The 72,089-nt window shown below is 40.5% G+C and overlaps 2 protein-coding genes across 3 annotated transcripts; one reads left to right on the forward strand and one right to left on the reverse strand.

Annotated features, from left to right (window-relative positions):
* Positions 1-13,322: 13,322 nt before the first annotated feature.
* Positions 13,323-24,146, forward strand: GORASP1 (golgi reassembly stacking protein 1). Of its 2 annotated transcripts, none has more exons than XM_061997158.1 (9): positions 13,323-13,565; positions 17,467-17,547; positions 18,804-19,007; positions 19,696-19,782; positions 20,138-20,268; positions 20,763-20,895; positions 21,395-21,539; positions 21,884-22,030; positions 23,712-24,146. In XM_061997158.1, exons 1-9 carry the CDS (start codon positions 13,503-13,505, stop codon positions 23,975-23,977), a joined length of 1,257 nt encoding a protein of 418 aa, XP_061853142.1. In that variant the 5' UTR covers positions 13,323-13,502; the 3' UTR covers positions 23,978-24,146. The 2 variants fall into 2 exon arrangements, with proteins under 2 accessions (XP_061853142.1, XP_061853143.1); XM_061997159.1 differs by lacking the exon at positions 13,323-13,565 and adding an exon at positions 14,808-14,878.
* A 5,361-nt stretch (positions 24,147-29,507) lies between these two features.
* WDR48 (WD repeat domain 48) lies at positions 29,508-59,297 on the reverse strand. The gene is made up of 19 exons (XM_061996656.1): positions 59,227-59,297; positions 48,737-48,877; positions 48,330-48,408; positions 47,968-48,050; positions 47,720-47,849; positions 44,351-44,439; positions 43,375-43,476; positions 42,782-43,006; positions 40,457-40,531; positions 40,019-40,121; positions 39,631-39,728; positions 37,757-37,864; positions 37,287-37,383; positions 36,565-36,660; positions 35,091-35,199; positions 34,330-34,417; positions 33,713-33,789; positions 32,079-32,271; positions 29,508-31,466 (listed from the first exon to the last, which is right to left on the reverse strand). Exons 1-19 carry the CDS (start codon positions 59,272-59,274, stop codon positions 31,371-31,373), a joined length of 2,037 nt encoding a protein of 678 aa, XP_061852640.1. The 5' UTR covers positions 59,275-59,297; the 3' UTR covers positions 29,508-31,370.
* Between the last annotated feature and the right edge of the window lie 12,792 nt (positions 59,298-72,089).

Raw genomic sequence — 72,089 nt, forward strand, 5'->3', positions numbered from 1 at the left:
CAATTTGGAATTGTGTATTCTGCATTATGCAGTAAAAAGAAAACTTCTCACTGCCAGATTGATGATATAGTTCAAATTAGTATTAATTAATTGTATCTTGAAATGTCATTTACCGATAGAGATTAGATGTGAAACCCTATAGCTATAACCTCTGATTTTAAATCCAAATACCAAAAAGATCTAAAGCCAAAAAGCAGACTAAGAACTACCTGGACTTACATATGCAACTGGAAAATTTAGTTAAACCCCTTTGCAGAGTATAGAGGTCATGTGTATAATATGATTCTATGGGAAAGGTTTTGAGATCCCCAGAATAAACAAGTGCCTTTGACAGTATCTTCCAGGAGTTATTTGAATTCTTTTTCTTACTACATCATAGAAAAATATCTTGGGCAGAACCCCGACTCACTGAAATAATATAAGCCAGGATTTGCCTCCTAATGTCTGGACATGGAGGATTATTTACAATTAAAGCTCTCGTGTTAAGTACCTGCAGTTGATGTATTCAAATCAACATGCTTCTGTTTGGACTACATTATTTCATTATACATATAACTTTCCTCAACTTCACCCTGCAGTACTTTCCAAAATGAGTCTGGTATTTTAAGAAGTTAAGTACTTTTAATAGGTCTAACTCCTAAGCAAATCTGAAAACACTACTTTTATTTCTGTGCACACAAAGTAATAACATTCAACAAACTGAGCCTTAAGGCAGTCACATAAACTGCACAGAGGTTCTGCAGCACTGCTCCAAAAATCCCAAATCCACAAATGTTCCCACCAAGAGAAGAATCCTTTGCAATAGTTCTATCCAGGTTCCAAAAATAATACTGTTTCTTCAGCATTTTAAAAAGAAAAAGTAATTTTTTTTAAGATTGCCACTCCTTAGCAAATCAACTGATCTTTCCAGGGCTGAAAAGTTACCTAAAAACTAAAAATTAATAACAAATGTTTTCTCTCTACCTTACAAAACCTCATATGCTTTCAAATCTGGAAAATTTTAAATACTGCCTTAAATCATGCAGAATTTTTTGCCTTGTTTTGGGGGCTCTAATTAATGAGATACAGTAATACTACTTATCCCTTGGGAAGAGGGTAAGGTTTTTAAAACAAGTAATGGCAGAGCCACAGAGCCAAAAAGAATTCAGATGCTGCAAACATTTCCAGCTTCTTGAAGAAGAAAGCTCTTCCAGAAAACTTCAGATCTATTTGTGTGCTGTGTGTGTGACACTACAGAAAGTCCTGAGAAATCCTGAATTTTACTTAGAGGGGGAAAAACTAACCATGAGCCAGCAATGTGCCCTTGTGGCCAAGAAAGCCAATGGCATCCTGGGATGCCTCAAGAAGAGTGTGGTCAGCAGATTGAGGGAGGTTCTCCTCCCACTCTGCTCTGCCCTGGTGAGGCCTCATCTGGAGTCCTGTGTCCAGTTCTGGGCTTCTCAGCTCAAGAGGGACAGGGAACTGCTGGAGAAAGTCCAGCACAGGGCCAATAAGATGATCAGGGGACTAGAACATCTTTCATACGAGGAAAGGCTGCAAGAACTGGGGCTGCTTAGTCTGGAGAAGAGGAGACTGAGGGGGGAATCTCATTAATATTTACAAATATCTAAATGATGTATATCAGCGGGTTGGGGCATCCCTTTTTTCTATGGTATCTAGCAACAGGACAAAGGGTAATGGGATGAAGCTGGAACACAAAAAGTTCCATTTAAATGTAAGAAAAACCTGTTTTACTGTGAGAGTGATGGAGCAGTGGAACAGGCTGTCCAGGGAGGGTGTGGAGTCTTTTTCCTTGGAGGTCTCCAAGACTCGCATGGACATGTTCTTGTGTGACCTGATCTAGGTGGATCTGCTTAGGCAGGGAGGTTGTACAGTATGATCTCTAAAGGTCTCTTAAAACACCCACCATTCTGTGATTCTCTGAAATGAAGAAAACAGTTTTCACATTTTTTTGAGTTCATTTTATAAAACTCAGAGAGTAAATCCAAACGCCTAATCTTCAAGCTTATTTAATTTTACATACCTGGTGGCTTTTCTAGAACATTCTGGTAAAAGTTTATTGCTAGTTCCAACTTTTGTTTCCTAAACATGAGATCTGAAGGTAAAAACTTGTAACAATAAAAAGAGGTGCACAAATAAAGAGCTCTACAAATGAAATTGCATTAAACAATATTCCAAAGGTAATTCTTTTAAATATTATCAGAATGCATAATGAAAGAACCAATAATTGCCATACCAAAAAGCATGTGAGACATTTCCACTGTTTAGGAGGGCAGAGGTCCTGACTCATCATACAGTAATGGTTGGATCAATATCACCACTTTGGCATACAACATCCCACAAAAAGCGTATGTTTCTTCTGTTTTCATAAGTGTGTATAGAGAGAGTCCTACAAAGACTATATTTGAGAGATACAGATCTGTGATTTTTATCATTCCATGACTTCACTCCTTTTCTATGACTTCTTCTGGAAAAAAATTATGTCAACTTATCATGCCAGCAATTTCATTATTAGTACTTTCACGTAAAAATAGTGTGCTGGCGTGTAGACTGGGAGAACAGTTATTAGACGTTGGCAATCACTTATCCAATTTAAAATAAGTCAACTTCTGTATTCTCTGAGAAAATAAGAAGCAATTAAAAATGAAGGATTTCAACAATAATTTTAATAAGAATCAAGGCCTTTTATTTTCTCTCTAAGTTCTGTCACAGAAGACAGAAACAGAGTAGATCAATTTTTTTCCAATGCATTTTCAATCTAATTTTATAATTAAATCAAAGATAGATTTCCCCATTAGTACAATTCTTGCAGTATCCAAGTAATTATGAATAATCAGCGGAGGATATTCTTTACTGATTTTTCTTGTGCATCATTAATTATCTGAAGTAACAGGACTAACAATATTTCAGTTATAAATAAGCAACTAGAGGAAGCGTGGAGGAAGTCACAAATAAAAATAAGACTTTGAAAATCAGTGTAATCTTTGAAAATGTTAATAGCAGTTCTGTTTAAGTGAAGCTGCATGTGCTTGCTAGACATTAGAGCTTGTAATATATTGCATCAGTTCTCAGTAAAAGCATGGGTGGAATTCATGTCTAATTCAATGCTATTTTCTGCCAGTTAATGGCCCTGAGAATCAAGCATTCACAAATGTAAATGGGAGTTTTTCCAAACCAACACTTGAAGAGCCTTAAGAACTAGCTTTATTCTGAGTAGAAAATCACACCTGAGCAATTTTCTTTGTTGTAAGAGTGCCCTAATTTTTACATACATAATCTGATACTCTCTTCTGATGATTCAGTATGTTACACATGAATTTTGAAATCTTTTTCCATTTGATCCAATCTATTGAATGGATAAATAAGTACAAAAATGGATAACATTTCCTTTTTGTGTTTATATTTCCTTTTTGGCTCTTATTCCTTTCAAATGTCAAAAATATGATTTAAGAATTCACTCATGGTAATTCTATGGTTTTGAAAAATCAGTTAGTATTTCCTTTTCTACATTTTTGAGGACACGATACTAACAAAACACTTTCTCTCACCTTGTGTATAGGTACGTGAATGAAAAATATTTTTGTTGCTATGTGTTAGAGTACACATATTTTCATAGCTTTCAGGAGCTTTCTGACTCAGATAGTATTGGACACTAATCAGTGCTGTCAGCTTCTTCTGAGAAGAAATTGATCCTAGCTGCTCCAATGGGACAAGTTTCAGTGTTCTCAGTTGTGTTTCAAAAGCCTGTAGCAAGGATGAACAGTGAATGAGGGATACATGAAAATGAAATAACTATTACAATAATTTGGAACAGTTTTTCAGAGCAGCTTATTTTCTGTTTCGATGCTGTTTCAGCATCAACCTGATGAGTAGACACCTGCCTTTATATTGCCTTCTCTTAGTCTGCAACAGAGAACTCAGTTCAAGTCTTCTACCACCAAATTTCTATCCTGATATTAAAAGCTAAACCTCTTTCACTCACCACCACCTGAAGCTCTTCCATTTTGTTTAAATAACATATTAACTAGGCTTGTGCAACCTGACCTGCCCCTGTGCAGAGGGCATGGCCGTTGGACTATAATGTCAATAGTATTTTCTTCCAAGTGTGTTTCATACATAAGTATGATTGACTGAGAATACAGTTAAATCACTAACCGTCCATGAAAATGTCATGCCTTTTCTTAATGGAGAGATGGTTCTCCCCACCTGCTGGCTTGATCTTTTCCTATTTAAATTCAATTAATTGAAATTTTTCTTAAAATGCTTAACTCTTCCAATGTAGCATATAGGAAGAATCATGGGGGTAAAGCCAGCCATGAATTCCATCACTATATTCTGATTTTACCATTGCTTTTTATCAAGGGATAATTCTCAATACATAAAATTTTCCTATTTTCAGTATAGAATCACAGAATAATTTAGGTTGGAAAGAACCTTTAAGATGATTCAGTCGAACCATTCCCCCAGCACTGCCATGGTGAGCAGTAACTCATGTCCCTCATTCCCACAGCTGCACAGCTTTATAATCTCTCCAGGGATGGGGATCCACCACTGCCCTGGGCAGCCTGTGCCAGGGCTTAGCAACCCCTTTGGGGGAAGTAATTTTTCCAAATATCCAACTTAAACCTCCCCTGGTGCATCTTTAGACTCTTCTCCAGCTCTAGATCCTGTCACTGGACACATTCCAGCACCCCAGTTCCAGCACCCTTGTAGTGAGGGGCCCAAAACAGAACACAATATTTGAGGAGTATTCTTAGCAGTGCTGAGTACTGTGGCCCTGTACAGTGCTGTCATGGTTTAGTAAGGAGAAGCTTTTGCTTGGTAACAGGGGGAGCGGGTTGCAGTGAAGACCTGGTAAAGAGCTTTTGGGCTCTCCCCCGGCTCCTGGGTTCAGACCCCCCTCCAGCCCAGCTGGGCCAATCTGGCACCTCTGCCATCACTATTTAGGGGACAGGAATTTGAAGTGCTGGAAGGAGGTGTGAGACTGATACAAGATGGAGGCGACTACGCGGACCCCACAGTCAGAGAACGAGGAAGGAAGGAGAAGCACTAGACCAGAGACCCCTCTGCAAGCCGTGGTGAGAATGCAGCTGTACCCCTGCAACCTATGGAGGGCCTCGGCAGGACCGAGAGTTACCAGCAGCTCCGTGTGAGTGAGCCCGGACGCGCGAGGGACTGTGTGGGGAGACGGCCATGGCCCAGGCCGTGTTGGAGAGCCTGTGTGCCACAGAGCAGCCCCACACGAGAGGTAGAGAGGAGCTGCAGCCTTTGGGATAAATGCACATCAGAGCATCCTGTGCAGAGCTGCCGTGTGTGTGAGGTACCCCACGGACTTGTAGGGAGGACTGGTGTGGAGCCCACCTGCCCTGAGGAGAGACAAACAGCAGAAGCTATCAGGAATAGACTGACTGAAAGCCCCTGGGCCGTTCACGGGGGGGGGGGACAGGGGGACAGGGGGACGGGGGGGGGGGGGGGGGGGGGGGCGGGGGGGGGACGAAGTAAAAACCCCGGGATCAAGGCTCTGAGCCCGGGAAGAGGGGAGGTGTGGCAAGAAGACGTTCTTAAAGGGCTGGTCGGACTCTTCATTGTTGTACCACTCTGTGTTGTTTCATTTTGGTTATGTTTTGGGGTTTTAAGGTTATGTTTTAGTTGACGTTGCATTAATTATTTTCTGTTTTCTTCCCCAAGCCAAGTAGCCTGCTCTGTTTTGTCCTGAACCTTAAGCAGCAATTAAGCTCTCCCTGCCCTTTGGCAATTCTCAGCCTCTTCGGTACTTGAAGCTAATCGTGGTCTTTTGTTCCCTGATGGGCCTAAACTGCAAATGCCCTTGGTCCTGCTGGCCACACTATTACTGACACAAGCTGGGATGCTGTTGACTACTTTTGCCACCTGGGCACACTGTCAGGTAGTGTATGTTGCAATATGGGCTTCAAATGGTGTCTGAAATTGTGCTATCTCTACAGACAAGGGAACTGTATTAAAAGAACGTATACATTTAAATTTATGGTCTATCTTTGATGGATTTACAAATGTATTTCTAATAGGAAATTAGTTTCTCACAGAAACTTACACATATATATCTGGCTCCTACACCTACTCATGGACTAATCTGGCTTACTATTTGACACACACTGAACACACACACCCTGGCTTGCTCCAGTTGCTGGCACTACAGCCACACAACCCCCTGTGACCCATGGTCTCTATCCCAGCTGCTGGCACTTAGACAGAATCACAGAATCACGGAATCACAGAATGGTAGGGGTTGGAGATCATCCAGTCCAATCCTCTGCTAAAACAGGGTGCCCTTGATCAGGAGGCATAGGAACATGTTCAGGAGGGTTTGGAAGCCTCTTGAGAAGAAGACTCCAGAAGGTCTTGCAGCCTTTCCTCATAAGAGAGATTTTCCAGTCCCCTGATCATATTTGTAGCCCTCCACTGGATGGACTCTCTCTAGAAGTTCACTATCTCTCTTGAACTATGGAGACCAAAACTGGACACAGTTTGGGTCACAGACCTCCATATAAACATTACAGAGAGCCCCTCATCCAGGAGAATCATGAGCCTGTGCTGATGAGACACAGGACAGAGCTAGACAAGTGCACTCATCAGCAGTCTTTCACAGGTGGCCAACAACTTTTATCTTCTTATACCTCTACTTTCTCATGCTTGTTCCTCTCCAAACCTCTTTGATTCCTCCCTTTCCTCGCCATATGCTTCCTCTGCTTAACATTTCATGATAAGTCTCCCCAAATACCCCAAATCTCTTCCCCTGTGTCCCATTATGTGTCCTATATTCTCCAGGAAGCTGACCTGAACATCATCCTAATAAGCACTGTTCTACCAAGTACCACAGCTTAACTGCTGGAGCATTTCCAAGAGCTCTATTTGTCCAGGAAAAACCTTTGCCTTCCAACCTGAGCAGTTGTGGTAACACTGGCACAGCAATGGAGACAAAAGAATAAGTTGCTCAGTCTCTGCAAGCCTTGAGAATAAGAAAAATAGAAATATAAAACACACATTATGCTATACAGCTGTATTAAGTTTAGCTGCATGCTAGAGCTTTAGAGCTTTGGAAACACCAACACTTCTTTTACCAGTTTTAAATCATTATTTAATTTATATTAAATGGAAGTTCTCCCTTGTGAATGCAAGAGAGAGCTTGAAACTCACTAGAACAGCAAAATCCACAAAACTGGATACAACAGAATTCATGTATCTGCCTGGCAACTTCTGTGTGTAGAAATATCTTTATTTATGCTTCTCTAGGGTTACATGATTCAATCCTTTACAAGTTCTAAAGAAGTGATGCTCATTTCTATCTTTTATGTATGCTGGATGTATGAAAGTGCTGTCTCAATGGAGACACTGCTTTCAGAATTCCTGTTCGTGAGCATCCCATCTGTGTCTTCAAAGGGCTATAAACAAATATGCCTAAAGATCTTGACATAGTAAAATTTGCCAGTGAAGTGGATAATTTTGTCAGACACATAATCATTCAGGACTAAGTTCAATTGCTCACATATCGGCATCTCATGTCCCTGGAGATCCCACAGAGTATTTGAAGTAAGGACTTCACTCCCCTTTCCTTTGGGAGCTGCTTTTAAGCTGAGGCTTTACCACTAGCCCCAGCCCCTGCCAATGTCCAACACACCAAGCTGATACACACTGCAGTAGCTGTCCAGTGCAGAGAGGTGACCAACCTCTAGCCAGTAGAGTCAATCCTGTTTATCTGACTTACTGTGTCTGCTTTAGGTGAGCTGAACAATTTTCAACTTTGTAGATATCCATTCTCTGTAATGGTAGCTTTGATACCTAAGGCCCAAGTCCTTTACCTGCTTGTAGCTGTGTTGTAGCATCTGAGATGCCATACAGTATCTCATCTCACTTCCAGATACTGTTCAGAAAGGCAATAGTATCCTGTCATCCATGTGTCAGAACCAAGGGTCTTGTTTAGGTTCCTCAAGTACACCAAAGCACCTCATCTGGCACTGAAACCCTGTGTTTCATCACACTAATTAGGACTGTAGACATACAGGTATCTCATTGTTGACCTGAACACTGTCCAAATAAGCACTATTCCACCAAGTACAATAATAATGCCACCAAGTAGTTTCCAACTCAAAGTCAAGTTCACTTTTTTAAAATTCAGAACAGTTCAACCAATAAAATCATCTTTTGAAGTAAGCTCAACCTCTTTAAGAGAAGAACAAACCCATTTTTTCAGGACTATAAGGGTCATTAAATCGTCTGCACAAGTTCAAGATCAAATGAATGCCCTTAAGAACAAGTAGTTTAACCAGATTTGGTCTATTGGACTCTCTTCCTCTTATTTTTGAAAAACAGATTTCTGCAATCTGCCCTCAGTAATGCTTAGTTTTTCTTCCCAATTACTTTGATCAAAACATTACTGTTTGTTCAGGGTCAGCTTCTTTGGCCATCTTAAAATGCATGGAGACATATTATTCTACAAATATTTTGTATGGGTAATGAGAGAAGAACTAACTTTCTGCTAACATTTTAAATCATTCTTCATTTCTTAAACCTATTAAACTCATTCACAGAACTTCCCCTGAACTGCACTGAGTTCAGGCAGTTAATATTTGAAAACAGGTACTCCTTTGAAATTTTGAATTTGAATCTTTACTCCTTTACAATATCTGATGAGTTCCACAGAAAAACCTTGCGAATGAGGCCAAAGATGTGCAGTCACACTACACAATTCTTCTGCCATACTGAACAATCAGTTGTACAGTGGGGATGAGAAACCCCCAACTGTAAGCACTACAGCTGAGAAGTGCCTGTTTTCCTCCCCTATCTGGGAAAAAAAAGAACCTATGACGAACTCAGTTGCAGCTTTTGATACCTTATCTACATATCAAAATGTATTTGAGAACAGTCAGCACACATTTCACATATGAACTTCCATTTACATGGGAACCTTTAAAAAAGACTGATAACTGCAAGCCAGCTGCAAGTTGCTAAGCATACAAAGAACTATGGAAAACAAGCATTGAAAGTTTACAGTACTCTGCAGAATCTGTCAGTTCCATATTATATTGGTTTAGTTCCATTACCATAAATGACATTTATTTCACAATTCAGGATCTGCAAAAGCAAAGACCTCATGCAGATATCATTGTGCAAGAACGCCATAACACTACATTGTTTCTAGTGGCTTAAAGCCCTATGACAATCAGAACATATTCCTAATGCTAATTGTTTTGATTTCAACCTTGCATTACAAACTAGCTGCTTTTTACTGTGTACTGGTTTAATTAGAAAAAAGGAAAAGCCTCTGTTGACAAATTATTCTGGAGAATGCCTAAAATTCTTAGCCATTTACTAACAATAACACAATCCTGTTTACACTGTCTAACACACAACTGGCAGGACAAAACTTTAAAAGTAAGATTTCAAAAAGTATTTACAAAGAAACTTGGCAACAATTTTCCTCCACCAGTTAAGGTGTAGCCAGGTTTGATGCCATCAATATACGGGTAAGCAACTGTTGGACAGAGTCACAGATGTGGCCAGACAGTCTTTATCATGTATGTCATTTTTTAAATACAGAGCATTTCTTGTATAACACAATAAATGAGGAAAGAAGATCACAGAAAAAAGCAAAGGAAGAAGCAGCTTGAAATTCTTCTTAAGCTCCTTGTACCTTTTCCTCAGTAGGTCAGGATTTGCCTCTTAGTGGAGAAGTCTATAAGACTTGTTCAGAAAGCCTTTTAATTCCAGACTCCTTGCCTCTGGCATATTATTATACCAAAGTAATTCCAAAGTTACAACCAAATGTAAGTAGATCTCATGAAGCGGTATTATCTCAACCATTACTTTATTTTCCCACTGTAGAAAAAAAACCCCATTCTTCCTCATCAGAAAAATTTGGGATTGATGTAGAAATATCCACTAAAAAAAAAGAAAATCCCCAGATTTTATAGTAAATAAGAAATGTAATTTAGATAATGATAATCTTTGATACAATATGCATTAGCTTTTGCATATTCATATTTTCTTATACTTGGCTAAAAGTCTGATGATCTGATTTTACTTTCTAAATAGTGAGAACTTCTGTTTTGTTATGGATGAAATATTATTTATAGATGACTTCTTTAGATCCAGGAGACATTTTCAGCATTCTGTCCTTCATCATTTTTATCCATTGGCCATTTCATTAGTCCCTAGATTTTTCCTGGGTTTTTATCCATCTCTAAACCAGCTTCACAATCTAAAATCAAATTTTGGGGGAAAAAAAAAGTGGTAAATGTGTTAAATTTGGAGAAGTGAAGTAATGTCAAAACCAGTTCAACGAAACAATCCTCCTAATCCTTGAAATAAATGTAGAAAACTTCTCAGATTGTGTTCCTGAAATCAAATTTGTTCAGCATTTGACAGGTTGGAAAGTAAAATAGCAAGCTTTTCTCCTTTAGAAATTATATCTTTTAAAAATGAATTCTTTCTGCACAAAGGCACATTGAGAAATAATATACAATCCTCTACTGATACAGAATATAAATCTTCCATCAACTTGTGCAGGACTTCATCTCAGTCTCAACTGTGGCTGAACCTTGGGTCGCTTCTATGTGAGCCGCATGCTCTGTGTCTTTGTATTCTTTATCATCTTTAATAGCAGAAATAGCTACAAGTTAGTGTTCTCCTAAAACGTCTGAAATACTCTTGTGCTGATATTCTAGAAACACTCATGGAAATAGTCCAAATAAATCTTTAGTGTAGTGTAGAACCATCTTCAAGGTAGCTACAAGAGAAGAAAACTTAATTTCTCATCGCGAGAATACCATAATGTGACCACTACAAATTCTGCTGTGCAATGCTGCTCTTTAATAATTTATTGAAGTCTCTGAGCTTTGTCTAAGTTGACAAATCGAATATGCAATCACTGCTTAGGCATTAAAATAGCATGTGCTACAATGTCTTTCTAAATAATCAAAAATGTTTTTCAAAAGAATGGTCTGGGACAGATTAGATTGTTTCAGTAATTCTAGTCATAGCAATACTATTTTTGGTACTGTTTATTTAGCAAATTAGACAAAATATTACTTAAAATATACCTATATTTATCAAATCTCTTTTGGATTTCTTTTGTTCTACAATTAATTTAACGTGGGTAAGTGGATGAAATACCAGACCAAGAAAGTTGATATCACCAAGTTTCTAACTGTTGAAACTTGTGACAAGTAATCACAGAATCTTAAGGGTTGGAATGGAGCTCAAAAGATCACCTTTTGTGTGCATAAATAAGTTCCAAAAGACATCTTTCTTTCAAGCAGGAAGTTCAATATGCCTGTTTGTAGGGGTGTCACCTGATTCCTGGGTTCCTCCGAACCAACTGGGTAATTACCTATTCCTGCAAAGTCTTATTGTTCATTTTGTCTGCACAAAGGCTCTTTGACTTCCACCTTATTTAAGACAGATGCTCGAATGTGTTTCCTGCAAAGAAAGGTTCGGGAATGGGAACCTCCTCGCTGTCTTCCATGGTAAATGCAAACGTACATAATTCCTGTAGACTTTTGATTACGTCTCAAGAAAGTTTTCTTATTTCTGTTACTTGTGGAAATACAATACTTGTAGAAATACAATTCCACGACACACACTGCAGTTTTTCACTGTCACACCTGTTATAAAAGATGTTCTGAAGAAAAGGAATGTAAGAAAAAACAGAATTCTGTGATAAAGTTCCTAAATACACGTAGCAAGAAACACAGAAAAATATTTGGCACTTTTTTTTTTTCCCTGAAGACTTTGATGCACTTCTACCATATGGTCAACAAATGCAAAGCATAGATCTGCAATCACAGCTTAGAGATAACACCAGAAAAAAGAAGTTACTTAAAAAGGCTCCTGGGAATATTTTGGTTTCTTTGAAGAAAAATTATCCAGTATGTATGACTTTCAAGCATAAATAGTGACAGGAAATTTAAGAGTTTCAATGGGAAGCAAAGAGAGAGAATGGAGAAAGCAGTTTTGGAGGGTTTTTTTTTTCCCTCTTCTGTCTTTATGTGTCACCTTTGAATGACAGAAATTATGCTGATGGATCTTTTGGAAAAATGAAGTCTCAGGGGTGAGAGCAGTAACTACCAAGGAATTTCATTAAAATGGATGCTTTTATACTGGAATGAAAGTACTCATGCAGGAAAATAACTGGCACTTTAATTATAACAATATAATGATATTAATATAATAATGCTTTAAATGATTACTATTAGTTTGAAAATTTTCAGAACTTTTCCATTAATGAAAGGCAGAATCAGAATAATTCATCTCAAAAAAAACCATAGTGAAGCAGATAAGAAATTTCAGGGGAATGGTAGTATCAACACTTCTCAATAATTGTTAAAACACAAGGCTTCCTATGCCTTGACAAGCTACAACACTAGACCATTGATTTGCTTCTTCAGCTTTAATGCTGCAAATTGTCTCAGCTGGTGGAATATCTTTCTTGAGTGTAACACATAATATTCATCTACAAGGAGGAACAGAACAGAAATACCTGCTCTTCTGAAATGTGCAGAATATACACTGCTAAAAAAAGAATCACAGAATTCCAGAATGGTGGGGGTTGGACGGGATTTCTAGAGATCATTCAGCGCAACCCCCTGCTAAAGCAGTTTCCCCTTAATCAGGGGGCACAGGAAACATATCCAGCTGGGTTTGGAAACCTCCAGAGAAGACTCCACACCCTTCCTGGGCAGCCAGTGCCAGGGCTCCCCCACCTCAACACAAAACAAGTTGGTCGTGTTCCAGTGGAACTCCGTGTTCCAGCTTGTGTTCATTACCCCGTGTCCTGTCACTGGGCACTACAGAAAAAAAAGTGTCATGCCATCCTCTTGACATCCACCCTTTAGGTAGGCGTGAATGCTGATGGGGTCCCCCATCAGCCTTCTCCAGGCTGAATAGCCCCAGTTCCCGCAGCACTTCCTCATAAGGAAGATGCTCCAGTCCCCTGATCATCTTGGTGGCCCTGCACTGGGCTCTCTCCAGAAGTTCCCTGTCCCTCTTGAGCTGGACACAGGACTCCAGATGAAGTCTCGGCAGGGCAGAGTAGAGGGGGAGGAAATAGCAACCTCTTTCTAGATTATACTAACAGGAGAACAACTTTGAACAGGCTGTGAGAAACAGAACTGGTGTATTCGCTTGTCTGTCTGTTTGAAATGAACTCGTAAGCGACTCCGCTCCTGGCTCCGGCCCCGCCCCGCGAGGCGCGCCCCGCCCGCCCGCAGCAACGCCTCCATCTTGCCCCGCCCCCTCCCCGGCGCGAAGCGCGTCCCGCGTCACGTGCCCCGCCAGGCCGGCAGGGAGCACGGCGGATTGGGGCTCCCATCTCCTTCCTCTGTGTGTGCTCGGCGCTTGTTTGCTTAGGCCTGTGACGCCCTCAGCTGAGGGCGCGGCGTGAGAGCGATGCTCGTTGCTGCCGCCGCCGCTCCCGCTGCCTGAGCGCCGTGTCCCGTCCTGTCGCGTCCCGTCCCGCGGCGGTTGGCATGGGGCTGGGCTCGAGCTCCGAGGTCCCCGACGGCGGCGCTGAGGGCTTTCATGTACACGGGGTGAGGCGGCCGCTGTCGGGCCCGCGGTGGGGAGAGAGAGGGGGCGTCAGGGCCGTGAGAGGTGGTGGGCGCTGAGGCAGGTCCAGTGGGCGCCGAGGCGGGTTCCTGCTTCCTGCCTGCGATGACTGAGGGAGGGCGCAGTGGCCAGTGGAGCAGTGCTTGGAGCAGTGGGCCTGCCCGCCCCGGGCGCCCTGGGCCCCACCTGTTAGCTCCTGCCAGGGAACTGCCACGATGGCAACGGAGGAGTGGCCGCGGAGCTGTTGGTAGGCAGGGGGTGCCCGCCCGGCGCAACCTCACACGCGTCCCCGCAGCTTCCCCGGGCTCGGAGCCTCCACCTGCGATGTCTTGGCTGCCGGACTGCCGAGGGAGGTCTTTTTGTGCTGCTTTCGAAGAATTGGAAGTAGTTTCAGAACTGCATAGACCTCTCTCCCCACTCCCCTCCAAATTCCCTTCACTTGAAAACTTGACTAGTTTCTGTGAGAATCTTTACAGTGCCTTGCTTGGAGATTAATCCCTCTGTTCACCTGAGGGACAGTTTCTCACAGACGCTGTATGTAGGTGCAAATACATAGGCATAAATCCGTAGATACTGAAAAGACACAGAGATGAGATGTTGAGAGGCATGGCTTAGTGGTGGGTCTGGCAATTTGAGGTGAGTGGTCAAACTTGATATTAAAAGTCTTCTGCAACTGAAATGATTCTATGATTCTAAATTTGTCATAACTCCTCTATCCTGCAAATTATCTGCACACAGATTGGTTTAAGCTTGGCGCTTAAAGATAAGCAGAGGTATTGCTGGTTAACAGTTGTTGCGTAAGTTACCGTTTCATTTAGTTGGTGGTCTTCCTCTATCAAATAAGAGTGGAAATGATGTTGCCACATGCTGCTTTTCCACTTCATCGTCAGTTTGTGTTTCTCAATATGACAAGATATGTTTAGAGTACCAGTGTTGTTGTGTAATCTACTTTTATCAACTGCATTAACTCCATCAGAAATTACTATTGGTCATGAAATGCCTCGTCCTTTTACATTAAATGCAGGACACTGCTCAGTTTTCACTACTAGAGGATGATTTTGGTGACCTAGGGTATGTAGGAGACAAATTTTTTTTTCTTTCTCCAGGGAATTCAGGCAACTCTTATATGATGTCACTTTGAAAATAAAGTACTGCAGGATATTTTTCAGCCTACAGCTTCATGTGGGAATCCATATGGCATTCAGACATCTGAACAACAGCATCATGAGCTCCATAATAATTTCCACCTGCTTCTTCTTGTGTACATTTCCACCCTTGATGTTCTTTAAGTTTTATTGTAAGGCTTCTTGCACGTTATTTAGAACTTGGACGTAAACTTTTTAAATCTTTTTAATGTTTGGTTCAGTATAAGGTGCTGTTTGCTGTTGGTGTAGTTCAGGGTTGTGAGGAAAGCCGATACTTCCCACTCCAGTTGTGGTTCTAATGGTCAGTCTTGAGTGTTTAATAATAAAGCATGATTTTTTTTTTTTTACTGTAAAAGCTTTTGCTAAAGTAACTGTGCTATTACTAATGTATATTTGATGATTAGCATAGAGAGTTATGCTAGCAAAAGCCCCAATATTGATACAACTTTTTATTGATTATTTTTTTAAAGAGATACATATAGCAGCTAGGTAACACAAGACCAGATATAAGAAGCAGTGATTTTTAGCTTGGCTAGCAATGAACCTTTTAGTATAGCTGCTGTGTGGGTTGTAACTTAGCACTTACATTGTGGGGTGGCTTTCAGGAGTCAAATCCATTGCAGGTTAAGGGCTATGCTGCTTAGTTAACAAAAAGTAAAGTTATAAGCAGTGCAAACTGTTAGTATATTAGCAGTGGTTCCCTTAGTATTGTGTTGCTTTGTTAGTGTACTTTGAAGTGAGTGTACTCTCGCATACTCTTCATATATCAAGTTCTGTGTAACTGTTGGTGGGTGTTATCCTAGATTTCTTTTATTATATCAATTTTTTATAACATGGGGTTACAAGGTCCAATAACATCATAACCTTAGCCTAGTTCCATTGGCTGATAAACAGCACAACAGGGAATGTAGGCTGCAAGATTAAGAGCAAGCACATCAACTTAGAAAGCAAATAAATCAGTGTTGTGACCAGTGACTATTAAAGTAATATAATGAGTTAGGATTCATTTTCATGAAAAAAAAACCCAATAACAAACGCGAGATCTTCCAGAATAATTGTTGCCCTGGTCTCTGCTGAGCAGTGCTTATAACACATTTGTTCTAGAGTTTTGAAGTCAGATTTGTCATTCAAAGAATCACAGAATCATTTTGGATGGAAGAGACCTTTAAGGTCAAGTCCAGCCTTTATACCAGCCCTGTCAACCATTAGCCCATTTCCCTGTGTACAACATCCACCTGTCTCTTGAACAGCTCCAGGGATGGTGGAGGTGACTCCAGCACCTCCCTGGACAGCCTTTCCAATGCCTGACAACCTTTTCAGTAAAGAAATTCCTCCTCATATCCAGCCTGAACCTCCCCTGGCGCAACTTGGGGCAGTTTCCTCGTGCTCTATTGCTTGTTACTAGGGGGAACACACCAACCCCCACCTCGCTATAATTTCTTTTCAGGTAGTTATAGTGAGCAATAAGGTCTGTGCTGAGCCACCTTTTCTCCAGGCTAAACAGCCCCAGTTGTTCCTCATCTGAGACATGCTCCAAATCCTTTACTAGCTTGGTAGCTCATCTCTGTATCCTCTCCATTATGTCAACTGTTGTGCCTGGTGTTGGGTGCCAAGAAGGACTATCATGGTCTAACCCCAGCTGGGAACTAAACACCGCTACCATTTCCTCTCCTCTCATGCAGGATGAGAAGAGAGAATTGGAAGGGTAAAAGTGAGAAAACTTATAGGTTGAGATAAATACAGGTTAACAGGTAAAGTAAAAGCCATGCTCACAAGCAAAGCAAACCCATGTGCAGGCAGGTGTTCAGCTATCCCCAGGACAGCAGGGCTCCAGCTCACATAACAGTTATTTGAGAAGACAAAAGCCATTGCTACAAATGACACTTCCCCCAGCTCTATATGCTGAGCATCATGTCATATGGTGTGTTATATCCATCCCTTTGGTCAATTGGGGCAGCTGTCCAGGCTATGTCCCATCCCAATTTCTTGTGCACCCCAGCCCTCTCACTGGTGGGGTGAGAGGCAGAAAAGGCCTTGATGCTGCATAAAAGCACTGCTCAGCAGCAACTAAAACATTGGTGTGTTATCAACACGGTTTTCAGCACAGATCCAAACCACAGCCCCATACTCACTACTGTGAAGAAAATTAACTCTCAGCAAAAACCATTCCAGTGGGTTATAATGAAATTGCAATGTTGCAACTCTTCTTTCTTATGACTCTTTTGTACGTGAAGGTAGTCTTCTGACCAGTACTTGTGTTTAGCCATGCATTTGTAGTATCCTCTTTTAAGTGTTCCCATTCCGGTGTTCTGGAATCTAACTCTAAATTTTGTGTGTGTAAAAAAAACTAGCTGTGACGTAATTGTGGATTCTCAATATGCTCAGGCTATTTGTAGCATGGAAGAAAATCTTGAAGTAGTGCTTTGAAAACTAAGCCCTTCTCCAAAGTCATCAGTATATAGCTATTCTGTGCTCTATACTCTGAATCACAATACTTGTGTCTTATATGGGGTTCAAACTCAAATTTTTACAGCTTAATTTGGAGACTTATCGTTCATAGTTTTTAAAAAATAAGTTCACAATTGTGACCTGCTTCCAGAGGTCTGTCATTTGGTATCTTATCTCTGGGTCAACTCTAAAGTAAATAGTGCCTCCGTGTAACGATTAACACTGTATCTTAATCAATTAACACTGTAACCAGAGATCAACATATAATGAAAATAAAATATATGTTTTGCAGGTTCAAGAAAACTCTCCAGCTCAACAAGGAGGACTGGAACCCTTCTTCGATTTCATCATTGCCATAGGACACACTAGGCTTGTAAGCCTCAAATGATTTCATTGGTTGGGGTTTTTTTTTCCCTTGCATGAAGTATGAGTATTGTAATTATGAAAGGTAGAAGCCAAAGCTCTTGCAGGAATTAAAATTTTTCATATTGAACATTTTATATGGCATTAAAAAGTTAAAGTAAAGCTTGATGATGTTCAAAGTCTCCTCTCTGTCTGGATCCAAATTTGAGGAGTCTTATTGGTGCCTTTAGTCAACTTAACTTCTTAACAGATTAACACAATGTTTATGATATTATTCATTCATGCATGTTTTCTGCCACAAGGTGAATGTTGAACTGATTAGTCAATGGTAAGAGCTCAACATTTGTTTAAACAAATTTGTTTCAACATTTGATAAAACATGAGAAAGACTCATAGCCTATCTGCTGCTACTTTAATACTAGGAAAGCAGTTCCTGCATGTTGAGTTATGACAGAAAAGTTGTTTTGGTTTGTTGTTTCTTTTTTTTTTCTTTGTTATTTATTTGGTTTAAAAGGCTTGCAGTTTTGGCTATATAGAATCACAGAATCATTACTCTATAAAACTACCTGAACGGAGGTTGTAGTGAGATGGGTGTTGGTCTCTTCTCCCAAGTAATATGATATGAGGCAACAGCCTCAAGTTGTGCCAGGGGAGGTTTAGATTAGATACGAGGGAAAAAAATTCACAGAAAAGGTTGACAAACCCTGACACAGGCTGCCCAGGGAACTGGTTGAGTTCCTGGAGGTACTTAAAAGGCATGCAGATGTGATGCTAAGGGACATGGTTTAGTGGTGGCTGTGGCAGTGCTGGGTTGATGATTGAACTCATCTAAAAGGTCTTTTCCAGCCTAAATGATCCTGTGATTCTATGCTGCCCCCAAACAGTCTGTCCTTTCACAGTCAGTCTGCAATGGCTTTGAAGGGTTATTGGGTGAGGACTCGGATCAGAGGCATAAAGTAAAACATTGCTGCTTATTGTTAGGTTACATAATTGAGATCTAATATTGCTGATATTATTAAATAACAGTTATGAAGAACAAGAATGAGGCCATTAAAAAGTCATAGTATGTACTTCTGCAAAGGGACATGGTTTGACAGTACTGACTTCTTTCTAATAAAAATAAAATTTAGCTGCTGGGACTGATTGTGAAAAAGCCTAAACTTGGATGGTTTTTGTTCTTTGTATTCAAGTTCTGCCACAGGCATGACATAGTACAGGTGCAACTAAAAATAATGTTAATTATCTATTTCTTTCTGTGCTCTACAGAATAAAGAAAACAATATGTTGAAAGATCTGCTGAAGGCAAATGCTGAAAAACCAGTGAAGCTGGAGGTGTATAATATCAAAACAATGAAAATAAGAGAAGTTGAAGTGATCCCCAGTAACATGTGGGGAGGACAAGGTCTTCTTGGAGCCAGTGTGAGGTTCTGCAGTTTCCAGGGAGCCAATGAACATGTTTGGCACGTTTTGGTGAGACAGATTTCTTTGGTGGCTTGTTATTGTCCATACAACATTGTTTTAAAGTGTAACATTTAGAAGTAGCTTGTATCTAAAAGTGCAATACTGAAATCACACAGAAGAAGGGAACGGTTTGTCTGACCTATTTGAATAGGGACAAGCAGTGGGTGACTGTATCTTCATAGCAATGGGCAACTCTAAAATAACTCCATCCCAATTGGACGAAATAGAGTGTTATGGTGGAGGGAAAGTTATGGGAGGAATTTTTTTGTTTTTTTCCATGCTGGGTTGTAGAACTAATGCCAAAAGTACAAACATTCTGGCCTGACTGGTGTCTCTGTGTTGGGTAAACTTCATTAAATTCATATCAATTTTAAAAAAGCACCAAAAAGTTGTTTTAAGAGGGAAAGCTGAAAGAATAGAACTGAACAGAAAAGACAGTTATGTCTCTGGTTGTTTAAATAAATGCAACTTGTCAGTATCTTCAGAGTATCTGAGTATTTTGAATTGGTAGCATCTTGGTCTGTCTTAGCGTATTTTACAAGGTGTCATGCGTAGATGTGGACTGTTCAAGGACTTCCATTTTGTCCCATGAACAAAATGTTCTTTCCTTCTGTTGGTTTTTGGAGTTGGCTTTCTGTTTCGATGTTGGGGTAGTTTCTCCTGCTGTGAGTGAAGATGACGTGTCGCTCTTTTGCAGGATGTTGAACCTGCATCTCCTGCAGCTCTAGCTGGTCTCCAGCCATATACTGACTACATTGTTGGATCTGATCAGATTCTCCAGGAGGTAGGACACATGTTATTTCAAGTAGTGATTGTCTTCATGCCTGCCAAGTTTATGTTCTAGGGTTTGGTTTTTTTAATAAATCTAATTGCAGGTACATCAAATGTATGGGGATAGTGTTCAGGGATTTGAGGAGGTTGATGTTTGACAGATGATTTATGGTTGAGGTAAACATTATCTTTGTTTAATGTGATAATAAAGAAGTTGCCCCTAAAGACCAAACTACATTAGTGAGTTTTAGTCTGTCTCTGGGTTTTTAATATCTTATATTGAAGTAAATAACTATGTACAATGCTAACTTACTTCCAGCTCCTTGTCTTGCTTTGAATTTAATACTTATTACTTTTTTTTTTCTTAGTCAGAGGACTTCTTTTCACTGATTGAATCCCACGAGGGGAAGCCACTGAAGCTGATGGTTTATAACACTGAAGCAGATTCCATTCGAGAGGTAGTTGTGACTCCCAATGGAGCTTGGGGTGGAGAAGGAAGGTACTGATCTCCAGACAGTCACTGGCTGATGACAGGTTATATACTCAGAGAATGAGCTCCTCTTAAGAGTGTAATTACTCTTGATTTCAGCTGCTTGTTTTGAAATTAATCTCGTTTCCTTACACTAGTTACACAAAACTTTATCATTGTACTTAAAAAACTACTTTAGAACTAGGAATTAGGCATATTCTGGATCTAATCCTGTTTGAGTTGAAACCAGTGGCAAAACCTGTGTTGACTTCCCTGATAGCAGATTCAGAGGCAAACGTCCTGTTAAAGCACGAACAAAATCCACATCAGATTATGTATTTTGTAAAGATGTAAAAATAATCAACTGAAAGCTAAGCTCTGTATGTCTATGTGCAGTTGCAGAGTGCTCCTTGAGTGATTTTTGCAGCTAGATATTTCGTGCTATAGAATAAATACTCAGAGTCAGAATTCAAAATGTTTACTTGCTTTAAGAACACCTTTCTTGGTTTATTTTTCCTATACAGTTTAGGATGTGGTATTGGATATGGCTATTTGCACAGAATTCCAACACAGTCAAAGAAGCAGCCAGAAAGCAAACCACCTTCACCCTCACCAGAAGCTGGAACTCCCGTGCCATTGACTAATGGTTACACAGAGGTATGTAAGAAATATGGTCGTGTCTCTGGTGTGTTCTCTGGAGTTTCAAAGTTCTCTACTTGTTGGAACATTCACAGTACAGTCTATTTGAGTACAGCATACAACTTGGCTTGAATGAAATTGAGTTAGGTAAAGGGAAAGCGAGAGCAGGACTGACCACCAGTGGTGGCTGATACTTTTTGCCAGATATTTTCTTCCTGTTTTGAACATTGATTCAGCTGTAGCACCTAAATCGGTGGGAATCAACATTAGAAGAATACCGACTAGGAAATAAAATACACATATAAGAATTAAGTGTTGACTATTCTTCTGAGAACTTACTGTCTTTAAAAGGCTACATTGTAACATGTTCTGTCAGTGGCTTGACTAGCAGTTTCAGCATCCTAGGTTCTCTCTGGTGTACTTGGAGACTGAGGCAGAATGTCTTCGTGGGAATGCTGGGTTTGTGTAAAGCTTTCAATATAAAAAGATACTTTTCCTTTTTCTTTTGTTATTTCAGACTCCATTATTGGCACCTGTTTCTCAGAGTGACAACTCTGAAATAGTTACGAACTTGGATCATTCCTCAGATCAAGCAATGAGTGGTTATTCACCAGAAAGCTCACTTTCTCCTCCTCCCCCTCTCCAGAGAGTTATGGATCCAGGTACACTTAGGTGCTTTTTTTCAGCAATTCTTTAGTGGACATGTAAGTAAACTAATAAGGTTTTAAACAAGTTTGAGACTGAAATGCAGAACTATGAGCATTGGTGGTTGTTTTCCTAGAAGTTTTTGTCTTCACTGGATTTCAGAGCTGTAGAATTTGGCTACTATGAGCCTGACTGCAATTAGGGTTCTGCAAGTCTTTCCACTGGTGTCAGCTAACATTTAAGTTAATTTTATTTGCATTTAGTGGGCAGGGGACTTCACTAACTTTAGTCTGGACATAATGTCTTTTTGAATCTAGAATTTTGTGTTGTAGCTAAAACTAATATTTGCCTTCTCCTTCAGGATTTTTGGATATGTCTGGTATTTCATTTCCTGAACTCAATGACACGTCCAACATGTCTTCATCAGCTTCCTTCAACATGCCAGCAGAAGATGCTTTAGGAGGCACTGAAAAGTTAACATCAAACAATGATGCTTCTGCTTATTTTGGTAAGTGTGTTCAAGATTTCCTTTAGGCTTCTGACCTAATCTCTGGAATGGCACCAACTCATGCCTGCTCAACAATGTGATTAAGTCTGAATGGTTATTGGCTAAAATGAGATGGAAAAAGTAGCAGAGATCAGGTGTAGAAGTGGACAGAAACTAATAGACTTTTTTATATGATTATAGAATGTGTATTTAAATGAAAATGTTGATGATTCAAACTAAACTGACCTTAAAAGTAGCTATTTCTAAAATCAGTGTAAATGAGTCTTTGTACCACTGTCATGTCTTCACGTAAAGTGAAAACAAAATTCCAGTCATCTTAATCCCAGAATGGTGGGGGTTGGAAGGGACCTCTAGAGATCATCCAGTCCAACCCCCTGCTAAAGCAGGTTTCCCTCGATCAGGAGGCACAGGAATGTGTTGAGGAGGGTTTGGAAACCTCTTGAGAAGGAGACTCCACATCCTCACTGGGCAGCCTGTGCCAGAGCTCCCTCACCTGAACAGCAAGTTCTCCTCAAGATCAAGTGGAACTTCCTGTGTTCCTACATGCTACAGAAAAATAAAGACTGTCCCCATCCTCCTGACACCCACCCTTTGGGTATTTGTAAGCATTGATATAATCTCCTCCTCACTGATAAGATCTCCAGGCTGAACAGCCCCAGGTCTCACAGCCTTTCCTTGTCAGAAAGTCTCCAGTCCCCTGATCATTTTTGTAGCTCTACACTGGACTCTCTCCAGCAGTTTCCTGTCTCCCTTGAACTGGGGAGCCCAAAACTGGACACAGGACTCCAGATGAGACCTCACCAGGGCAGAGTAGAGGGGGAGCAGAACCTCCCTCAACCTGCTGGCCACACTCTTCTTAATGTTCCCCAGAATGCCGTTGACCTCATGAGGGCACATTGCTGGTTAGTGTTTATTTGCAGTCCCCCAGAACTCCCAGGTCTCTCAATCCCCAGCCCATCCTGGTGCATGGGATTGTTCCTCCCCAGGGTCACAGCCTCCTTTGGGCACCCATCCAGTGGCACAGGGCCCTCCAGTCCCTGGAGCACCTTCCCCCCTCCTTCACTTGGCCTTAGTGTCTGCAGGGTTCTTCTCTCAAATATTCCCACTCCTGTCTCCAGCTGAAGTTGCTGGGTTTTGTTTGGCTGCCCCTGCATCCCCTTTTTAAAATGTGCTGCTCCTGTCACTGCTGGGCCCAGCCTTGGCCAGCAGCAGGTCCATCTTGTAGCCGTCTGGCCTTGACTCTGTCAGACACGGGAAGCTCCTAGCAGCTTCTCTCAGAAGCCTCCCCTGCAGTCCCCTTGCTACCAAAACCTGGCCCCAGGAACCCAAAATGCATCTCTATTTAAAGAGAGATATAAATCTTCACACTATGGATGCCTTTCTCTTTTAAAAGGTGGGGTGACTAAGAGCTGTAGTCCAAAGCAAAGCACCTCTACTAGCATAAGAATACAGCAGACCAAATGGTTGGTAGTCTCTGAAAAACCTGTTGCACCATCATATCTTCTGGGTTTGGTGAGAACAGAGTAAACACAGCTCATATATTTGAGAGTTGTGAATCTGGTAACTTGTCTGTATGAGGCATCTTGTTTCAGCTGCTTTGTCTAACTGTATGGTACCCAGGGGCACTGCCTGCTAGCCTGTCAGTCTTTGGTTTTTTTAACAACAATTTCCATCTTTCCAGAAAATGCCACAGCTTTGGCCCCTGAAGATGTAACCCGGTATTCTGAAGGCTCGGTCAATCAGCCCACGTTGGATGATCTGCCTTCTGTTCCATCTTTACCTTCGTTTGCTCTTCCTAATGAAATTTCTGTGAAGACAACACTAGGAACTGTTCCTGACAACCCAGAAACAAAGCTGCTCTTGAACACTATTGAAAGCTCGTTAACTACTGCCCCAGTGAAACCAGATGATGAAGCAGTGTGTGAACAGAAACAAGAAGCTGCATGAGCTGATGAGTGACACGGGTGCTGTTTTTGTTTACAGACTGCCATGTGCTGTAATGTAACAGCTTGGAATATTTTTCTGATCTTGAAAGAATTACAGGTACTCTATTTTGTTAGTGTAGATGATATTATAGAAGAAATCAAGTGAAATACATATCTTGTTGTCTTTTCCAGTCATTGCTTAATGGATTGATCTGTGTTCAAACTTTGAAGGCTGTCAAAATTCACTGAATTAATACGGAAATTAATGCAGAAACAAGTTGGAGACTGACAAAACATCAAGTTCCTGAATTCCTGCTTGCCTCCAAATGCTCCTGAATGTATTTATGAAGGCACTCTGCCCAAACTGTGACACATTATGATGATTTTGTCAGTGTGATTGGTGGCATTTAAAAAAATGGTTTTGACTTGCTAGAAAGCTTTTCCAAGTGTACACCTCAGTTAAACAGTTCTTGTGCCTTTCAAGGCATTTCTTACCCTAGGATATCTTTATTCCTGCTTTGCAAACTGTTATTTTTCTTGTACCTTCTCTACAACTACTTTTGCAGGATAAGTACCACCACATGGTTTGAAGCAATAGCACAGAACCACATTGGTAGGTCCTGTCACTCACTTCAGCTTTTCAGGGGATCCTGCGGTGGGTCTCACAAACAAACTGAAATCAAAGATGACTTTAAGTCAGGCCAATGTGATTAATCTTTTCCCTGAAGTTGAATGTATCTTGGTTTCTGTAGTGACATAGAAATAGATTTTCTCTAGTTGTGCTTTTCTTTTTACCCATATCTGTTTTATAGAAATCATTACAAGTTTAAGACATGGGGATGGAACATGTCAGTGCAACATCTTCTGTTGTCTTTTGCTGCTTGTTTTGTTTTGTTTGCCCTTGTCTTCAAAGAGCTTCTGAATGTAATACCAAATATGCACAACAAATGTGGGCTATTTTATAGTCCTCAGGGCAGTGATTTATCCTGGCATTTTAAAGTGGCTGACTGGGAGTAACTCTTCCATTAACTGGTACAGTTGGTGTGGTGAAAACCCTTCATAAATTAAGAGAAGGGGGTACAAAGTTAGGTGTGTGTTTAAGCTATAAACTAGAATATACTTCTTTAGTACAATATTGTCTTATCTCCTTTTCTCTGCCCTGCCTTCTGCCCCGTGGTGCTTAGCCTATGGAGTGACTGACTGGGCTGGAATCTGGTAACAACTCAGGATGGGCTCTGGGGCACTGGGATCTGCCCAACAGCTCAGCTTCAGCCCATCCTGGTGCGTGGGATTGTTTCTCCCCAGAGTCACAGCCTCCTTTGGGCACCCATCCAGTGGCACAGGGCCCTCGCCGTGCTGCAGGAATCTCTGCTCCAGTCCCTGGAGCACCTTCCCCCCTCCTTCACTTGGCCTTAGTGTCTGCAGGGTTCTTCTCTCAAATATTCCCACTCCTGTCTCCAACTGAAGTTGCTGGGTTTTGTTTGGCTGCCCCTGCATCCCCTTTTTAAAATGTGCTGCTCCTGTCACTGCTGGGCCCAGCCTTGGCCAGCAGCAGGTCCATCTTGTAGCCGTCTGGCCTTGACTCTGTCAGACACGGGAAGCTCCTAGCAGCTTCTCTCAGAAGCCTCCCCTGCAATCCCCTTGCTACCAAAACCTGGCCCCAGGAACCCAAAATGCATCTCTGTTTAATTTATTTATTCACACTATGGATGCCTTTCTCTTTTAAAAGGTGGGGTGACTAAGCTGTAGTCCAAAGCAAAGCATCTCTACTAGCATAAGAATACAGCAGACCAAATGGTTGGTAGCATAACAGAGGGGTTCAGATGAGTACAGCCTTACATAAAATCAGTCCTCTGTCTTCCTTCATCTCTGCTGTTAGTCTGAAACACAAAACACAGTAGCCCTGAACAGGATGGTCAAAATATCTTTTGTTTGAAGAGGAAAGCCCTCACTTTAGGGAGTAGAACTAAGACATTTAAAACTCAGTCTGCTAAATGGTCTGTTAATAGTGAACATATTTTTCTCCCAGATTGCTAAAATTATTTCTTTTCTTACACCAACTGCTACAAGGGTGAACAGCCACACAGAATGTAAAACAGACATGTAATTGAGGCTACGGGTAAGTTTGTTCATTCTCAGAGCCTCTGAGCCTGAGGTCTGAATTCATCCTGGTGACCTATTTAGGCTTTTGCTTTTGTTTGTGTAGGACTGTTTTTGGCCCTACACCTTTCTCGAAACTAGTTTTAAGCTGATAGTAGCTCATTTACTTGATCCTGTACCATAAGCACATTTCTGAAATTGAAGAGCAGGGAATGTCATAGTAAAACTTGTATTGGCTTTCCAATGGCAGAGTAATAAATGGCTTAATACTGATGGCAGCTTGTGTCCAGCCCCCTTCCTGTTCACAGCCTCTGGGAAGGGGAGGAGGGTATTTTTTTCTGTGTAGGGAGACTCAAATCTTTTTTTATAACACCCAAATGAACAGTGGTCCAACATATGCCCATTTAGGAAACCACGGAGTTAAACCTTTAGTAGTTCTATGTTGTATTCTTCCAACCTCCAATTTTAAATAATAAAGGCTAAATGAGGCAAAAAGTTTAACCTCCTCAAAGTCCTTTTCTCTTGACAAGTTGGGAGACTACCTTTTGATATGCCTAAAGCTACCTTCCTGCTGAAACAGAAGTAGAAAATACTCTCTTACTCCTCTGTGCAGAAGGGAGGAAGCTGACTAGCATTTATTTATTCCAAAACAAGATGTAAGAGTGATAGAAGCTCCTGAACGTGTCTGGCTTCAGAGGATCCAGTTCTCCTTGAGCTGCAGGCCTTGGCTGCTGCTGCTGCAAAGGTAGACAGGAGTAGAGCCGCCCTCCTCTGATACAGACCGTATGCTGCAGATCAGGCTGGAGCATTTGTGATTGTCCCACTACTGCTGCTTTAATTTGAGGAAAGTAGTATCATGGGGCAAAACAAAGGGAGGAGGGGAGTTTGTGCTTACTGACTTCAAAGGATGGATGCAGTGAATGTGTAGCTTGACACTGCATGGAGAGGAGAAATGATCACTCTACAACTCCTTGAAAAGAGGTTGGAGCAAGGTGAGGGTCAGTCTCCCAAGGAGTGATAGGACAAGAGGAAATGGCCTCAGGTTGCACCAGGTAAAGTTTAGATTGGAGCTGAGGAAGAACTTTTTCCCTGAGAAGGTTGTCAGTCCCTGTCCCAGGCTGCCAGGGAGGTGGTGGAGTCCCCGTCCCTGGAGCTATTGCAAAGCTGTGTGGCTGAGGTGCTGAGGGCCATGGCTTAGTGGTGGGCTTGGCATTGTGAGGGGAGGGGTTGGACTTGATGTTAAAAGTCTTTTCCAACGAAAATGATTCTATGTGGCTTGTTCAGGTGAGACAAAGCAAAACTTCCCAACTCCAGCTGCTCTCCAACAGCACTAGTCAAGCCTGAAGCTGGGAGTCTGGTAGATATGACATCCAAGGAGTCTACCAGCAGCTTGAGGATTTGGCACTCTCTTTTGAGCCCTGTCTGACCCAGAGGAGCCAGAGCCCCTGGGGGCTGCAGGTGGCTGAACATGGGATGGGCACTCAGGCACTGAGACCTCCCTCCATCCAGAGGGTCACAACTAGCAAAGGCCAAGAGCAAGTGGATCAAGCCTTCTCTTTGAAAGGAATTACTTCATTCATGGGAACTTCAGACAGCACAACCGCGTAGTTGGAACAGTTCTAACCCCCCAAAATCATGGTAAGGAAATAACCATCCTAGAGATCACTGTGCACAGATGGTTACGAACAGCATGACAGATGCTGAATTAATTCCATCTGAACTTGGAATATGTGAATGAATGTATTTAGTGTCTTTAAGGTGAACAACTATGGGCAAGAACTCTAGCAATACCAAATTCAGGCACTGAAGACTTCATTTTTCCTTCTTAAACTTCCACAGCAGGCTTGACGGTTTGCTGGATCTTCTGCTTTTCTATTCCAGGCTCAGTTCAGAAGCTGCACTTTAACTGAATACCTCTCAGCTGCAACTGAGGAACAGTGCAGGAAGACAGACTGCAACAGTGAGTGGAAATCACACCTGTGATGTGTGCCTCTGTACTGATGGGCTTGAATGATGACATTTCCAGCTGCTTAGGAGTTCCAAATTTAGTCTCACCTAGCCCTAAGGATTACAGAACTAACAAGGGAAGCAGGACAATTCCAGCACCTCTGTGCTGCTTTGCCATGAATTCAGCAGAAAGGGAGAGCAGCAGAGGCTACCTCCCAGGGAGAAGCCTTTAATCCTGCATCCCCCTCACCACTCTTCCCCTTCTCTATCTTCCCCCATCACTGGGTAAATACTTTCACCTCCAAGCAATTAGGAACGAACTCCTCAACCACTGCCTCTGGCTGGTGAGTGAAAACAGCTACAGGGTCACTCACTACATTTGATTTGACTGTACTGATCTGTCACTTCCTGGGCACTGCCACTCATGTCCACACACCCTCTCTCTTTGTTTTTGCCTTAAGCAAACACTGTTTTGCATTGGTTCTGCTGTGACAGTAATTTGTTTGGTTGAAGCTGCATTTCTAAGTTCAAAAAGTAATTACACATTCCTCATCCCATAAAAAATGGGTAAAACACAACATCCTCAGCAAGAGAGGGGGCACGTCCCACCCTGTCTCTCATCAGTACCTCTGGTCTGTGTGATGTTTGTACAGCTTCACACAGAAAAAAATACCACCTTGTACAGGAAACTATGGTGGTCAGTCACTTTCTTGACATTTAAGTGTGCATGTGCTTTTAATAGCTGTAATGTAGCTGGGTGGTCACTCCACCTGGCTCTGTTCAAGTTACCAGCACATCTACAAGTGCAAGCTGAGGTGCTTAAAGACAGCTGCTAAATGGCAACTGCAGGAAAGTTCTAGGGAAGAAGTCTGAATGAAAGGGGACCTCAGGTCCTGCACCACAGGACCATTACATTGGAAAAGGCCTTCAAGATCATGGAGTCCCACCACTCATCTCACTGCCAAGGCCATCTCTAACACTTGGCCCTCAGCCCCACAGTAGCAGAATCCCTCCAGGGATGGGGATTCCCCACCACCTCCCTGGGCAGCCTGGGACAGCGTCTGACAACACTCTCAGAGAAAAAGTTCTTCCTTAGCTCGAATCTAAGCCTCCCCTGGTGCAACTTGAGACCACTTCACAGCTTCTTACAGGGCTATAACCTTTCTAGATCCAGAAAGCTCAGGGCTGGGTGGCATAAGTCACTCATAGCAGGGCTGGCATTTCCTGTTCTGCTCCACTGGTGTTTGCACACAATAATTGCACAAAAGTACCTGGTGCCCATGTGAAGGGCCTTACTCAAACACCTGCTCAGAGGTTGCAAAATTCTTACATCCAACTATATTACAAGATCACCTTTAAGAGACTTCAAGGCACAGACATGTCTTCAGCTATTCCTTTACTTGAGGCTTCAAAGGACTGAAGTTCTTGGTAGTACAACCATGAGGTGGCAAGGGTCCAAGCTCTAAAATTGCATAATTGGTCCAATACACACAACAGCTGGGAAATATTTTAACTAAAGCCTTTTATTCTATACAACTGTGAAACATCATTTACCCTTCTGGCATTGTAGACTCTTCTGTCAATCTTTCCTGAAACTGTGTTTCGGGATGGTTAGAGAAAAAACAAGAAAAATTACAACCCTGGCTGATTTAAATCCAAATTACTGGGAGCAATTCCAATGTATACAATGGGACAGCAAGACAACCAGATAAAATCCCCAAACCCAGACAGTGTCTATTGGAACAAGTGTAGGCCCTTGCTATTAATAAATACAAGTAAAAACAATTCATCACTAAAAGTTACAGTTCTGTTTAAGCATTTAATTCACAAGTATCACCAACGTTGTGCAGTTACAGCACAACTGTGTCAAAATGAGCATACACAGACATGGGGATTAAGAACTGAAACTGACTGAAACAACAGGGAAAATGACATGCTGGCTTTGTTCTGAACCATATTTTAGTTGAAGCAATGGGTTTGTTAGCTAAGAGTGCAGAAGGCAATGTTCTGACTATTTATTTTTCCCAAATAAGATACGATGAAAAATATTTTCCTTTTTGTTTGACCAATACAATCCCAGTAAAAGAATTTATTGGGATGTCCTTTAGGCCTCAACCTAAATCTTGATAGCAAGATGGGCGAGAGCATATGTCTCCTGAAGAAACTCAAATAATATACTGCCCTTGGAAGGCACTTGTGCTTCTGCCTCAGACAAGAGTCATTTTTACACCATTTCTTTACTAGGATTTGTCATTTGTCCTGGCTGCCAATGAATTTTTTTTCTGGGACAGCCCCCCCTCTTCTCATGAAAAGCTGAAATGCCTTTACCCCCTCCCCCCAATAAGTTAAACTCTATAAAAGACTACTCTGAGTCTATGACAGTCACAGATTTTTAGAAATAACAGTGAAAAGAAGATCTGCATAAATCTCTAACAAAAGAACAACTTCATATAAAACTTTGGAAAATAAGAGTAAGTATTTTTATATCATGAATATGAAACCTGCTGAGAAGTTTCCAAAGTTTAACATCAAACATAGGAAGTTCCGTTTAGAACGGTCTGAAGTTTTAACACAGTATCACGTAGTTTTGGAGCAGTTACCAAAAAATCAAGCTAGTGTGTCTTTAGAACATCTAGGACACGGGGCAGGAAGTAGTTGCATTTTTTTTTACTTAAATCTCTTTAGGTTGCTGGAAGCATGTTCACTCTATTATGATGCACAGCATCACCCTGCTACAAGATTTATCTAGTGTTCTCCATGTGAACACCTCTCTAAAGCAACAATCCTGCTGCAGTATTAAAGCAATTATATCGTTAACTATTTGCTATGAAATACCTATTTTCTGTGGTTTTTCTTTTCCAAATTTCTTTAAGAGGAAGAAATGTTTGAATAACCTGTGAGAAACTCTTGCAGGAACTTCATGAATGGAATGTACTACAAAATACCTTGTGTGCATTTCTGAATTACACTGTGAACACAGCGACTAATATGGCCAAAACGGGTTTCATATCAAGCATGAGCAGATGAAGATATTATGTTCTGGAAAAAAAAAACAAAAAGGAGGAAGCAAAAGTCTGCACTGGGTTATCGTTATCATCCCATTCTCTGTACACCTCACACAACACGAACTGCTCGGGAACTTCCCATCTCATTGGCTGAGACTAGGACAGATTTAAACTAAAGTCATATAGATTTGTTTTTCCTCTATATTACAGATCTATTAGTCACTTCAATTAAATGTATACTTTCCATCCATACTGAGTCATTAGAAGTCTCATCTACCTTAGGGGTTCAGTGGGCTTCTCTAGTACTAACTCTTGGAACAAGTACAGTACAGTCAAGCAACCATTTGGATCCAACTGCTCCCTTCACGTTGATTTCTGGCGATAATGAAGCGTCAGGTCACCCCCACTCTTCCAAATGAAGTGCTTTACAGTTCGAAGGTCCATATTTGGATCCAAAACCTAAACAGTAAAAATTCATCTTTTAGTCTGCTAGACTGTCAGAAATTCAAAGATTAAACACCCTGGTTGGGCAAAAACCAATCCTTATGGGCGAACTGGCACCAAGGACAACTGCACAAAGGTTCAGATCTTTCAGCTGCCACGTAAGCCTGAGGCAGTACTGAAAAGTTTTAGCAAGGTAACATTTAACTTTGTATTAAGAGCCACCTCCTCGATTATTTAATCCTCATGCACTTATTACATTTCCAGGACAATTCATGATTTTGGATACATTTTAAACACTGCTAGAAATGCAGAATTCAAAATATTCCAAAATGCTACAAACGGAACTCTTTGGCACTGTATTAAGTCCATTTGTTGGGTTTGAGTGAGTAATCCTGTAAAAGCTATGAGTCACACCAAACTAAACAGGGGTACCACATCAATTCCTTGATGCAGATATCTGAACTTGTGGCAGCAGTATGTTACTTAACATGATGACAAAACATTTACTAAGTTTTAAAGGTAACAGATAACCTGCAGCATATTTCAAACTCAATGTTCAGACATTCACAATGGATTCGTCACTAGACGTTGGATTTGTTCCCAACCTGAAACGCCCAAATTACGTACCTGGTCCTGGCACAGAAGTTCAATCTTCTCCTCTGCCAACACAGCAATGTCCTCCTCTTTTTCTTGTTCTCCTGCTTTTTCATTATTGGAAGAGCTAGTTGTCTGAGACTCATTATCCAAGTTTATGATTTTCTCATACACGTGTTCCATCACTTTTCTCACCTGAAGCATATCACTCGCTGACAGTCGGTCTCTATACAAAGTAAGCAAAGTTTGTCACAAAAATACTTGAGAAACTTTGTTTCTTATCTTCACAATATCTTAATCTGTGGCAAACTAAGCCAGCCCACAGATGGTTCTTTATAAGTTTACTATCAAATTACCAGGATTGTCCAAAATACTACAGTTGTAACCGATCCTTATCCAAAGGTTTATACAGCAAAAGGGACTCAAGTAAGTGGTAAAGTCTTTGAAAGACCAAATGAAAAACTCAACCTGAGATGAAGAGTTTTGTACACAAACCTCTTTCAATAGAAAAGGTAACAGAAGGATAATATAGAATAATACAAGAGGAAAGCCAGAATATGCTGTTCACCCTGATGCATTAACAGAAGGGCATTCTACGGTAGGAAGTAGCAGCAGTTTTTCCACCAAGTGCACAAAAAACCCTCAAGTAAACTCCTTTCACAAACTGCCTCTGATGTGAGGAATTGCAGTAAGACTTAAAGAGGAATGAGGCATTTGTGGAAAATACCAAAAATTGTTGCATATAGATGGGAAGCATACTGTCTGTGACATGCACTGCAAATCTGACTACCAGAACTGAATTTTAACCCATACAGCTCGCAGCTATCCCACAAAATCACAGAATCTTATGGGTTGACTTCAAAAGATCATCTGATCCAACCCCCCTGCCAGAGCAGGGCCACCTAGAGTAGGTCACACAGGAACTTGCCCAGGTGCGTTTTCAGAGTCTCCAGAGAAGGAGACTCCAAAACCCATCTGGGCAGCCTGTTCCAGTGCTCTGTCGTCCTCATAGTGAAGTTTTTCCTGTGTTTCTTTGGAACTTCTTATGTTCCAGCTTGTATCTGTTGCTGCTTTTCTTACCATTCTACATCACTGAAAACAGACTGGCTCCATCCTCCTGACACTCACCCTTTACATATTTGTAAACATTTATGAGGTCATCCCTCAGTCTCCTCCAAGCTCAAGAGCCCCAGCACCCCCAGCCTTTCACCATAAGGGAGATGCTCCACTCCATCATGTTTGTGGCCCTGTGCTGAACTCTCTCCAGCAGCTCTTTTAAAAAGCTACTATTCATTCATCAGTATTAGAACATATATATAAAACCCTGTGATTCTGAACATTGTCATAATCTATAAGGTCCTCTGCTTTCTGATTAAATGCCATAAAACCCAGAAAGTCTAATTTCAGTAGTTGGTTCTTGGACATTTCTTAGCATAAACTACAGCAACAACCCATTGAACCCAAGAGAAACCTACAGTTCTTTCAAATAGTTCATTGACATAGTTCATTGCTTCAGACTAATCCTGTGCTTAAATGACTAAAAACTTCAAACAAATTCACCAAGCACAGTAACCTTCTCTGGCAAACTGCGTAATTTGGGGGGTTTTCTTTTGGAGCTTGTCCCACCCTCTTTCTGCAGTTTTGAGAGTCAAATATACATTACTTACTTTTTTAGAGTTTTTGCCCCTGATGATGAATGAGGTTGGAGGTAGAAGGGAATCTTATTGAATTTGGGCATGTTTTTCTAGAAACAAACAAATTTGAAAAGTGTTATTTTAGGACAAACTGTTGTCAGCTCCTATTTCCACCAGCTGGAACGTGAAGTATATTCAGCTCCTAATTATAAAAAACCAAGAAAGATTCTTAATCAACATCACCACCACAGCCAACTTTGAAATTACTCATCCTCCTGAGATGCTTCAAGTTAGACGATGCACATATCTTTTGAATACAAATTATCATGTATTTCAAAGGAAATTTGACAGTAGCATCAAAAGACCACAGCAGTATGAAGAGTATTCTCTGTTCCTGAGCTCCACACTGGAAAAGGATACCAAGTACGCACAATGCTTTCAATCCTTTTTCTGTGGCTTTCTGTCAAAAGAAAGCAACCCAAACCACCTTCACTGGACACATCAAAAAACAACGAATCTCAAAGGGTCTCAAACAACAGACCTCAAGATCATTTATTTTAAATACAAAATGGAGCAAAAATTCCAAGTGTTCGTTTCAGAGCCTGTATGGTTAAAACAAAACACCAAAAACCTACAGATGTGATACTTACATCCACAGTGATGTCAATTACCCATTGTGGCACAGTTTCATTAAGAAGCATAGATTCAGTTTCACCACCTGAATCCCGACATAATAACCTGGGACACACAGAAATAACTTCAGTGAGTAAAAACAATTGCTGTAGTATGCATTAAAAACCTTTTGGGAGAGAACCTGCCCTTTTAAGGAGCAGGGAGCTTGAACTCAGTTAGCTGGCCCTTCATGTCACCAGACTTGTTGAGGAAGTGAACATGTATTTTCTGTAAAGACCAGAAAATGCAGCTGCAGGAAGGAGACAGATCCCTAGAGTGGAAATGGGGAGAAGCATCTCAGGAGACTATAGGCTATGGCAAAGAGCAATTTAAAAGACTGCTCGTGGATCAGGACTTGTTCTGTCAGGAGAAGGGGAAAGGCTCCTGGCATAAGGCAATTCTTTTCTGCTTGGGGACAAATGAGTTTTGTATGCAAAGAGTCCTCTAAGGCCTCACTGCCAAACTGGAAAGAGTAGAACCAGCTTTAGGAAATGAGAACATAAAATGCTGAAACAAAGCCACTTACAATTTTATAAATTCCAATTAAGTGTTGTTCAGACACACATACTCAGTTGTGCAGTGCAAAATTATCATTACCAGCTGCTTATTTTACCTGACAAGGGCATGTCTTGACTGTACAGTACAGAGCAGATGCAAGTATTGCGTTTTGGTAACATTTCTGGTTGCACAAAGGAAATGACTATTCAACCACCAAATTTACACTCCAGAGGTTTTATACCTGAACAAAGTGCGTCCTCCAGCCTCACCAAAAATAACTGGTGTATGTGGTGGCACTTGAAAGTATCCATTTCCTTTCTGGACTCTGTTCTCCTGCTCACCATTCACCGCTGGAAACAAAATACACACAACACTGAGACTGCATCAAGCCTTTACCCCGGATACACATAGACCAACAAGTGTCTTTTCCACCTATAGCTGATGTGTCTCATCAATTAACAAAATCATACAAACTGAGAAAATCCTAATTTCCAGCACATATCAAGTATCTCAAAAGGAACACTAGAGTAACTAGATCAATATGGGCTTGTGGGAGGTCTATTTCAAAAGCCTTTGGTAAGAGGGAAATCAAGATCATGAGCAAAACCAGACACCTTGAAACTCAACATGGAAGTATTTAGATGCCTTCCTTTCACTTGAGAAGGATCTTCTCAGTGACATTGCACCATGAAGTTGAATTCAAGTAGCATAGAAAAGGTCAAAAACATATCAAAAGAAAAAAACAACAAAAAAGAAAACCTATGAAAATCTATCAGTGTTCCAGCAACACGGTAGCCTGAGTTATACTTCTCATACATTTTCTGGCTCTCAAGCTGTTGCTTGCCATTATACAAAAGCAGGAGAATCAGCAACTTCATCCAGAAAAGCCTGTCAAGTGCTGCAACCCTCCCTGGAGGTCATTTGTGAACATGAGTAGCTAACTCTTGGCACAACTTTTGTCACAAAGCAGTGAGATACTGCTGAACTTACTGTTTTCTTCATTGTGTTATCTGTAGAAAGTAATTTCTTAATTGCCAAAGACAAGACTTTTCAGTTACTCCTGATCTGGGCTGAATTCATTTCAAAATCATCTACAAACTTAGGAGTTACACAGTCTCTTTTATTCTGCCAAATTCAGCTGCTATCTTACATTTTAGAGCTGTGCTTTTTATCTCATGCCCAATTAGACTTCACGTTATTACCTTAAAATACTACTTTAAGATGCTTTTGTATAGACTTATCCCACGTGTTATTCTAAAAGCCATTGAATATGGGTTTTTTTCCAAAGAAATCTTTCTTTTATTTTATATTGTTCATAATAGCTGGAAACAAGATGGAATTATGTCGAGAATATTGGCTAATGTTGAATAACTAAACTTCTGCTCTTTGCTGTCATTATCTTGGCTGTTCCTTTTCCAAGTCAGGCCTTAGTTTTGCCAGTAATGGTTTTTCATCAAGGCATCATGTTTCTGTATCTTCAGAATCATATATTCACCTACTTCTTTTTACAGATTAGAGTTCTTAAGACTTTTGCTGATACTTTCAGATGAAAGCTATACAGCAGATTTTGTTGTAAAGCACTTTTAGTCTATAGCACATACAAAACCAGCTGTGAGACAGCAAGTCAAGTTGTATCTAGAGAAACAGAAATACAAATGCAAAAGAAGCAGGGTGTATGAATATTTTCTAAAAAAAGAAAATATTAAAATACTGACCATGATTTATTTCATTTTCTTCTTCATCCATTGGATTGATATGTGTTCTAGGCCAATACTCCAGAAGTGCTTGTAGCAGAAGCCCTCCAAGATTTACTGTCAAGATACAGCAAAGCAGAATTTCAGTTAGGCAAAAACCGTTGGCATCGCAATAGTCTACATTTGATCCGCAGCTGAAAACTTTCCCCAAAAGTCTGAGTATCACAGAATCCTAGAATCTTAAGGGTTGAAGAGACTTCAAAAGATCATCTAAGTGCAACCCCCCCTGCCAGAGCAGGACCACCTCGAGTAGGTCATAAAGAAATTCTTTTCCCAAAACAAACTATTGATGGGCTCAGAAATCTGCTTACCACAATCTCAAAGCTACAGAAAATCAGAAAAAGCTGATTTTAGAATCAATGTTGTTGGATCACTGACATGCTATAACATTTTCTAGATGAGACAACAGTTCCAAGTTTAGGAATATTGCTTTCCGCCTTCTGCTTCTGCATGGTTTAAACCCAAGTTAAATAGAAAATGACTGAATATGACTGAAATGCCTCCCCCCAAAAAAAAAGCAAATGTTCTCACTGGAGAATTCTCTGCAGAATTTAGTCCCATGAAAAGAAGCCCTAAAATCCAACCAGGTACTGACATATGTGGCACTGCCAATACTTTGAAACATAAACACTGGAATTTATTCTGGTTTTGTGTCTTAATAAATCACTAATATTAAAACTTACATTTTGGATCAGAACCATCTGGACTGCTGAATCCAGCATCCTTTGCTGAAACCCAGGCTGCAAAGCAGTCACTTTCATCCAAAGTAATTGTCAGCATCTGTTGGAAAATAAGAGCATGAGGAAAAGGAAAGTGATAGTTGTTTTGTATTAAATAACCCTGTAAATTTATTTTGTTCATGCTTAGCTGGGAATATAAACCAAAGTATTTCTAAATGCATGATAGCACATTTTGTTTGCCAAATTGTATTAATACCATACCATGAGAAAAGTAGACATTTTAAATTCTGTTATTCAGATTACTAAGAAGTGAGGTAAGATCTGCTGGTTTGCTTCAAATTAAATCCAACCCATGAGAAAAATGATAATTGTTCATCAAACCTCATAAGACACTAAAACCCTTGTGAACAAACAGTACATGAAAAGATAAGAAACATGACATTAGAACAACAGATTTAGGAGATGTATCTTACCCCAGTTTTTAAGTCTACTGAGAACCAGTTTGGCACATACACCATTTTAAATCTCTTCTTAATTTCTTCTTCAAAATCTACTTTCCCAAGGTCTTCAACTTTACATGCCTGTACACCAAGAGAAAGGCACCATTTTAAAAATTCTGAGTACTGAGTCACACCAACAACCTCGAATATTGTACGTTCACCTCTGCTTGCAATGATTACTCTGTGAGTACTGAAGTCCAGAAACATATGAATTAGAAGTTCAAATTTGTCTCAAAGTATTGAACAACAATTTATGGGGTAAGTTCATTACTTATTTCTGAGATAGTGGCATCAAGCCAGTGGAGAGTATTGGAAGTATTGCTTCCCATTAATAAAAACTATTTGCCCTATCACCGAGTAGATAGTTGTCTTCTAGAATCCCTTGTCATTCTTCTCCCCATCAGTATCAGTATTTCAGTACAACTCTTCATCAAACACCAATATTTGTTGCAGATCTAACAACAAACTCAAGTGCTGCATTGGGAACAGCAGTGAGTAGATTTTTGAGCAGATTCTTTTTTCCCATTTTATCTGTTTTATTTAATACATTTATTTTTGAAGTTCAAATCGGTTTGTTAACATCCAAATTCTTATAATCTCCTTGCAGAGACATTTAGCAACCTGAAACAAAACTGTAAGGATTGTAACCTTGCAAGACTTATTTCCTGAAAATCCAGGAAAAGTTACAGGAAGCAAAGACTGAAGGGTTGTAGCTACAGGTAAGAAAACCTCCCTCTTTTCTTCCATCATCCCAAAGAAAGAGTCTCAGCTTTAGAATGCAGTGATCCTATATGTAAGATGATACTTCAACCTGGCAAGTATCCTCAAGTGTGAATATATATTTAAGAGATACTTCTGAAACCCTCATTGACAAAAAAGAAATTAATTAAGGTATAAATTAACATTAGCAAATTACTTTGGTCCTGAGAACTAACATCGCACTTAAATATGTACCAATTGTAGTCTGAAAGATCGAAAAACTATTCACATTTCCACAAAAGTCATCCAGATCATTTTTAGTACAAATCTACATTCTCCAATTTCATTCCCTTCTTCCTCACTTCAGTCACCAACTCAGCAAGTTAGCTGAGCATGGTTTACTTCATTACTGAATCTTGGCTGGGGCACTGCATAGTTGAAAATGAAAAAAAGATTTAGAATTTCAAACATCATTTTGCAAGAGAAGAAACTGCTGAAACTCATGGATCTGGGATTTCAGTTCTTTCTCTCTCTACTCTTTTCCCTCTCCAGGCATTGGTACAGCAAGATAAAGAAAAGCTATGCCAAGTCTCCCTCTTCTCACAGGAGCAAATAACACTTGGTGGGAGCCATGCTTTCTTCTGCTAACTTTCCCTCCAGTCCAAGTTCACACTCTCAGAATAATCTAGAGGCTACTATTCAGCACACGGCCTTGGGATCTGGGGCTCTGGAGCATAACCCAAAGCACAGGTTTCCCTTTTACAGGCTAAGCCTTCTCACACTATTCCAATGCTGCACTGGGCAATGCCCATGGGCCTCTCTAAGCTGTCTTTGAGACAAAATCCAATTAAAACAAACTTTACTATTTTCAGGAGAGATTTCAAGAGTCTGAATTTCAGGTGAATGAAGATGTCAATGCTTCACTGGATTCACGTGAATGAAGATGTCAGCTCATGTCAGTCAAAGATGCAGAAAGCCTCAGAAATGCCCCCTCTCCTTTCAAATACAATCTTTGCATTATGTCTTGGAACAGAAAGATGACTTACTTTCTACCATATGAATTTCACACACTGAAAAAAAACAGGTCAAAAAGGTATAAAACAATAACCATCCAACAGCTGATGCTTAATCTGAAATTAAACACTTACCTTCAAGACATCCCAGTATGCCACATTATTATTTGTGTCTTTGGTTAATATGTGTCTCTTGTCATTAAGAATGTGGCACTGAATAATACTGGCACCCCCTAGCAAACAAACAAGAATTAAGGTTATGACACTGATTTTTTTTCCAATGTTACATTAAACTGTGCAACACAATAGATGTAATTTTTCTTTGTTTTCACTGTTTTCTGTGAGACCTGGATAAGGTTTAAACACTATTTGAACTATAACTAATACTAAATGATAACTACATTGTCAGTTTCAGTTGAAATCATAGTATCAAGTATCTAGTAACTTCAGTTGCTCTTAAAGATCTGAGCATTTCTGCGTAGGATAACAGATTTGATACATTACTTTGGAAAGCAGCTGTTACCTTTGATAACTTGGTCAGGCTGTGTACACAGGGGTGGTATAGGATTGGTACAATCATTATCATAATCTCCAGAGGCTCTAAAATTATGAATTCCCTTCAAAGTCTAAAGAAAGGAACAAAACAATGACACATTCATAATAATCTATAAACAACTGCCAGTTCATCCTGCTATTTAGATGTTAATGGACCAGTTCTGAGTAAGACGACTTACTTCTAAAAGCAGCACAAATACATAGCAAAGCAAGTAATTCAAAGCTTTATGTATTTTGACTAATTTCAATATTATCATTTTAGGATATTTTTAAAAAGAAAGCTTACAGATCCTAGCAACTCACAGTCAAATTGCAAACTGCAAGCCACAGCCCTACAGTTCCCTCACTAAGACTGCAAATTCCATGACTACTTAATTGAATTCAGTGTGTAAAACGTATCACTTACCCATTTATTCACAGAGGATTTAGTTGTTGCAACCCAAAGTGCTGGAGGGGGATCAGCTGATCTATCAAGTTCCATCTAAATAATGAAACCACAGATACTTTCAGGCATGCTCAACTTAATTTTCCTTTGTTCAATTAATATTTGCTCTGTGCAGACTTGCTCCCATACTTGGATGTTTCCCAGAAACAGCCCTACTTTCAGTTTACAAGAAATACAAAGTTTAAATGAAAAATAACTAAGGTGCAATTTTTGAAACTCCAGAGAAACTGTTTGAAACATTCAACAAATAAATTATGGATGTGGACAACAGTAGATGCCATGTGTCTAAGCACCCAGCACTTAAAGTTACTTCTACACAGTCTTGTTTCATGGACAGAATTTTCTGAGTTACTTTGCATTCAGATACTTCACATGGTTGAAAAGAGAACATAAGAAGTTCTGAACTAAAAAAAAAAGCAGAACTTAACACATTTTTGCCCCACCATTACATTTCTTGGACAATAACAAATCCTTGTAGCTAAAATATGAAAGACTCCTTCTGATCTTTGTACATCTGACTATAGTTTTCATTTTCCATTTTGAACTGCAATTTCTCAGGTTCTTTTTCAAAACTACATTAATATATGCAGGATTTTATCTGAACAAGCAAAGCTAGAATTCACTCACAAGGAAAGCCAGATTGCTTATAGCATAGAACCACAGAATCTTAAGGGTTGGAAGGGACCTCAAAAGACCATCCAGTCCAAGTCCCCTGCCAGAGCAGGACCACAGAGTAGGTCACACAGGAACTTGCCCAGGTGGGTTTTCAGTGTCCCCAGAGAAGGAGACTCAACAACCCATCTGGGCAGCCTGTTCCAGTGCTCCATCACCCTCATAATGAAGAAATTCTTCCTTGTATTTCTTTGGAACCCCTTATGTTCCAGCTTGTAACTGTTGCCCCTTGTCCTATCTTGGGACATCAGTGCAAACAGCCTGGCTCCATCCTCCTGACACCCACTGTTTACACAGTTGTAAACATTAATGAGATCACCCCTCAGTCTCCTCTTCCTCAAGCTGAAGAGCCCCAGCTCCCTCAGCCTTTCATCATAAGGGAGATGCTCCACTCCATCATCTTGGTGGTCCTGCACGGAAATCTTTTCAACAGCTCTCTGTCCTTCTTGAACTGAGAGGCCCAGAACTGGACACATCATTTCAGATGCGGTCTCACAAGGGCAGAGTAGAGGGGAAGGAGAACCTCTCTCAACCTATTGCCCACAGCCCTTCTAATACATCCCAGGATGCCATTGGCTTTCTTGGCCATGAGGGCACATTGCTGGCTCATGCTCATCCTGCTGTCCACCAGGACTCCCAGGTCCCTTTCCCCTACACTACTCTCTAACGGTTCATTCCCCAACCTGTACTGGTACATGGGGTTATTCTTTCCCAAATGCAAGACTCTACACTTGCCCTTGTTGAATTTCATTAGACGTCTCCCTGCCCAACTCTCCAGCCTGTCCAAGTCTCGTTGAATGGCAGCACAGCCTTCTGGTGTGTCAGCCACTCCCCTCAGTTTAGTATCAGCAGTATCTGTTTCAACTGCACACTCCTAACACACCTACATGTTCCAAGGTTGTGTCATCTGGAGTTCAGCAGCAAAACAATCCAAAAAGCAATCTCATCAAAAGATTTGGACTTGCAGACACAGTTTTCTCAATTTAAGAAAACATCATCTTTACATGTTCAAAAAACCTACAATAAATTTTACTCCTGGTTCCCACAAGCATGCAACATATTCTAACAGAGTTTTCTGCATATATATTGCTGCTAAGAAACAATCATTTTTGTCTAAAAAAAATTGGCAATGCTGCCTTAGTTTCTTAAAACTGCACTAGAGTCTGGTAAAAACACATTTTCATGTCTGAAGCATATTCAATGTCAAGTAATATTTGAATTTGTATATTTTAAGTAGCTGTCAGGCATTTATCATCTGCAGACAATTAAGTTTCAGATGTAAGTTAGGAGATAAAGCCTATATACTGAAGATGTTGTGTAGTAAACACTCCTTACCCAATGTGCATTTTACTATCAGCTTATGACCTCAAGACTCACTAGACACCATGCAATACCATCACACTTTCATACTGTGAAGGTGCCCGAGCATTGGCACAGAATGCCCAGAGAGGCTGCAAAGCCTCCATCCTTGGAGATATTCAAAGCCATCTGGATATGGTCCCAGGCAATCAGCTCCAGGTGGCCTTGCCTGAGGAGAAGGGATAGACCAGATAATCTCCAGAAGTCCCTTCCAACCTCAACTATTCTCTGGCTCTATGAATGAAAGTCAGTTACCTTAAGAACTGGTGCCTTTTCTTCACAGATAAGCACACGGATATCGGGATTTCGTAAATCTGTACAATAAATCTTCCTGTCTCTTCCTCCTGAATAAACATGAGTGAAGGCTTCATTGACCTGCAGAGCCCAAACACCTTCATCATGGACTCGATATGTGGCTATACATCTCTGCTGCCCAAGGGACCACAGGCGGATAGTCCCATCAGAACTGCCTGAAAGACACTGAGCAACAACCATCATACTTCAATCAAGCAGACACTTCAGTATTTGGAAAACATTTTTTTCCTAAAGAGCTTTCATAATCCTTATGGTTACATTTTTCCATTAAGATGGTGTTAAACAAAGACTGTCAGTTAACAACTCCAGTCACAATTTCCAGTCATTTTATGTAAACCACCGCCCTCCACACCTAGATGGACCTATGATAAACCAGAACTTTCATCCACTAGCCTCTCTTAGTAACTAAATGTCTGTAAAATACTTGTTAAGCTATCTTCTGGAACCTATGACATGAAATAATGCTATTGAAAAAGACAACAGTGAGATTTCTAATTCTATAAAGAACATTTGTTTCAAGTTGAAGCACATACCTGGGTGCCATCTCTGTTCAACAACAAAGCTTTCACATTGTCCGTGTGCCCTTTGAGTTTCATTAGTTTTGCACAAGTTCTTGGATCCCACACTCTTAGAACCTACATAAATAGGCATTGAATTAAAATCACTCTTCCCACCAATGCATTTCCTTTACAGCAGATTAACCCTTTCCAAATAAACTGACCCTTATTCTGACCACCAGACATTCATCACTAAAAACATGCTTCGGCAGAACAAGATAGACATAACTAGATCTTAGGCATCTCTAATAATCAGATGTGATTTTCTTTGCTTGATTTAAATTTCATTTGTTCTTTTTCTTTCTCTTAAGAAACTAAAGAATGGAAGTAACTGGAAGCAGGACAGTGTGATGTGGGGAGAAAAAAAAAAAGATTGAGAATCCTCTCAAATGCTTCACTGGTTGATCCTATTTTCATTTTCATATTGACTTGGAACATTTACTCAAGGCTAGATTAGGTAAAAAATACCCAACTTGTAGGAGACTTTAGGGTGTTTTACCTTCCTTTACAACAAAGGCAACATGGGCTATCTCTTGAGAACATTTGAATTTCACTAGCTTACTTCATTTCCCACCTTCTGCAGAGGTCTTACGAATTGCTGGCACCACTTCTTTCTTACCTGTGGCATCCATTTCAGTGTTTGTAATCATCTGAGTAATGTGCCCCCCCAAATCAGAGCTCCTGTGGTGAAATGCAACGATCTCTGATACAGAGAGGGCTACACAAGATCATTTGATTGGCACTTCGGTGTATTAAAGCTATATGGTATACAATTATCTTCAGCCTGAGGCAGGTATTTGTATCAGACACACTTCCACTTAAAGAAAAGTGCCCTCATTATTAAAAACACAACAAGCTGCTACAGACATGGTGTTGAAAAAAAAAAATCAATAAAGTTGCACCTTTATACTAAACTTTGAAGTGGAATGAGCCAGACCAGATTTTTGCTTACCTTTTCAGTGGACCCCGACACAATAACTGTTCCCATTTGATTCATTGCAAGGCTGTAGATTGAGTCTTTGTTCCCACTCAGGGAAGAAGCTGTTTCAAATGAAAATTTACATTTGCAATTTTGATGCTGTCATTTGAAAACCATACTTATTCACTCAAAGATGGCATTTTAGGGTATTTTAATACCTTTTGATCCATGAAAATAGTGCCACTCTACCCGGTATAAGAGTTACTTTAAAAACAAGAAAGACTACAGACAGCACACTGCTAGGAAAACCTCATCCCAATTCTTAATCTTCTGACCAATAAAAACAAAGTAACCCCTGAAACTTATGGTCAGCATAATCCTGGTGCCCTTTTGGCACCATAATGCAGTGCCAGGACTATTAAGGTACCTTTGCTCTTCTCAATCACTTTATTAAGAATGATACTACTCTATGTGATCTTATAATATACAGCATTTCAATTTAAGTACAGAGATTTTTTTGACAAGCAATAAAGTAGCCAAGTTTTTCAAGCAGAAGTAAAACTCTGCAGTTTTATTATTATGCAGTTTTATATTAAAGGCTCTTCTCTTAGCTCAGCAGAGACGTTACTGAAGTTACACTGCAATGCTGAAATGTGTTACTTGAGCACTGATGCTGCCTCTGCATTTGTGAAAACCATATGGCAATTCCTTAGCATCACAACTGTCATCAGAGTTGAGGAATTCTGCACCATCTAGCTTAATCTACTTTAGGACAGATTAAAGTACAAATCCCTCAACTGGGAAAGGCACCAACGTGGCAAATGAAAATCATCTCTTCAGAGAGCACCATCAGGCACTTCATCGAGCCTCAAAACCATATGATTGGTGTGCCAAAAAGGCTGAGAATAGCAACAAACTGCTTTGCCAGCAAAAATATGGAACTTTACATAATTATTTATATACAATATGGAAATAAGTTTTTAACACAGTATTTGTGACATATATCATAAACATTTTGTCACAGTGCAAGAATGATGCAGCTTTACTTCAGGGTCCTATTAACCACTAGCTATGGCTCTCCAAATGTAAACTTCCAAAAGAAATCTATTATTTGTAGCCAAGTGATATTATTTCACTGTCCCCAGAGAAAAGTTGAAGATAAAAAGCAGAACTAAAAACTCTTGAAGGCTAGCACATTGTTCAACAACTATAATACTTTATGAAAGGATAATGTACAGTTATCACAAGCTGGACATCAGTAATGGCAGAGAGAATCTTGAGCAAAATTTATGCCAGAACAAAAGTAAAGCTCGACTCCATTGTCTTCTAGAAAGCTCTCAAAAGCAAGCTCTCTCCACTTAATTTAAGTTATGGCTATGCTGGCTTAGAGACTCTTTAAAAATAGGCTTCCTTTTAATGCTGGCTTGTGTACAATGCTTCCCTGTAATCAGATAGGAAATTAATGCACAGGAACAATCTTCATTTGCACTCTGAAAAGAAATCAATATTTTGTGAAAGGATTGAGGAAAAAAAAAATGTTTGAAAGGACTGAGGAAAATCACTTTCTTTAAGGACAAATGCTGTGTTCTTCCCAACAGAAACACTGTCAGCTGGGAGCACTAGAAAGAAGGAAAAACAACTCCCCCTCTTCCACTTCCTCCCCCTCACGAAGTATTTCTGTTCTCTCTCTAGAAATGCACATTTATTTCTGTCACCTCAGAGGTAAAGTCTCCACTTCTATTTGATCTTGGGCTCAAAAAAGCATCAGGTCCTCAGTACCCCCATCTCCCAGTCATGATTCACTTGAAACTTTTGGGTTCTGTACCACTTCCCCACCCCCACCCCCATCTGAGTTTTCCCATGAGCAAGCAAGAAAATTCTTCCTTCAAAAAGTCCCTGTTCAACCAGAAGACAGCAAAAGTTTCAGTTATCAGCAAAATTTGGTGATAAAATAGTTCTATTTTCAGTGAAAGGAATCTTGGAAATAGAAGGTAAAGCTACTTAGTTATTTATGCCCACTCACATGCCATGCCAACACAACTTTGCAGTCCAGCACAGCTCACTAGAAGCCACTTCTGAAGGCTACACAGACCTGCCAGCATAAGGCTACACTTGAATTAAAAACTCCTCTCTGGAGACAGAACAAGTGCAAACCTGACAGCTATGCTCACCAGATGTGCCTTTGGTTGTACAAACTACCAAATACATAAAATTAATGCACCTTTCAGAATTACCCAACACAGTAGTTCAAAAAAACTTAACACAAACCCAACTATATGCCAGCCTCTTCTTTAGAGAGCCATGTACTTCTGAAATTTCTTAGAAGTATGTTGTGCCAATTCCAAATTTCAGTCTTGCAGACTCTTCTTGAGTCATTCCCAACCCACGATTGAGGAAGCAAGTGGTCTTCTTTAGAAAATTCAAGTGTGGCCCTGTAGCAAATAGCGTGTTCCTTCCCAAAACATACATCTGAGACGCAGTTTAAACATGTCAAATAATAAGTGTAAATGAAAGAGATCAATCACTTTTAACACTTATTTTTCCAATCTACCTATAAGCAGCAAGTCATACTGTGGTCTAACTAGACCTCTCTCTGCAAAAAAACTACTGTAAAACAGCCAAAACAAACCAGGAAGCTGCTGACCCAGATTCACCTTATTCACTTGAACAACCTGACTGAACTTGAAGACTACTGTCTTACTTCCCGGAAGAGAAACTTAATCAGCTCTATTCTGACTACTCAAAGATGATGATGACATGAAGAATTAACGCTGAGAAGCAGAATCTACAGACAGTTTCTCCTTGCCTTCTAATATCTAGTGAGTTATATCTCACTAGTATGCCGTCCTTACATGTAATTACTGAGTAGTACTACTTTGCATGGTTTGTAATTTAATTATCTAGTAACTTTATTCCTCTGGCAGACCTGATAATTGTATGAAGTCCTGCTTTTAGAAGCTGTACTGCATTTTTTTTAGCATCTACATAAACAAACATCCCACAATCCCAAATTTTAAGATGTAGAAAATTCACTGACAAATAACCCAAGGGAAGATTTCTGTAACAGGTTAGTTGAAGAGCAAAAAGCTTCTAAAGGTAAAGCTGTATGAAGTTTCAGAGAATATCTGCACATTACATTCCAGGAGAAAACATTTAGAGACCTGCTCTCTATTCTAAATACCATGACAGTTGGCTGCTCCAGATTTTCAGCTACTATGTAATGCATCAGAGATTGAATACGTACTAACAAAACTACTAAAATAACACACTAGCACTAAAACTTCTTGCAAAATTTTGATGTATACACAGAAATAGGTATCTATAGTTTTAAATTAATGACACATATTATGCTACTCAGTAAAATACATTGCATTTGCCCTACTCCCCTCCCCAGGTACCTACTTGTTACGGTGTTATTTGAGGCAGTCAGTGCTGTCAGAGTATTTACATCCCAGAGGAATATCTGTCTGTCCAGCCCAGCAGATGCTACCAGTTCTTTATCTTTTGCATACGCTAAAGCTTTCACATAATCCTACAATAAAATAAATATAACAAGAGGAGTCAACAACACTGTCCATTCCAAGTCAATATCTTAATATTTAAAAGACTATCAGTGATAACATACAGCATTTACAGATAATGCTTTTCACCTTATGTGTCCTTAGTGTTGACATGCAAAATCCCTTATGTGCATTCCACACTTTCACAGTAGTATCTGAAGAGGCAGATATCACTAAATTGGAAAGAATAAAGAGTAAACTTTAGTGGCTTATGTAGTACTTCAGAGTGTGTTTGTACTACTGTAATTTGCTTTTCAAAAGGATTAAAAGAATCATTTATACACACAGAGGAATTGTCATTAAAACATCTGGTTATGCCATTCATCGAACTTAAAATACACATCACAAATTGATTTTTTTGTGCTAAAAAAAGATGTAAAATCAAGCAGCAGATAGTATGATTTTATGTACAATTTCTGAATACTGTTGTTTCCAAACATTCAAGTACTTACATGTTTTACCATTGCAGCAGAGCACAATATCATTTACCCAATCCGTGTGATGTTCCATAGATGCTATATAAGGGTCTTGCTGCAAATGAAGAAAAAGTCTGTAAGATCTCATCACAAATTGAAAAGACCATGACTATCAGATCCTGCTGTGATCTTTTAACCTTCAAACGGATGCAAAGTTGCCCAATGAAGAATTGCTTGAAGTCAGTATTGCAGGAGCTTTTTATGAAAGACCTCTACAGCTACGTCAGATACCACCCTATAAGCAACATCAAAATAATATTCCTATCGTAATACTTGGCAGCTGTTAAAAACCAGTTTCAGGTGTACATCTGTATGCAGCTTACTAGCAAGGTAACTTGGAAAAAAGTAGGATTAGACTAGGAAAGAATCCTCTCATCACTTACCTTGTGCTGACTGACACTCCATATCCTTATAATAGAGTCTCGGCCTGCTGTGAAGAGTCTATTTAGCGCTGGATCCAGCTGAAGTGCATTTACTCCATTTCGGTTGTACTTCTCCACTTCATCTCTAATCACATAGGAGACCTAAAACACATTTATGCAAATCCAATTATGGTATTAATATACTGACTTGGCCACAAAATCCCAACATCCAATTTCACCTTTGTGAGGTTCTCAGTTAGGAAATACTTAATGCCTGTAAAGCTCTTAGTAAGTCTGCCAGTTTGACGGTTACCAACACTACCTCAGTTATTTTTTCCCTCCTACTGAAAATGGCGAAGAATCACAGAGAAGATGCCAGCAGTGCTAGTAACCGGAGCCCAAAGCATCATTTAGTCATTACAACTCAAACTTACAATACTTAGTACAATTCCCTGCTCTGCACAGATGTTCTGGGTGATCTTAGACAACACAGTGAGTTTGTGTCTCACTTCCTAAGTTGGTTTCATAGTTTCTATAGCTGGGGTGACAGTATTTCCAAGATTCACAGGAGAGAGGATCTGGTTGCTAATGACTACAAAGCACTGAAAGACAGCAGATGGAAATTCTAGCTATTTCAGGTGTCACTATTATTTTGGAACCAAGTTTTAAAAAACTACCTACTTTCTAATACAATGTGATACACAAATATTGACTGTTTTTTTCAGATAAATTATTCCTTTAGTTTCTTTCATTCTCTATTTGACAGTTGTTACCATTCAGTAAATACAATTATAAGGTACTGCAGTTTCTTCAGAGCTACCACATTCACACTGTGCTGCACCTCTCCTGTCACAGGGTTTATACATTACTATGAGGAAAGCCCTCATACTCAGAGAAAGGAGGGGAAGCTGCTAGCTATGCCTCTTCCCAAATCCTGTAAAATATAATCAGAATGAGGTAAAATTTTAGGCTTGATTAAAATCCAATCTGCCCACAGCAGGAATCATTTGGATGCATAAGGACCAGCATTTAAAAAAACATTTTCAAGCTTGAGTGAAAGACCTGAAAGGAAAAATTGCACTCCAAAAACTGCATTACAGCTATATAAAGAAAACATTTATCAGACCTGATCTCAGTTACACAAAATAAAATGTTCGGAGGTCCTTGCCGTTGAAGAGATACTTTACAGCATCTCAGATTCTATAGCACAACAACTAACAGGTCCATTTTGTCAACGTGGGCAGCAACTCAACCGAGTTATCCCATCCCAGTGTACCACAAGTACGAGCAGTGATGCTTTTGGAAAGCACACATCCTGTCCTACTCTCCATGGCTGCAACAGCTCTAGAGACCAACACCAGAGGATCAAAATTAAACAGCCTTCTGAATCCTTCTGTCTTAATACTCTCTATCACCACTCCACAAACCTTTTACTAGACTTATTACATGATGTCCAAGTGCTCTTAAAGCACACCTTGCTCCTCGCCTTTGCTAGTCACTCGAAGTCCTTGTGGTCACAGCTCTTCCTCTCCATTTCAGTGTCCCAATTTCCAATGCTCTTGGCTTCCTTCACCCATTCCAATCTCATCCATATTACTGCTATTCATATTCAAATCCCTGCCTACACGCAGCTTCAGAGACAGAGAGAAGACATTGTCAACCACGCATAACGGTGTTATGCTGAAACATTTCAAGTTTTTTTTTTTGGTTATGGAGAAAGCAAGATGTATGTGCAACACCTCACCTGGGCTTGATCATATCATGTCTGCATTGCTAGAAGACCCACCCAGACTACTTCAGTAAAAGAATGTTATAAAGTCAAGACTTCACGTGATAGAAAACACAAAGCAAATTGATGGCTATAAAATTCATGCTGCTTTCAAACTCTTTGAATAAAGCCAATTAAAGTATTCAGTTAAAAATGCTAGGTGTGAGGAGGTAACACACAAATTAAAGGAATTAAAAACCTAAAGGTCAGCAGATCAAATGTGATGTTGGTTACTAGTGAGAAGCAACTCTTCCTGAAACACACTGTCAGACTCAAAATGAGCAGGGGCCCTTTGGCTTTTGCTTCTCCAAACTGTTAGCAGGATACTTGTTGACAAATCCTCAGTTTTTGGATTTGCTCCTCTTCAGTCAGTCACCTCCCACATTTGTTATACTTGCAGGTATAGACTCATAAACAAGACTGTCAAACTATGTTAGTCACTGAAGCATTTTAAGGGCTTTTTGCTCATAACAATGCCACCTGTTTAATTTAGAGGAGTTCAAGAACAGACATAAATAACTATTTTAAAAACACAAAAAAAGCACACAATCCTGTGAAAACATTGATCATATATGAGAAGTATCTTATTTACTAGAGTAAGTCATATTTCTATGTTAATCTTGAAGGAATAAAAGTTGTTTCATAATTTCTTAAAATGCAATGGATGAAATATTTTTCTCGCAAAACTAAAGAACTAAATGTTCTTAACACAGAAACTAGCAGTGAAAGAGGCTCATTAAGATTAGATGTAGTATAACAATTTTCAGTTCTTTCTACAATGGAATTTCCGTAACTATCTTATTTCCATCCAGACCTTGAATCTCTGGCTGTCGCCTCCAGTGGGTGCTGTTTTTCCATTGTTCAAAGACATGACTGGGCAATAACAACAACCATTTCTCACTATCACCAGTACTAAAACATTTAGATGAAGGTCAAATTTAATTTGCCCTTTATTCCTTTAAATTCCACACATGAATTTAGCCAAACGTCTCTTGGCAAGAATTGTTTATACTTTAAGAGGATTGAGGCAAAGAGAGCAATCACATTACCTCAGGCTTAATGAGTCTGTGGTAGATCTAATAGCAAATACCAGATCTCAGTACCGGTTCAGCATTAAGTATAATAACATCCTTCTTCCTTCCTCTGAAAAACTTGACAAAGTAACTCTGTTTTAGTTAAATTTTTAAAAAATTAGATTTAAGCTGATTAAATTAGAATTAATTAGATTTTTAAAAAACTTATTTCTTACTGTTCCTATTTTTGTGTATGTAAATACCTGACAGCTTAGATGCAAAAAGATGGCAAAACAACAAAAAAGCTTGATGTTTATGAAGTGATCCAGCAGGAACTGCTACTGTTCATAGAATTCGACCAGATAGCTCTTGTCCCTCCTCCAACTTACAAAGAAGAAATGGCATATCTTTCCTGATAAACTGTCTTAAAAAATTAAGATGTACAAGTAAAAATGAAAATAAACCCCTACTGTATAAAGAACAGGAAACGATGGTAGGTTTCAACATGTCATGGGGAAAAATTTCTAATCCAAATTAAGCATGTGCTCACATCATGGGTTTGTGTGGAGCCGTTTCTGGTTATGGGGAAGGAGCTTTAAAGATGGCTCCTGTTAGAAGTTGCTCAAAACTCTCCCCTGCTCTGATTCAGACCCACTTCTGGGGCTGAGCCAACTGGGTGCCTTCACAATCACTTTTTAAGAGAAAGTTGGAAGAGGAGGGTTCTTGCTGTTCCTTCTTTTCATTGATTCTTCTTTCTTTTTTGGATGGTGATGGTGCAAGGACTTGGAAGAGAGAAAAGTGACCATGTGGACCCCAAGGTCAGCAAGTGAAGAGGACGTGTGCTGGAGCAGAGACCCCCCCCTGCACCCTGTAGACTGGTGAAGCACAGATTTGTTTGCACTTTGTAAAAGACCCCGTGCCAAGGGCAGTGACTCACTTCATTAAAGAACCTGCACCATGGGCAGTGACCATGCCCAGAGGAGGCTGTGTCCCGTGGGAGGGACCCCATATTCGCATACGCTCTAGCTGCTGGGAAGAACCCACACCAGAGATGTTCAATAAGGACTGTGTCCCATGGGAGGGATCCTGTATTGGAGGAGTCACCCTCCTCTGAGAAAAGGGCAGATAACATCTATGAGAGACTAACCACATCCCCCATTCCCTGCACCCCCCCCTGCCCCGAGACACTGAGGCAGGAGGAGGTAGAGGTATCGGGAGCAGTGAGATGGGCCCTGCAAGAAAGAAGGGATAGGGGAGGGAGATCTTAAAGTGCTGGTCGCAATTTTCTCTCATCATCCTGCTCTCTTTTTTCTTCTTTTTGTTATATTCTGTTTCTTTTAGGTAGTAGAATAAACTTTCCTACTTTCCTCTCCAAGTCGAGTACTGGAGTCTGTTTTGCGTGGAACCATAATTGGCAGTGAGCCCTCCCTGCCCTTGTCTTTATCCACAACATCCTTGCTTATCTTGCTGGGGCCTCCACCATCCTAAGGAGGGTGGGGGCTGATGGGGTGCAGTGAGCAAGAGACTGTCATGGTGCTTCATTGCTGGCTGGGCAAAACCACACCATCTCATTTTTTTTATTATTTCTAATGCACTGCTGTTTGAGCATTTGGGTAAAGACAAGATGAATCACTTCTCATGAATCACAGAATCTTAAGGGCTGGAAGGGAACTCAAAAGATCATCCAGTCCAATCCTGCTGCCAGAGCAGGACCACCTAGAGTAGGTCACACAGGAACTCATCCAGGTGGGTTTTCAACGTCCCCAGAGAAGTAGACTCCTCAACCCATCTGGGCAGCCTGTTCCAGTGCTCTCTCACCCTCACACTGAAGAAATTTTTCCTTATGTTTCTTTGAAACCTCTTATGTTCCAGCTTGTACCCATTGCCCCTTGTCCTATCACTGTACATCACTAAGATTGAAAATTATGACTTTGGCACTAAAATGGACTCTCCAACTCTTACTGGAGGCCTAATGACATCTTACTGTCAGTTGCTTACATTGGAAATACTCAACAAATTTCACATCTAACCAAAAAAGGTTAAATGGTCCACTATTGTAAACCAGTAATTGAGACTGAAATAAACCCATTTTATATATTAAAAAAAAAGAACACGACACACAGAAAATGTGATTGAGCCAAAAATAACCTCTCAAGACATTTGCTGGAATCTTTTATAAAGAGAAGTGCAACACCAGAACCATTAAGGCTTGTATGTAAATATATTGATTTTTATGTAAAATGTGTTGAAAGGTGTTGAAGTACCTCTCAACACAGAGAACTTAAAATGGATTAGTAAAATCAACAGCATCTTGATTTAAAAGACTTGACAAGTGTGTAAGTAAGAGTAGTGGACAGCAGGTAAGTTCACTAAACTGAAAATATCACCAGGATGTGACCTGATCTAGGTGGAACTACTTCTGCAGGGAGGTTGGACCAGATGATCTCTAAAGCTCCCTTCCAACCCCTACCATTCTGTGATTCTGTGAACAGAGAAAGGTTGCTGATAGTCCACACATGGTTCTTGTTTTTGGGAAAAAAGAAGTCAGAAAGTGGAGTTTTTTGTTTCTTTTGTTTGAATTTGAGCATCACTATGTATAGAGACATAAGAACTATTAGTTAATATAGTAACTATACAAACACATCTCAAAAGATTAAGTGTATATTCAAGTATGTGTGTACACACACATATCTAAATGATGCAAAGGCAACAGGCTTTTGGCCGAGAAGAAACTGCTGTGCTAAAATGCAGCTCTGACCTGCAGCACACACATCTCTATCAATCCAGAGAAGATAAGGTACCAGATAAGGTACCATATTCTGCCTCAAGAGGCCAGTGAAGGTCACCAGGAAATTGTGGTTGAGTACCTAACAGCTTTCACTTCCAACAGGGCAGATTGAGAGCATGTCACTGCTTTGGTCACTCCCTGATTTACACAGCCATCTGCAAACTATAGAGATAATAATGACTATGATAGAGATCACAGTGTGCTTATTGCTGTGATGGTCTGGGAGGGGCAAGATTTGTGGGCTGTGAAATATTGTAATAATGACCAAGGCCTTTTACAGTTATATTGCTGTAGCTTTTATAAAACTCCATAATGAATAAGAACCTTTCACTGCAGCAGTGCACAAACATTACAAGGTGATGGACCCTCATTATAAAGAATTTATGGGATTCAGTACCCTAAACAGGTCAAGACTGATCATTTTAATGACTAAGAGCTCCAGAGATACAGCCACTGTCAATAGATATATTTCAGCACATTAAGCCAAGTGAATTTCTCACAGGACCTACCCTGTGTTTCCTTCATGGTAAGTGTATCAGCCAGTCCGAATTCTTATACCTGTGTCATATTACATTCTAACAGACTGCCATAACAGATGGATAGAATCTGCTTTTCAAAATACCACCACACCGTGATAGTGGAGGAAACAGTGAAAAGCTGAGCTCTAAGGGCACTCATTCCTTGTTTGTAAGTACAGAAACATTTCAAAGACACAAATGCTATTGGGAGCAATTTAAAAACCTGCTATTTCGCAGAATTCCATGAGATGTGACATGAATTGTAATTGCACCAAAAAATGAGAGAAGCAGCAGCTAACCACCAAGAGAAAAAAATCTATTGCCTTAGTATCTTGGTAGGGCAGATGAATTCCTTAAAATAAACTTTTAAATTAAGAACATAATGACATCTGAATTTTTATCAAGCACTCCAGGCCACAGAGTAGAAGTAACAGAAAGAAATAAGTTAATTTTCGACTTTTACAAGGGAATCAACTTACTAGCTGTATGTTTGCTCCATTATTATATATTAATATAATTTATATACTCATCATATATAATTCGGAAGTCAACATGCATTCATCAATGGGAGATACTATTTGACCAACCTGATAGCCTTCTACAAGAGCCTAACCAGCTGGCTAGATGAGAGAACAGTGGATGTCATCTACCTTGCCTTCAGCAAGGCTTCTGACACTGTCTCCCATAACATCCTCATCAGAAAGCTCAGGCAGTGTAGCTTGGATGAGTGGACAGTGAGGTGAACCGAGAGCTGGCTGAATGACAGAGCCCAGAGGGTGGTGATCAATGGCACAGAGTCAAGTTGGAGGCCTGTGGCCAGTGGAGTTCCATAGGGATCGGTTTCTGGGGCCAGTCTTGTTCAACATCTTCATCATCGACCTGGATCAGGGGACAGTGTACCCTCATCAAGTTCCCTGATTATACCAAATTGGGAGGACTGGCTAATTCCCCAGAAGGCTGTGCTGCCATTCAGCGGGATCTCGACTGGCTTGAGAGTTGGGCAGAGAGGAGCCTCATGAGGTTCAACAAGGGCAAGTGCAGAGTCCTGCATCTGGGGAGGAACAACCCCATGCTCCAGTACAAGCTGGGGATTGACCTGCTGGAGAGCAGCTCTGCAGAGAGAGACCTGGGAGTCCTGGGGGACAGCAAATAAACATGGGCCAGCAATGTGCCTTCATGGCCAAGAAGGCCAATGGCATCCTGGGATGCATCAAGAAGAGTGTGGCCAGCAGGTCAAGGGAGGTTCTGCTTCTTCTCTACTCTGCCCTGGTGAGGCCTCATCTGGAGCCCTGTGTCTAGTTCTGGGCTCTGCAGCTCAAGAGGGACAGGGAACTTCTGGAGAGAGTCCAGCACAGGGCCACCAAGATGATCAGGGGACTGCAGCATCTTCCTTATGAGGAAAGGCTGTGGGAACTGGGGCTGTTCAGTCTAGAAAAGAGAAGACTGAGGGGGGATCTCATTAATGTTTACAAATATCTAAATGGTGGATGTCAGGAGAATGGGGCATCACTTTCTTCTCTTGTATCTAGTGACAGGTAATGTAAAGAAACTGAAACATAAAACATTCCACTTAAACATAAGGAAAAACTATTTCACTGTTGAGGTGAGGGAGCCCTGGCACAGGCTGCCGAGGGAGGGTGTGGAGTCTCCTTCTCTGGAGGTTTTCAAAATCCACCTGGATGTATTCCTGTCTGACCTGATCTAGGTAGATCTGCTTTAGCAGGGACTTTGGACTAGATGATCTCTAAAGGTCCCTTCTAACCCCTGCCATTCTGTCATTCTGTGATTCCATGATTATTATCTAGAATAATATAAAAATAATACAGATATAAAATCTAATAAGTTACTACACACAAAATCTAATCACCTTTTAATAATCTAATAAGTTATTACACACAAAATGTAATGTATTTTTAATAAATACTACTACAACAACAGCAGTAGCTCAAGTATTTTCTGAATGAAAAGGTTTTTTGTCTCATTACTTTCTACCTGCTGTCATACTGCAATATCAGTGTATAAATGTAACAAAGCCAGTGTGAAGTCTGTGCAAGACTTAAAGACAAAGGCCTTACAATTTATTCATTAATTACATATGAAAGATGCTGAATCCAAAGTCACTTATGGCAAAATTCCCGTGTTCTGTCAATAGGGTTTGAGTGTGGAGGTGAATTTATCCTGACTAGGCAGCAAGTCTGGGAGAGCAGTTACAACACAACTCCAGAAAGGCAACTACTTTAAGCACCTGCTCAAAAGTGGCTTCATCTTGACTTAATTCACAGAAACCTGTCTGAAAGCTACAGCATGTGGCTGACTGCTTCTCGCCACACAGCAGTGTTTGTGTCCCCACTCCCTTCCCACATCACACAACCCACCCACTGCAGCCACGAATAGCTGAACTGAAGGACCCCCAACAGCCTGGTGCTGGATATTTCTAATGCCTGGCTCACATCTAAATAATCAAACCTTTTGCCTTTTTTTTAATGGACGGACTTTATTTTGAGGCCTAAATCACCTGACTAAACCCTTATAAACATATGATTACATGCAGAAGCACCCTAAACTGACTATTTTAGATGGTTCTCCTTACCAGTTAAACAGGTGCATCCAAGATAATAATAGTTCTGATTTCCATAAACTTCAACGAGCTCTCCTGCCATGTAAGGAATCAAGTTTCTCCATGCTGAAAGGTAATTTTCTAAAAACCTTCTCTCCCTGGTCTTAAAAGATTGGGAGAAATTTCTCCCCCCTCAGAACTTGATGTAGCAGCATCCTAAAGGCTCAGCCACTGGAAAGCAAAGTAAATCTTTAGTGGTTTTCACTTTCCATTAGCAGCTGGTGGATACAACAGCCACTTAGAATTCCATTACATGCATAAAATCTTGTCTCTTAACAAAGCAGAAAAAATAATAAGAGCACAAGAAAACACAGAGCTTCTGCTCAAGGATTCATATATACTTATAATACAATCAAAGTTATCCTCTTGAGATTGAGACCAACCATGTAGTTGGTGAGACACAGCTCAGTGTAGCAGCACACAAAGTGGGGAAAAAATATAATTTACCTACCACAATGACAGTGTAAAGGAAGACAATATACACCACATACAAACATAAGCTTTAGAACTAAGTAAAGTTTGGCAAAGGAATGCAATAGCGAAAAAAGGAAAGAATTTACCCTTTGATTCATGTGGCTGTCAGGGGACTAATACTTCATAAAGACAGAAGACTACATCAGAGAAATACCTAGTTACCATAAAATCCCTCTCCTTAAGAGAGCAACCTGAAAAAATTTGTTTATGGCACTGGCAACCAAGACAATAAAAAGATGTTGCATTTTGCATTCTTTGTATTGTAAAAGAATGTCAGAGGGGTGTTTTCTGGTAGGGGAAGGGAATTCTTTATACAGTATTGATTGAGTGCTTCCCTCAACCATGAAAAACACTACAGGCTATAAAGAAGTGCACATTTCCTCTGCATGATAAAACACAAAAGGTATATTCAAAAACCCAAACCCATTTCTGTTTGGAAAGCTCCTAATGCTATTTCAAGCTTAATCAATATTTCCATTAACCACAATGCAAGAACAGCGCTGAAGCTTGTGCTTGCCACTACAGGCAGGCAACTTTTGCACTAGTAAAGCATTAAGTATTTTCCATAGTGAACACTGTAAAAATGTTTAAACTGCTGGTGGCATCACAAACAAGAAGAAAAATGTTGAGGATCGTGACAGAACTGTTTCCATGACTTTTACTGTTAATGAGTCATGAGACTATTCTATAACGCCAGTCTCCATCAAGGGTACAATGGTGCTTTCATAGCTGTGTATGACCCACATCACAAGGTTTGGGTGCCTCTCAGGTGAGCTGAGCAAGTTTACACCCACCACACTGCTTCGCTCTTCATCTTCTTTTAAGAAGCGATGACCGACGCTGGAATGCGCGGACGGCAGATCTGGTTCAGCTCTGTCTCCTCCGAGCTAGGCAACCTGACCCGATTAGGTAGGCAGCGGCACGTGTCCCGCCCCGGCCGGCCAGGCCGCGGTGCCGAGGGCAGCCCCTCACCCCCTGCGCGGCCGGTAGAGTGGGGAGACACCGTCGTGAGGCGCGTGCAGGTGTCTCTCCTCCACCGCAGCGTCGCTGGGAACGGGAAGGAGGCGACTACGTTGCCATGGAAATCCCTAGTTCCTGCTCTTCCCCCCCGCCGAGGTGAGAACAGCCACTGCCCCAGCCTCTCAAGGAGAGAAGAAGCTCTTTCCCGGGAGAAGCCGCCATCTGCCCGCCGCCCCCGCCCGCTGACCCCGCCCCCGCCCCTCTCCCGCTCCGCGCTCCGCCTCGCCGCCGCCAGCTTCCCTACCCCTCCCCCGTGCCAGGACCAGCCCGCGCGGAGCCTCGCCGCTCCTGCTGGCTCTGCCTCGCTCCTGACCTGCACTTTCCGCCGCCCCGCCGTGTTCTGCCGATGATGCGCCGCCATCTTGCATGTTGACACTCTGATGTCATTTCCGAGGAGGGCCAGGCGGACCGGAAGTCCCGCCCCTCTCCGCGCACAGCGCGGGGGCGCGGTCACGGCCCGGGGCGTTGCTGCGGGAAGAGGTGAGGGGCGGGGCCTGTGGCGGGAGGGGGCGGGGCATGGGCGGGGAGGGGGCGGGGGAATGGGCGGGGAGGGGGCGGACCCTGGGGCGGGGAGGGGGTGGGGTCAGCGCTGCCGCTCTGCTCCCGCCCTCCGCCGTGTTCTCCTTGGAAGGGTTGTCCCTGAGTGCGTTCGTGGGGGTCTGCAGGTCTGTGTGGTACAGTGATGGAATCGTTTTGGTTGGAAAATGACATTGCGGATCAAATCCAACCACTAACCTCACCCTGCGACCTCTAATTCATGTCCAGCACCTCAGCTCCACGGCTTTGCAAAATCTCCAGGGATGGGGACTCCACCACCTCCCTGGGCAGCCTCGGACAGGGCCTAACAACCCTCTCAGGGAAAAAGTTCTTCCTCAGCTCCAATCTAAATCTCCTCTGGGGCAAATTGAGGCCATTTCCTCTTGTCCTATCATTCATTACTGGAGAGACCAACCCTCTCCTCACTACAATCCACTCTCAGGTAGTTGCAGAGAGTGATCACGTCTCCTCTCAGCCTCGTCCAAAACTCTTCTCTGTGTTGTTCCCTGTGCTGCTGCTCATGGCCAACTTCTTTCCTTACAGTGCCTCAGGGACCATATTTTTTCCCCTGTGGCTCTGCATATTTGAGGTCATGTATCCCCTTCTGGAGGGCTCTGCCTTGAGCTGAGGTGCCAGCCCTGATATGCTGTAGCTCCAAGCCTGAGGTGGTGTGATGAGCAGTGCTTCTGAGGTATCAGAGGCTTTACACACACCCTTTCAGTGCCCAGGTCTACTCTTTTTTACTCTTTTTTTTTTTTTTTTTTTTTTAAAAAAAAAAAAAAGATAAATCTTAAACAAGATTGTCTCACATCTTTTTTGAGGCTGTCTCCTTTGAGCAGAGTAGCAAAGACTTCCCTAAGACTTTCATAAGGACCAGGAAAGATTGTGTTATTTTGTCTCATGAGGAGGTATGAAGTTATGATGTGAAATTTAATATGGTATGTCTCATTATGATATGAACTTTAATACTGTTTTCCAGAGGTAATTCCCATCCCACACCCCACTCCCTAACTCACAAATATCTCTTTGGTGCTTTAACTATTAACGCAAAAAGTGTTCATCTGTTACTATGTTTGATGTGAGGATCTGTAGGAAGATGTATATGGGACCATCTTCTTGGCACACCTTTAAATTAAACTGGTTACTTCATTGTGATAGAACTGAAGATGTGTAAAGGGATAAGGCAAAAAAAGATACATTCAAGAATCCACATTCTTGTTCAATACTGGTTGCAACAATAAGTAGAAGGTATAATGGCCATTTATGTCTACTACTTTAAACATTCCTTAGTTTGATAGGTAGGTCATATTTCCTAGCACTGCTGAATGCACAGTGTCCTCATCACAACTGGAAGTGAAGAATATTATTCTTAAATGAGACCTGCGTTGACCAAAGTCCTTCCTTAACTGTAGCATTTCTACTATTTTATCATGTTACATCAATGGGAAGCATATGATTTAAAGCATCTCCTAAGATAAAAGTGAAATGCATTTATTGTTAAATGGGGTTTTTTTTCCAAGATAAGGCTTTGTTGTTGTTGTTGTTGTTGTTCAGAGTTTATTTGTGTACTGGCTCCAGGCTACTGGTAATTGTCAAGTGTTTCAGATGCTGTCATGGATAAAGTATGTAATATTATTGGTTCCTGGACTGATGGAAAATGAGGGAGCATGAAGTTTTCTCTGTAAGCAAATACTGAGCAAAGTGCCTTACTACATTTCATCATGCATTAGTCCATTAAGAGGCTGACAACTTCTTTTCATAACATGATAATTTTCATGCATACTTTAAAGGAATTTCTTCTTTTCTCTTAAAGTGTTGAAATTCTGATGTTATTTTTGTTATTCTTTGATAAAATGAAACAATAATTTCATTCATAAACCCTAATCATAATTTAATTATCCATAATCACAAGTGGATTATTAGTTTAGTAAAGTTAATAGTGCATCTTCAAGGGCAGTCATCATCTTTTGTACATTTGATTTAACATTTAATTTACTCATGGACAGAGAACCTTAGCTTTTTACAGTAGTATGCAATGGAAAAATTACTTTTCCTCTCTTTTCATGCATTAAAAATGTATTGTGCATAGTTGCTGCTATTAATATATATAATGCAGTAATTCTTCAGCCTTTTAGATCAACAATTCATTACTTTAAGGAGAAAAAAAGTACAGTGATCTCTCAGTATCAGAGAATTATTGCAGTTGGAAGTGATCTCTGGAGATTGCCTAGTCCAACAAAGATCATATTTAGTTTAGGCTACTAAAACTATGAGTATTATAATATTGATAATTTTGTGGTTTCTGTGTGTGTGTTTATCAGGCATGAACTAAAAATATTTTGCAAAAGCTATTGTAGGGAAGACATGGTAAAGCCATCCGTTGTGTTTGTGTCATTTTAGGAAAGTGATAAGATGATCTAGTTTATAGTGTTTGCTATTTGCTTTTTGTTTTTGAAGAGAAGGAACATGATGTATGTATGATCAAGGGATTATTTTTTAATTTCCGTGAAAATCTGATCATTTTTGGCTAAATTGTGAATTTTTGAGAACATTAGAATGGGCAAACGGCTGTAGAGCCAAAAAAGGAAGTAGTGGAAAACAGAACAGGTCTCAGGAGTGAAGCCAGCATGTTGAGATAAGGAGCGAAGTAAGGATGGAAATGCCTACAATGTAAGTGTTAGGTGAATAATCATTTTAATAGGTAAGCATATAAAGATGATATTTCCTTAATAATGGTAGGTTCAAGAATGCTATTGAATGTCCCAGCTTCTTCTCTCAGCTCCTCCATTCCTTCTTTGTGAAGTGTGACAGTCACAGCATTCAAAGAAAACGTGGAAAGGAAATATACTGTAAGGATGATTTAGAGCCTGAGAAGTATGAATTATGATGTAAAGTTCAGATGGATTTTGTCTACAGAAGAGAAGATGAAAGGATGTGTGATAGTAGTTTTCAAATAATCAAAAATAAATGTGTGTGATGAGTGAAGCAAGAGGTAATAGGCTGAGATTGCAGTTCAGAAAATTCAGATGAAGCACAAGAAAAACCTTTACTGACAGTAAGAGCAGAGAAGCACTAGAACGCTTCGTTGCATATGGCAGCTTTGGAATCACCATCTGATGTAACTGGAGACTAAACAAATACCTTCAGGAATAACATCAGTAGAATTGATGCTGATTTAGGTTAAAACATGAAGTAGTTGTCTTTAGGATGCCATTTCCAACCCCATTTTTTAAAAAGTAGTTTTACAAGTACAAAATGTTCTTCAGAAGCAAAGACTTCTTTAATCCTCCAGGAAAAGCTGTAATAAGTTCTCTAGTTGGAAGAAAAGGTATAGAAGTTCAAGATATGAAGAAGACATGCACTTAAAACTGGCAAATCAGTGAAAAGAATTCTCAAAGGACATGGAAGTCTCTACATAGCTTGAAACCAAAAGTATTGTAGCCTATATATAATTTACAGGCATGACTCAGATGCAACTGAAAAGACTGTGTTTAGTCTGTGTATTATGGGATGTGAAACTTGGTGATCTTAAATCCTATTTAATTTTATTATGTAACTAAATTTTTCTGGGATATCATATTCTACCTGTCTGCATAAGCACGATGTTCAAGTAATACAACCCACTATTTTAGACCAAAATCTACTGGAAAAAAACACAAGAAATACATTCAGTGTGCAATAAGCACAGTTTTTGCCCTGGTTCTCTGAAGTTCAGTGTCTGTAACTGCACCTTTTGCTGATGGATTCTGCTGAAATTGCAGAATATCATCTGGAACGAAGCTGTGTTTTCAGATGACAATCAGACAGATCCCTTGGCTTTCTGCATTATTTTTCTTGAAGTATGTACAATGAGACAATAGTTACAAAAATCTAATGAAAACCACTGCAAATTAGTTTCCAGTCGCTCTGCTTTTCACTGCTGAATGAGGCATCAGTTCTCCACTGGCACAGAGAATTCCTCGAGTCACTAAGGCAATTGGCATGTCTGAGCGTGGATTGCAGCTGGGCCAGGTATGAGCAGAGGGCTCTGCAGATACAGTAGCAAAACAGTGACTGCACGTACATTTTTAAGGATTGCCAGCTATTGTAAGTAGGAGATACAGATCCATTGGGATGGAAACAGGAAGCAAAGGAAGAAAGTAAATTTTCCATTCATTTTGATGTATCAGATACCCTAGCTAGCTAGAGAAGAGGAACAGACTGAGTGGAAATCCAGGAAGCTTTGGAGAAAGGAGATAAATTGTTTCAGTGTTAGCTTTGTTTTCAATTTCCTTTCCTGTGTTAATCTAACTGCTAAATACTGTATTCTAGTTCACTGTCATATATGGTTGGTTGGTTGGTTTTTAATTTGTAAAGCTGATTGGTGTTATGTAATTTTTACCAGTTACATTCTTGACATGTCGAAGTTGAGACTTTAATCTTACAGGGAGCTACAGTAAGAAATAGGTTTGAAAACAAATGGCTCAACCTTTGCTAGTGCTCTTGCATTTGTCTTTTCATGGTTGTGTTTGGAGCCTTGCAATGAGCTTGGTAACTGTGTTACCGAGATTGCATCAGAAGTGCTGGAAATCTTTCAGAGATGGTAGTGGCAATATTTTGTGTGCTCTTACCATCTAACTTTTGAGAAATAGAAAATCACAGACTCACAGAATCTTAAGGATTGAAAGACACCTTGAAACCTGGCAACCCCCCTGCCAAGCAGGTCCACCTAGAGTAGGTCACACAGGAACTGGTCCAGGTGGGTTTTGAATCTCCCCAGAGAAGGAGAGTCCACAATCCACCTGGGCAGCCTGTTCCAGTGCTCCCTCAGCTGAACAGTGAAGAAGTTTTTCCTTGTATTTCTTTGGAACCTTTTACATTCCAGCTTGTACTTGTTCCCCCTTGTCCTATCATTGGACATCAGTATGAACAGCCTGGCTCCATCCTCCTGACACTCACCATTTACATACTAATGAGGTCATACCTCAGCCTCTTCTCTAAGCTGAAGAGCCCCGGCTCTTTGATCAAAAGGGAGATGCTCCACTCCCTTCATCATCTTTGTGGCCCTGTGCTGAACTCTCTCCAGTAGCTTCCTGTCCTTGAACTGAGGGGCCCTGAACTGGACACAATATTCTAGATATGGTCTCATAAGGGCATAGTAGAGGGGGAGGAGAACCTCTCTTGACCTACTAAGTAATAATACTGTTTTTTGATTTTTTTTTTTTTTCAGAACATTAAGAAGAAACAGATGGAATAACTTGAACTTCAGGTATTGAGCTGATTTTCAGACTTATTCAGTGTACATTAGGTCATTAGGCAGAAAGCTACTTTGTGTAACAGTGGATTTAATGTGTACTTACCGTAAAAGCCATTTCCTGTTATTCTGTAAAGCCAATTAGCTATTTACCAAATACCAAATTTCATGTCCGTGTCATTTCTTATTCCATTGTGCAGCATGAAGGAAGGGAAATGGCAATCATATAAATTATCATATTGATAAACATATCATGTATTTTACACTGTGAGATTCTTTTCTAAGAGACATTTCTGCAGGGCACACCTTTGGTTTATCTCAAAGATACCTATCAGCAAGGGCCTATAATTTTTTTTTCTTTGACAGACTTATGCCTTTAGATATTTCATAGAATATAATACTTTATGTGGGTGCATTTGTTTTAGATTATTGTATTTGTAATACCTAGTTATCCTGCATTCCAAGTATAAAAAAGAAGACATATTTCCCCATTACTTTTCTTTTTGTCTGCTACCTCATAACAATTTTGTTCTGGAGATATGTTGTTTTATAAGAGACATTCCTGGAACCTCATCTACATCTTGAAATAAAGGAGAATCATGAACCTTTTTGCCATCAGCACAATTAATTCAACCCATGAAGGATGCACTTGAGTTTGCATCATAATAAATGTGTGTGCATTATATTGAGATAGCTCTTTATGTGATATCAGAGGTTACAGTATTCCCAAATTGTGGGCATGCCTCTCTCCCTGTCTGCCAGTTTAGGTTACAGACAGGAGGGAGGATCACAAGTTCTCTGAAGTTGCAGCTGTAGTAAACAGAAATCTCTGCAGCTAATTTTCATTGCAAGCGTATCTGCTGCAAATGCTTGAATATCAAGGAGTACGAAATTTTATTAATGAACTGCCTCCATTACATAAACATGTAGGAGATTAAGACATGTAAAACATAATTGAAAGATGGATGTCAAGGGGATGGGGCAACACTTTTTTTCTGCAGTGTCCAATGATAGGACAAGGAGTAATGGACCAAAGCTGCAACACAAAAAGTTCCACTTATGGAGAAACTATTTCAGTGTTGAGATGAGGGAGCCTTGACACAGGCTGCACAGGGAGGGTGTGAAGTCTGCTTCTTGGGAGGTTTTCAAAACCCACCTGGACGTGTTCCTGTGCAACCTGATCTAGGTGGACCTGCTTGAGCAAGGGGGTTCGACCAGATGATCTCTAGAGGTCACTTTCAGACTCTACCATTCTGTGATTCTGTGATTCTTTGAAGAGATCTCATTTATGAGCTATAAGCATCAGGATTAATCACTGATATACTGCACCAACTATGGGTTAAAAAGAAATAGTGTAATATGAAAATCTCAATGTCACTTATAAGATTGTACATGTATGTACATAGAGCTAGGTGGCAATTAAGAAACAAAGGTCTAATGCAATCAAATACTGATGATTTTCAGTATTTGAGAAGGCCACAAGTGTTTACAAGTTGCTTCAGTACGTAGTTGTTCATCCTCTTAAATGCATATGCCCTTTTCTTAAGTTCACATTTGACACTTTCAACTTTCAGCTTTAGTTTGTTGAAGAGCCATGCACCAGAGGCACTGGAACAGGTTGCCCAGAGAGCTTGTGGCTGCCCCAGCCCTGGAATTGTTGAAGAGCAGGTTGGATGGAGCTTGGAGCAACCTGGTCTAGTGGAAGGTGTCCCTGCCCATGGCAGGGGAGTTGGAATGAGAAGATCTTTAAAATCTCTTCCAGTTCAAACTGTTCTATGATTAAAGTTCTCATTCATCTGAAGGTCCTTATGATGAGAGCAAGTCAGGACTCTGCTTCTGATTTGAATGATTGAATATGATGGAAACCATCACTGAATTTGCTGTTTTATCCTATACATTTTTCTTTCAAAAGCATTTACCTGAAAGATGTAACCAAGACAGTTTTGATTAGATTGTCTTCCTTTCCTTTCCTTTCCTTTCCTTTCCTTTCCTTTCCTTTCCTTTCCTTTCCTTTCCTTTCCTTTCCTTTCCTTTCCTTTCCTTTCCTTTCCTTTCCTTTCCTTTCCTTTCCTTGCCTTGCCTTGCCTTGCCTTGCCTTGCCTTGCCTTGCCTTGCCCTGCCCTGCCTTGCTTTTGCCCTGCCTTGCCTTTGCCTTTGCCTCGCCTCTCCTCGCCTTTCCTCTCCTTTCCTTTCCTTTCCTTTCCTTTCCTTTCCTTTCCTTTCCTTTCCTTTCCTTTCCTTTCCTTTCCTTTCCTTTCCTTTCCTTTCCTTTCCTTTCCTTTCCTTTCCTTTCCTTTCCTTTCCTTTCCTTTCCTTTCCTTTCCTTTCCTTGCCTTTCCTTTCCTTTCCTTTCCTTTCCTTTCCTTGCCTTTCCTTTCCTTTCCTTTCCTTGCCTTGCCTTGCCTTGCCTTGCCTTGCCTTGCCTTGCCTTGCCTTTCCTTGCCTTGCCTTGCCTTGCCTTGCCTTTCCTTTCCTTGCCTTGCCTTGCCTTGCCTTGCCTTGCCTTGCCTTGCCTTTCCTTGCCTTTCCTTGCCTTTCCTTGCCTTGCCTTTCCTTGCCTTGCCTTGCCTTTCCTTGCCTTTCCTTGCCTTTCCTTGCCTTTCCTTTCCTTTCCTTTCCTTTCCTTTCCTTTCCTTTCCTTTCCTTGCCTTGCCTTGCCTTGCCTTGCCTTGCCTTGCCTTGCCTTTCCTTGCCTTTCCTTGCCTTGCCTTTCCTTTCCTTGCCTTTCCTTGCCTTTCCTTGCCTTTCCTTTCCTTTCCTTGCCTTTCCTTTCCTTTCCTTGCCTTGCCTTGCCTTGCCTTGCCTTGCCTTGCCTTGCCTTGCCTTTCCTTGCCTTGCCTTTGCCTTTGCCTTTGCCTTTGCCTTTGCCTTGCCTTTGCCTTTGCCTTTGCCTTGCCTTTGCCTTGCCTTGCCTTGCCTTTGCCTTTGCCTTTGCTTTGCCTTTGCCTTTGCCTTTGCTTTGCCTTTGCCTTTGCCTTTGCCTTGCCCTGGCCTGGCCTGGCCTGGCCTGGCCTTGCCTGGCCTGGCCTGGCCTCGCCTTGGCCTCGCCTTGGCCTTCGCCTTGCCTTGCCTTGCCTTTGCCTTTGCATTTGCCTTTGCCTTGCCCTGGCCTTTGCCTTTGCCTTTGCCTTTGCCTTTGCCTTTGCCTTGCTTTTGCCTTGCTTTTGCCTTGCCTTTGCCTTGCCTTTGCCTTTGCCTTTGCCTTTGCCTTGCCCTGGCCTGGCCTTGCCTTACCTGGCCTGGCCTGGCCTGGCCTTGCCTTTGCCTCGCCTTGGCCTTCGCCTTGCCTTTGCCTTGCCTTGCCTTGCCTTCGCCTTGCCTTCGCCTTTGCCTTGCCTTTCTTCGCTTTCGTCTTCGCCTTGCCTTGCCTTTGCCTTCGCCTTCACCTTCGCCTTCACCTTCACCTTCGCCCTTGCCTTCGCCCTTGCCTTCGCCCTTGCCTTGCCTTGCCTTGCCTTGCCTTTGCTTTGCCTTGCCTTTGCTTGCCTGGCCTGGCCTGGCCTGGCCTTGCCTTGCCTTGCCCGGCCTTGCCTTGGCCTTTGCCTTGCCTTGCCTTTGCCTTTGCCTTTGCCTTTGCCTTTGCCCTTGCCCTTGCCTTTGCCCTTGCCCTTGCCTTGCTGAATTCCATGTTGCTGTTCCATGGCTGTCCCATAAAAGGTCGGCTGAAGAGCCACTGCACCAAAAGCAGTCGAACTTTCCCAGGCACTGATCAGTGACAGAATTATCACTGGTAATTGCCTCTGCTCCAAACAGAATTAAGGTAACCATTTGCTTCATGCTCTGAAGATTTGTATGTAGTGCTGTTTCTCCAGGACAGCGTGCAGGTTGAAGGACTAAAGAGGAAATCAGATTTCTAAGGTAGAAAACCTAGGATTTTCTATTGAGTTCTGTCTCAATAGAAATCACTTCTGCAGGTTTACCATTTGCATTAATGAGGAGGAGCTGTTTATTTTTAATTCTAAAGTGACCTGGAAAACTTTTTTCTTGTCTGTGTTAGAGAGGCAAAATTAACATCTGATTTCTGTGAATTTAGCTTTTTGCTATTATAATTTGTGTTTATTTTGCCTAAGAAAGACATTCTCTATTCCTCTGGTGTTGCTAGCTTTAAGGAAACTAAAAATATACCATACTCATGTACCATCTTACATGATTTCCATTCTTTGCCTTCCAGAGGCTGGGTTTTTGCCAGCAGGAGAGAGTATTTTGATGTCTATATTCACATCTATTTACTGTTGTTCACACAACTGAATGTTCTGTTTTCTGTGGGCTTTTCTGTGTTGAATAGTGGTTTGCATTTGCTGATTCTAATGGGAGATCATTGGCAGCACCGTATTTGTCTCAGAATCACTTGTGGTTGATGTTGACTAATGGGCACTGAACTGTAACTAGATGGTGCAATAAACTCTGTAATTAGCGGTTGTGATTTGTCTCTGTGAGAATCTTAACCTAAATTAAAACAGTCAAAAGAGACTTTATATCAAATTCCATGGAGTTCTTCATCAGTGGATGACATGTTCTCATTGTGTATCGTATGATTTCGTTTTGCAGGATCCATTTCTTGAAAATACGAAATGTCTTTCTCGGGCTCGGGTAATTTTCTTCCAACTGTTGTGGTTGAAGTTACTGGATTTTTTTTAGCATGTAAGTAAAGTGATGTTGATTTTTCCATTGACTTGTTGATAACAGTGTTTTATCTCTGTAAAACACTTTTTTACTCAAAATTTCTGTGCTGGAGTGTTGTGTGAGTAATATATAAAAAAAGCCATTGAACAGGTCAGCATAGAAATTTCAGAATTAGATTTACAGATTCATGAGTTGATGATGGTGGGTGATTTGTTTGAAATTTAAGTTCCATTCCCTCTTGTATCTTCTGTCTTGTGATATCTTCTGTCTTGTGGTATCTTCTGTCTGTCCATTTTAGCCAGTTGTAGATATATTATCTTAAAGAAACAGTTTTATCCTAAAGAGGGATGTAGTGAGAAGTATTAGGTTTTCAATGATCTGAATTTCAGACTTCTCACACATAGTCAGTGAGGTGTTAAGGTAAAGACTCAATCAGATAGGAAAAGCAGGGAAATTGTGCTGAATTTGTTAGGAACTTAAATAGTGGTTTCAGTCTTACAAATGGGAAAAATAGGAAGAGAAACCTTGTGTAAACCCTTCTTTTTCTAAGACAGAGGAACACGTTATGTGTCTGTTATCCCACTGAATATAGGAGACACAGATTTCTAGGATTATACCACAGAGTATTTCTCAGTAGCTAGAAGCTAGTAGATAAGGTGGCTGGATAGAATTTGAGGATAAGAGGGTCATGCAATGTGCAAGAACTATCAAATTCTTTATATCTTTAATGACTGAATTTATCCAAAAGGTAGTTTAAGGCAGCATCTAGTGTTTAGAGTTATGGCACAGTCACAAGATACATTTAATTATGCCAGAAATCTGTTTTTTCAGCTCTCGACATCTGCGCACTCTTAGTCATTAGACTAATGGTGGGGTACTAATGCTACCAAGAAAAAAGATTTCTCTTGTGCTCTGGCAGTAAAATGGAAAAAGAAGAGTGCTATACTTTGCAGTTAATGGAAGTCTCAAATCTGTGTCAAGAACATGGTGACTAAATTAACGGAGTTAGTCATTTCTGTAATGAACATTATCTTTTTGTTGTCAAACTTCATCTCCTTTTTTTTTTTTTTTCCCCCCTTTTATTCATGATTCTGTAGAACAATGAATGAAACTTGGAAGAAAACAGAGTTCTTACTGTGAAGCTATTTTTTTGCTCCCTGCTTCTCTGTTAAGAACCTGCCTTCCCTAGGGGAGAAAGTAAACTTTACATAGTAACAACAGAAGTTACTTGTCTAAAAGTTTTGCTCTTAACCTGTAAGCCCAAAGGCTTTCTTTTTACAGCTACAGATAAAAATCTTGTTTTCCACACCTTCCCTTATTCTGATTGTAGATATTACAGCATGATATTATATAAGGGCAGAAGAAGTGTAACTCTTATTGCTCCTTTGAGTTTTATCTTCACTCCCTGTGCTCTGTTTTTCACAGGGACAGATTAGTGAAAAAGATACAGAAGAAACAATACATCCAGGTAAGGATCTTCTTTGTATTTAGTGATACCAGCTGGTACAGCATTATAAATGTGATTACTTTTTGACTGTTGCAGGTATAGTGCCATTACGGAACGATGACTTTTAAATTCTGCTCTCTTAATTGAACTTGTCTGGAGAACATACTATTGCTTTCTGGAAAAATAACTTACACTGGAACTTAAAATGGCTTTTGCTGTATGCTTCACAGAACACTTAATGTCTTTATTTCTTTGAAACAATCTTTAGTTGTTTCCTTTGCTGATGATACCTATCAAGCAAAGTGTTTGATCACATTGTGTTTCTGTTTACATGCATTAGGGCTGCCTGGCTTTTAAGAACAGCGTAGTTGCTTCAGTAGAATTCTTCTAGCAAAACCTATAGTAACTTGCTTATTGATAGGAAAGATTTAGAATTTACCCAAGAAAGAGTAGAAAAAAAAATGAACAGCAATGTGTTCTGTTGATGTAACTGCAAGAGAAATACCTGTACTTAGAAATAGGGCTTACCATTCATGTATATCTGTTACTTTTCATTACCTGTTGCTAGCAGGCTTTAGACATAACTTTTCTTTAAACAAATACAAGCAATTTCAGATATGAGGATAAATCTTGTGAGTTTATTTTGCGTAAACAAGATTGGTACAATTTAATGGAAGTTGTAGCATAATGTGATACTGAATGTGTTTGTAGCTCTGAAAGACAAATTAAGGAATGAAAGCCAGTAATATGTAACTCTAATTCGTAACTGAAAGCTTTTATTGAAGGGTAAATTTTGTGCCAATATTTAATGTATGCCGGAAAGTTCAGCTGTTTAAAACCTCAGTATGAAATGTGAAACAGAATAGCTTTTACTTTCGTACAGTTTTACATCTGCATTTCCAGTTGAATAAAAAACACCCCTTCTTTGTTCTTATTAATTGTTACTATGGTTTCAGCAGAAGGAAAATACTTGATTAACATTCAGGTGATTATTCTTCAAAAGTATTACCCCTGCACTTTTTCCTTTTTTACAATGCTCCCAGTGAGATCACAAAATTTCATTTGTTTCTGTCAGAACAACCAAGCTCCTCCCTCCATCCCTCCCCCAGGCATCCTAATACAAAAGAAAACTTTCTGCAAGGGAGCTCTCTGGGTAGGTAAGATGTTCCTTGGAATGGAACGGTGGAGGTGAGAAAATGAAGACTTTGAAGATACAAGCTAGCTGAAATCAGCACAAGAAATCAGTGCAAAGGGGTTTTATTTTGAAAGAGATGTAAGTATTTTGATCTTGCTAAATATTTGTATAGTATGAGAAATCTCAGATGCTAAGTTCCTT

The sequence above is a fragment of the Colius striatus genome, chromosome 5, assembly GCF_028858725.1.
Source record: "Colius striatus isolate bColStr4 chromosome 5, bColStr4.1.hap1, whole genome shotgun sequence".
Taxonomy (NCBI): Eukaryota; Metazoa; Chordata; class Aves; order Coliiformes; family Coliidae; genus Colius; species Colius striatus.

Coding starts and splice junctions, on each gene's coding strand:
- GORASP1 (XM_061997158.1), top strand. CDS start 13,503: ATGGGGCTGGGCTCGAGCTCCGAGGTCCCCGACGGCGGCGCTGAGGGC. Junction 17,548..18,803: donor CCATAGGACACACTAGGCTT/GTAAGCCTCAAA, acceptor TGTGCTCTACAG/AATAAAGAAAACAATATGTT. Junction 20,269..20,762: donor GCTTGGGGTGGAGAAGGAAG/GTACTGATCTCC, acceptor TTTCCTATACAG/TTTAGGATGTGGTATTGGAT.
- WDR48 (XM_061996656.1), bottom strand. CDS start 59,274: ATGGCGGCGCATCATCGGCAGAACACGGCGGGGCGGCGGAAAGTGCAG. Junction 43,477..44,350: donor TGTCGGGGTCCACTGAAAAG/GTAAGCAAAAAT, acceptor CTATTTATGTAG/GTTCTAAGAGTGTGGGATCC. Junction 37,384..37,756: donor CAGTAGACTTAAAAACTGGG/GTAAGATACATC, acceptor ATTTTCCAACAG/ATGCTGACAATTACTTTGGA.